At 39.8% G+C, this 60,948-nt stretch overlaps 2 protein-coding genes across 9 annotated transcripts in view; one reads left to right on the plus strand and one right to left on the minus strand.

Moving 5' to 3' along the window:
• smco4 (single-pass membrane protein with coiled-coil domains 4) overlaps window positions 1-6,083 on the minus strand; it is a 12,153-nt gene extending 6,070 nt beyond the window's left edge. The window contains exon 1 of the mRNA XM_055012557.1: window positions 5,916-6,083. Coding sequence (XP_054868532.1) covers window positions 5,916-6,054 — 139 coding nt within the window. The 5' untranslated portion in view covers window positions 6,055-6,083. The remainder of the gene's footprint in view (window positions 1-5,915) is intronic.
• A 13,093-nt stretch (window positions 6,084-19,176) lies between these two features.
• On the plus strand, window positions 19,177-54,339 carry nlrx1 (NLR family member X1). 8 transcript variants are annotated; one of them, XM_035946381.2, is made up of 13 exons: window positions 19,267-19,318; window positions 20,872-20,925; window positions 21,007-21,058; window positions 22,598-22,710; window positions 33,235-33,625; window positions 36,204-36,435; window positions 36,648-37,815; window positions 41,798-41,981; window positions 42,492-42,587; window positions 44,149-44,235; window positions 49,458-49,709; window positions 50,974-51,184; window positions 51,816-54,339. In XM_035946381.2, exons 5-13 carry the CDS (start codon window positions 33,330-33,332, stop codon window positions 51,957-51,959), a joined length of 2,670 nt encoding a protein of 889 aa, XP_035802274.1. In that variant the 5' UTR covers window positions 19,267-19,318; window positions 20,872-20,925; window positions 21,007-21,058; window positions 22,598-22,710; window positions 33,235-33,329; the 3' UTR covers window positions 51,960-54,339. The 8 variants fall into 8 exon arrangements, with proteins under 8 accessions (XP_035802280.1, XP_035802273.1, XP_023121940.1 ...); XM_023266172.3 differs by lacking the exon at window positions 21,007-21,058 and having other exon boundaries at window positions 19,183-19,318; XM_023266173.3 differs by lacking the exon at window positions 21,007-21,058 and having other exon boundaries at window positions 19,219-19,323.
• Window positions 54,340-60,948: the final 6,609 nt, after the last annotated feature.

Here is a 60,948-nt window from a genome sequence, read left to right on the forward strand (position 1 = left end):
AATTATAATAATGATCTTCTGTATATATCTATGGTATATGCACTGGCCGTTCAGACTCCGAAGTACAGACTCCCGAGAACGGGAGAACGTATCGTTAATGTGCAGTCGCAACACCAGCGTACTCGATCACGTCACATACTCGGCTTGTCTCCTCCGATTATTTTTACCAGCAATGTCAAACATACGGCCTGTGGGTCAAAACCGGCCCACCAGACGGTCCATTTCGGCCCGCGGGACGACTTTACACATGATAAAAATTACAACAACATTAACTGTAAACTGTAAATTTGTAAAACTGTAAATTTAAAATAACTTCTAGAACTTGACAAGTTGTTCCGATCATGAAGTAAAATACTAGATTGTTCAGTTCCAGATACCTGTGACTGAATGTTTTGTGTTTTTGTAGATAAACCGTTATCTGGCAGTTACAATGCATGTGTAAATGATGAACTGAGGCATAATAGGGTACTGCTGAAATTGAACTTGTTTTCCTTAAGAAATTTCAGGTTCATAATATTTTGTAAAAAGATACTTCATTAAATGTGAACATTTTCAGAATGTACTTTTTTTGAACTAAAACAAAGGGGAAAAGTTGGAGTTGTGGTTATTTATAGGTTATTATGCTGTGATTTTACTGGTGGGGCCCACTGGAGATCAGATTGGGTTTATGTGGTCCCTGGACTAAAATGAGTTTGACACCCCTGATCTTTACTGTGAAAAACAACAAAATGGAATCAGATAAAATAACACATCCCTGCATATTCATGTTTTCAGTTTTTTTATTTATATATATATATATATATATGCACGAAGTTATTGGGGGGGCACGAAAGTTTTTTTGTCCTCCGAAGGGGGGCCCGACAGAAAAAATTTGAGAACCACTGGGTTAATACGACGTTGATGTCGCGGCCTTGAAAGTGACGTTATGTCACCAGGCACCAGGTCAGAGAGTCAGAGGAGTGTCGTCTTGGAAGATAAGGCAACGACTTACCGGAGAGAAGTCATTAGCTTAAGATAACTCATAATAGATTTTACAAGTTAAATAGACATTCACAAAATATTGATGGCCAGCTAACGCTACGTAACATATCGGTAGCTTCAGTTAATTGGGCCCGATGCCAACTCAGTGTCGTTAACTTGAGTAAACTATTGATTTAAGATAGATATTAGCATTAAGCTAATATCTACACTCCGTGATGTAACTGCTGACTGCATTTTCACGAGCTTATTCAAATATTGTTTTTTATTTAATTTTTTTTTTTTACATTCAGCCTTTAAAAAGCCATTTTCAACTGGCCATTCAATAAACTAGTTGTACAAGTAAAATCTGCAGTGAAATGTCATTTGTTTACGTCGCCACGGCTCCCGGAGAGCCTGCCGCTGCTGCTGAAAAAAATCCTAGAGGAAACACCGATGTATCTCCACTCGATCTGGTTGAACGCCTGATGTGCATCCAAAGAGATGACACCAGAGTTAGGTGGGTTGGTTGATTACATAATGTTTAGCAAACGCCGGGTGTTGATGAAGGAGAATCTGTCTTTGATAAAACCCATTTGATCGGGATGGATCAATGAGCCAATGTATTCATTTAGTCAGTTTGTGAGAACTTTTACAATGATATTTTGATCACTATTTAACAAGCTTAAGGGATGATAAGATGAAACGTCAGTGCTATCTCTATCCTTCTTCAAAAGAAGACAGATATGAGCATCATAGAGTATCAGGGAAGATGCCAGTTTTTATAGAATGAATTAACATGCAGTGTAGAAGAGGGGCAACAGTGTCTATATGGGCTTTGCAGAATTCTATAGCAAAACCGTCAGGGCCACAGGCCTTACAGTTGGGAAAGGAGCGAATGGCAATTTTCATTTCCTCTATTGTAATGTCAGAGTCTAGATCACGCATAACTGCTTCACTAGGAGATGGGATGTTCAAAGAACTGAGAAAATCCTCAATAACTGCATCAGTGCCTGTAGATTTAGAGATGTATAGCTGACTGTAAAAGTCAAGGAAATTTGTAGTATCTTATAGGGCAACAGTTATGCGGTGAGGCTTTATATATGACCCTGTTCTTCTTTACTATTATAGACCATTGGAGGGTCATTGATGTCCCATTTTAACTAAGGCCAGGATCACAACACAAGTGTTCCAAAATCCTAACAGACTTTAAAACTAGGTTGCATCACCATGGGGAGAAACTTCAGAGATATTCTCTCTAATTACAAAAGTGCACACAAGTCTAAATTTTAAAATAAAGGCTTATCACACACTACAGGATACTCTTACGATTATCGTGCTGGAGGGAGAAATCAGGGAGCAGTGCACCTGCTCACATGATCTCATGGGAAAACAGATGTGAACAAAATGGAGACTATGGTGTCATACCTTAGTAAGTAAGAAGGCAAAACAAGGCTGGATTACAAAATGTTTTGGAAACCTTCAAACAATGATTCTCACTCCCAGGGTTTCATACACAACAAACCTTAGGAACCAATCCTGTCTTCAGACTTGGTTTCTCGTTTGACCATGTACGGCTGAATAACTCCAATATTACAATTTTCCATCGTGTAGTGTATAGCGGTTTACAGTGTTTGAACAGAACGAAAAGTGAGCTGGTCTGCTTGGCCTGCGGTGAACAATGTAGGGATGAGAGGAGGTATAGGCAGGAACTTTAAAAGTTTGCACATTGTGTTTGGAGGATTTGCACACCAGCTCAAACTTACATCACGCCAGGTAAGCAAAGTCTGCAGACCATTTAAAAGGGCTTCAGCCAGCACACAGCCGTTTAAGGGGGGAATGCAGCATATACACCATGGCTTACACAAAGAGAACATGATGCCAAGAAAAAATTAATGATAAAATGATGAAAAGGCTGGTGAAAACCATTAATATACTTAGCATAAAGCAGAGCAGCCAGCATGTGTTGCTTGTTGGCACCGTTTTTTTCACTGCAGTATCGTTATCTTGTCAACAACTGATAAGATGATAATCCTTGATCGCTCTTACGGAGCCATGCTTTGTTTCCTATCTGCAAATATTTTCCCTTTTATGTTAAAGATATATTTGTGGCCTGGTTGTACAAAAAGGAGTGCACTCATTTTTAGGGGGTCACAGCGTAAGAATGACATCTATGCGATTTAAAAGCATGAAGAGAAGTCCTAGTCCCAGAGTAAAGTAACTGGTCAGGGACTTAATTTTTTATGGGTGAGTTCTGACAATTTTTTACAGATTTTACAACATAACAATGGATTTATTTTTGAATAGGTCAATATTTAAATGTTAAAAGACTATGGTGAAATGACATGCTTATTTACTATATAATTGTGAATGACAAAATTCTCTTCAGCCATTGTCAATTACTGTGACCCAACAGTATAACTTACTATCCACAAGAATGGCAAAGTATGCAAAATTTTAGTAGTGTCACCACATTATTAAACCTTTTGGTTTATACACAAACAATCCAAGTCCATATTCAGCTATTAGTGCAATATAAATTCACTACAGTGACATCATGAACGCTGCACCAGCCCATTGGACAGAGCTACATACATGCAAACAAACTGTACATTGTACATTCTTGTGCAATTTATTAATCTGTATTGGCAAACTAGTTGGTGGTAATGCTAATACCATTCCTGCTTCATTACCGGAAAATTGCTGGGTGTGTGTAATTCCTGTACAGTGAAGTCTGGACTAGGGCTATACAATATGTCTGCTAACCATCAACATTTCGATTGTTGTGATTATTTGACCATTTAAATCAGCAGCACAAAGCTCTATATGACGAATGCAAAGCCAGGTCTGAATGCAATTCACAGAAATAAACTACTTAGGATTATATTGCTACCTTTCTCACTCAATATGAGAAAGATTCCAAATGACTTTTTAGCTTTATTTTTAAAAAATCATTTTTTCTTTTTAAAGTAAGATGCACTCCGCCACAAACTCACCTTTATCATTCTAAAATGATCAATTCTTTCCAAACAATATATTGTAATGACAGTTTTGTTTCAATTCAATGACTTTTTTTAAAAAAAGAAAAAAAAAATCCAAAACTTTGAAATGGTTGATGTTTCTTATTTTACTTATTACACACAACTAAAACAACAAGCAACAAAGAGACAAACTTGATAATCCAAACATTAATGCTGAAAAAGACAGCATAAAACAGAAGTAAGTGCAATCCTCTGCAAAATCACTCGTCAGATGATTTCAAATTGCAATTCTGCTCAATAACTGCATTATTTCTAAGTTGACAAGTAGACACTCATGAGTACAACTGTAATCGCTAACACACAAGTTTGAAAACTTTTCAAACTAAACTGAGTACATGCGATTTACAATCAGCCTACAAGCATGAACAGGGTCACAAAATGAGCTGTGAGCAGTAGAACTTTCTCAGTTTTGGATCCTGTGGTTTGGTGAGGAAGCATAGGAACAAACCACTCACGACAACCATCCTTCCATCCATTATCTACACACTATCCTCATTAGGGTCATGGGGGGCTGAGGTCTAACCCAGCTGCCTTTGGGTGAAGGCAGGTCACCAGGGTATCACAGGTCTACATATACAAACAATATAGAATCACCAATTAACCTCAGCATATTTTTGGATTGTGGGAGGAAGCCGGAGAACCCAGAGAAAATCCACACATGCACAGGGAGAACATGCAAACTCCATGCAGAAAGATCTCGGGAATGCCGGGATGCAAACCGGAGATCTTCTAGCTGCAAGGCAAAAGTGCTAACCACTACACCACTGTGTAGCTCTTCACTACAAACAGAATATCTATAAATATTAATAGAGTGTAAGCTTGTTAAGTTCAACCCCTACCTAAGCCTCAAACTACATTCTGGCTACAAAACAACAACCCACATTTACAACACCAAAGGCCAAACAAGCAGTTTGACCTGGGTAGTCATCTGTTCACTGACAAACTTCAGACAGCAAGTTGAAACTGTCTTTTAACTGAACATATTGGAGGAAATGAAACCAAAAGGCCTGGAAAAGCATATTAAACAAATTTGTCAATTGTAGCTACCAGAATCCAGCATGGACAGAAAATAGGAAGTTCCTGGGTTGTGAGACCAGGATTACCTGAGGTGACTTGAGTCAAGGAACCCTTCCTGTAGTCTAGTAATGACAAAGTCAAAACAAACAGCAAAAATGAAAAGAAAGCATTTCAGCTGAAACTGTTGCTTAATAGTGGCTCAGCCCAGTGAAGTCACATCCGGCTGTAACATTAGTAACAGACGGCAAAAGTAAGTCAGAGTTTATCATGGACCGAGTACAGAAGTTAGCTAGCTCAACACGACACACCCGACCGGCCAACAGACAAACGGCTGTCTGCACTCTCTCGTGCTTCATTCTAAGCTTTTGTTGAAGCGGATAAACGGTCTTACGGTCTTGTATCCGACGGTGCCTCTTACTGCTGCTGTTAGCGCCCACCAACTTTAGGAAATGTGAGGAACAACACTGCTGTCGGTTCACTGCTCCTAGCGCTCAGTTCTGTTTCAGCGGGACAATTTGTTCCGACTCTCTACTCCATTATTTCTGCTGGATTGCGAGCTGGCAGGTTTGTTACGGTACAGACTGCAGTATTTTTAGTTACGAACCTGTGGGTCTCCACGGAGCTCGACGTGGCAGAGAGAAGAGTGTGTAGAAATCCGCTGTCACAGCAACATGAGCACCTCCGTGTGTACCCTCCACAATAAAATGTTAAATGTCGTGAAGAACGCGTGCAGTCTGGAAACACCCCAGTCACACTTTGACATGTTCATCGTTTTTTATGTTTTATGTAACTTCAACATAAATGGAATATCTTCTACAAGAGGGTAAGACAGACAGCACACAAACTAACAGTTAGTAGACTGCTAGTCTTACATCCAACACTTAAACCTGCACATGTTACCCCTTGGAAATGTCATCAGGAGGCATGGCATCAGGTTCCGTGTAGGATGGGGATGTGGAAGCACAGGCAGGGATAGAAGGAGACTCAACAAACTGGTCAGGACGGTCAGCTCTGTCCTGGACTGCCCTCTGGACTCCATCCAGAAGGTGGGTGAGAGGAGGATGTTTATGGAGGACTAAAAGTGCCAAAATTAAATAAATAAATGAATAAATACATCATTAAATAATTAATTAAATATGTCATTAATTAATTAAAATTGGAATTAAATATGTCATTAATTAAAATTGGAATTAAATACATAAATATGTTATTAAATGTGTCATTAATTCATTAAAATACCAATTCATTTTAGGTAAAAAACATATATTATTATTTCACTAATTAATTATTTCATGGTCCTTGTGTGTATGGAGGACTAAAAGTGCCAAAATTAAATAAACACATCATTAAATATTAAATATGTCATTAATTAATTAAAATTGGAATTAAATTCATAAATGTGTTATTAAATAAATACATCATTAAATATTAAATATGTCATTAATTAATTAAAATTGGAATTAAATTCATAAATGTGTTATTAAATAAATACATCATTAAATAATTAACTAAATACGTCATTAATTAATTAAAACTGGAATATGTCATTAATTAAAATTAGAATACATAAATGTGTTATTAAATGTAATTAATTCATTAAAATACCAATTCATTTTAGGTAAAAAGCATATATTATTATTTCACTAATTGATTATTTCATGGTCCTTGTGTTGCAGTGAATCATGAATTTATTTTATCTGTCAACCTCGCTCATCAAAGTCGGTGGGCGGGGCTAACGCAAATCTAGTCTAATCCACTGCTTTGGTCTGCCTTGAAACCCGAAGTAGAAGAAGAAGTCTTTTTAAACATGGGAGTTGTGTTGAGAGAGGATCGCTGTGAACTTTCTAGAGAGTTGTGAGAGATATTTTAGACCTGGCAGAGTATGTGGAAGCAGAACCTGCTGACCCCGAGCATGTAGCGTGTAAAGCAGAGGAATTTATTAAAGTTGTTGAAGTTATTTCTGCACTTTCCAACCAAGATGTTGACCGTAGAGTGACTGCAAATTTAGAAGAAGTACGCCGCCGCTTTTCTGGTACCAGGGCGCAACAGGAGCACACACAGGGACCAGGGCGCAGAGGATGTATTTCCTACGACAGCTGAGGAGACATGGCCTGCCGCACGAGCTGTTGATCCAGTTCTACACTGCAGTCATCCGATCTGTCCTGTGCATCTCTGGATCAGCCACACAGCAGGACAGAAATAGAGTACAGCCTGTAGTACGGACTGCAGAAAACATCATCGGAGACCCCACTCACCCTGGACATAAACTGTTTCCCCCCTCCCCTCTGGCAGGCGCTACAGAGCCCTGTACACAGAAATCACCAGACACAACAACAGTTTCTTCGCCACTGCCATCACTGTAATAAACAGCTGAGCCATTCCTACACACATGTACAATAGTATATAAAGTACAATAGTATTCCAATGGACATGTACAGCATTTTTTTGTTTCACCATGAACAGCATTCTCTGCTTTTTGCACTACTGTTTATAGCAATTATCATATCTAGCTGTAAATTTCTGTCTATATTGTGTTCTATTTAATTTTACTATTATTTAGTTTTCCTCCCTGTTCCTCTTTCTATAGTTTTATTTTTTATTATTCTCTTCCATAATCCTAGTGTGACACCAACAGCCGAAACCAAATTCCGTGTATGTTGTGTACGTACTTGGCCATTAAAGCTGATTCTGATCACTTTTCTGTCTTTGGTCTAGGCAAGAGGAAAAGGGGCCACAGAAAATTGGACCTTCCTAGCGTACTTGTGCAGATGCAGGCTGAGGAGGAGTGGAGTCATGCCCAGCATGATGAGAACATCCAGTTGCTCCTCAGTGAGGCAAGAGAGAATGAAGCAGCCTTGCAGCGGGAGGAGATGGCCCAGAAGGCTGCCTTCAACCAGTCATTCCTGGGTGTGCTGGGGCAGGCAGTGCTGGGTGTGCTGGGGCAGCTGGGGCAGGCAGTGCTGGGTGCGCTGGGGTAGGCAGTGCTGGGTGTGCTGGGGCAGCTGGGGCAGGCAGTGGGCAGCCGGCGAGTGTGAGCGAGTCCACCTCCCATAGACTTGAGATTTACAGGTGCTGGTCATATAATTAGAATATCATGAAAAAGCTCGTCTTTTGGACAACTGTCAGGTCAGCAGTCTTCCCCATGACAGAACTAGGCTGAATGACCATTTAAAGGCCTTTGCAGGTGTTTTGAGTTAATTAGCTGATTAGAGGTGTCTTCAATATTGAACCTTTCCACAATATTCTAATTTTCTGAGATACCAAATGTGAGATTTTCATTTGAATTCAGGTATAATCATCAAAATTAAGAGAAATAAACATTTGAAATATATCAGTCTGTGTGTAATGAATGAATATAATATACAAGTTTCACTTTTTGAATGGAATTACTGAATTACTTTTTCTTGATATTCTAATTATGACCAGCACCTGTAGGTGTATATAGTTTTACTTTTAGCCCTCCACTGTAGGACAGGCCCACCACAGTTTGTACTTTGCACATTGTAAATAGTTTTGATTTTGCTGCTGACTAATAAACTATTTTGTGACTTATGTGATTGCATCATAACTTTTAATTTTGTCTGTTAAGACACTGGTAGGAAAAGAGTAAATAGTCTGAAACAAACAATTCTGTATTTCCTAATAATGTATTTGTGTTTAATGGGATTTAACATGTTTTAACACAAACTACTTTATGGTTCATAATTCCATTGACTGAATTACAGTGGCATGGAGGAAATGACAGGAGGCAGAGCTGGAGGAAGCAGAGATTCAAATGTTGAGATTCCCTTTGGGAGTGATAAGATCAGGAATGAGTACATCAGAGGGATAGCGCATGTTAGATGTTTTGGAGATAAAGCCAGAGACGCCAAACTGTTTGGTGGTTTGGACATGTACAGAGGAGGGAGAGTGAATATATCAGTAGAAGAATACTGACTGTTGAACTGCTTGGCAGGAGGCCTAGAGGACCACAGAAGAGGTTTATAGATATAGTGAAAGAGGACATGAAGATAGTTGGTGTGAGAGAAAAGGATGCAGAGGACAGGGTTACTTGGAAGCAGATGATTCGCTGTGGCGACCCCTGAAGAGAAAAGCCAAAAGGAAAAGAAGAAAAAGACTGCAGAATGTATATGTAAATTTATCAAGTCATATGTTTACATATCCATATGTAAACTCACCATGTCATAGCTGTACTTATTGTGGTGGCATTGAATTGATTTTAAGATAATTTTATTGGTTTATAAAGTTCTTAATGGTCTTTGTCCTTCATATTTATCTGATTTGCTTTCATCTTTTGAACCCTGTGAAGTCTTCTGGTAGAGGCTTTTAATTAAACTTAAAGCCAGAACAAAAACATATAGTGAGGCAGCATTTTGCTATTACAACCCACATCTCTGGAACAGCCTTTCAGAAGGCCTGAGGGTAGTATAGAATATTAACATGTTTAAAAGCAAACTTACTACCTACATTTTTAGTCAGGCTTCTGACTGATTTGATAGATTTTAGTTCTTACTTTTACTCCATATTGACATGATATCACGCAGATGCTGCAGATTTGTCGGCTGCACATCCATGATTCAGATCTTCCATTCGTTCATGTCCCAAAGGTGCTCTATTGGATTGAGATCTGGTGCTTGTGGAGGTCATTGTAGTACAGTGAACTCATTGTCATGTTCAAGAAACCAATTTGAGGTGATTTGAGCTTTGTGACTTGGTGTATTATCCTGCTGGACATAGCATCAGAAGATGGAACACTGTGGTCATAAAGGGATAGACATGGTTAGCAGCAATACTCAGGTAGGCTGTGGCATTTATACAATGCTCAGTTGGTACTAAGGAGCCCAAAGTGTGCCAAGAAAATATCCCCTACACCATTACACCACCATCAGCCTGAACCGTTGATACAAGGCAGGATGGATCCATGTTTTCATGTTGTTTTCCAATCTTCTATCGTCCAATTTTCGTAAGCCTGTTGAAATTGTAGCCTCGGTTTTCCATTTTTAGCTGACAGGAGTGCCATTCAGTGTGGTCTTCTGCTGTTGTAGCCCATCTTTTTCAAGGTTCAATATGTTGTGCGTTCAGAGAAGGTATTCTGCATTCCAAGTGCTTATTTGAGTTACTGTTGCCTTTCTAGAACCTCCAACCACCGTTCACAGAAGATTTCATGAACAAAAGTACGGAGGCTACACCAGAAGATCCAAACCACTCAGTAGCAAGAAGAATAGGAAGGTCCGGCTGAAATGGGACGGGCTCATTAATCTTCATTGATGATATAACACATGATGGCAGCAGCAAAAGAACTCAGAAGTCTACAAAGCATTTTGTCTGCCAATTTAAAGAAAGATGCAACCAAACTGATAGGGATCCTTCATCATGCAGCAGGATAATGACCCAAAACATACTGCCAAAACAACAAAGGAGTTCATCAGGGGCAACAAGTGGAAGGTTTTAGACAGGCCAAATCAATCTCTAGACTTCAATCCTATAGAGCTGCATTTTACCTGCTAAAGAGGAGACTAATGGGAATATCCCTCCAAAACAAACAACAACTGAAAGAGGCTGTGGTGAAACCCTGAAAAAGCATCACAAAAGAAGAATGCAAGAGTTTGATGATGTCAGTGGGTCACAGGCTTGATGCAGGATTTGCAACTAAATATTAGGTCTTATTCACTTTAATGTATTATAAGTGTATCTGTTCCAATACTTTTGCTCACCTAAAAATTTGTTGTTCCATTACAGATAATGCTATCTTCTAAATTGTGTATCAGATCCAGATGTAAATAGATGGAAACAAATGCTGAAATATTGATCTCTTGTCTCATATTCATCGTTTGATGTCAAACCCAAATGTTTTCAGTCTACAGCAAAAATAAAGGAACTGGCCTCACTGTTCCAAAACCTTTGCAGGGAAGTGTATATAAGTGTTACAGAGCAGGTCAAAGGCTCAAATGCAGGATGACAAAATATAGCCAAAACCAATGCTTTAAATATAACAATACTTTAGTTCTAATTTTAATATTTACACCAATACACAAGGTTAATAGGAAGTGTCAACTGGTTAAGGAGAGGAGCTGAGAATAATTACTCCATTACGTGCACTTGACAGTGAACTATGAAAAATATGGCTTACCCAGCCACCCTTAAATCTAGACTCCTCACCTTCATTTAGGTGGGTCTCCTGTATAAAGATCATGTCTGCCTGGTTGGTTCTTAAATATGCCAGTATCTTACATCTCTTATTTGGATTTCCACAACCATTAATATTCCAAGTCATGCATTTAAGATATTTCCCTGTCATATTATGTCCCACTGTCTCTTTACATGCCTGTCCATTACATTAAAAGAACTAAGGATCTGTAACTTAATGCCCATGAGAGCAATGTTTCCTCTCAAAATGTTGATACTCCATGTGGAAAAAGAACGTTTCCAACTCAAAACACACAAAAAGTGAACCAAAACTCCTGCTGCATAACATTGGCAGCCTTAAGCATGAGAAGAAAAACAGAGAGAGAGAGAAAGAGGGAAAGAGAGAGAGAGACAGAGAGAGAGAAAGAGAAAAAGAGAGAGAGAAACCTTATCCGGTCCGTAGGTTAACGAGCCCGTTCTCCTCCTGATGGCAAGTCAGTCCACTCCATCACCGCTCCGATAGTCTTTGCAGCATCCCTGAGGCTCTTCCATAGAAACATCAGGTCGGCTCTAGTATCACTCTTAGGGGCTTTCGACCGGGGTGGAGCCCGTTCGGATCCGGAGCCGGTGCCCGACTTGGCGCCGTTTTTTTTGCTTTCCACCACTGGAGCTGCAGCTCCGGGCTCCAAAAACTGGGGCTGTTTCGGGCACCAACTCGTTGCTGGGCCAGAGTTGGCCAGAGTTGAGAGCCGAGCATGTCACGGGCAGGGGGCGGGGTGACATCTAAAAACATCTAAAAAGATAAACACCGATATGATCATCAACTTATTGCGCGTGTTTAACCGCTAAGTAATCAATGCAAGCGTAGTCGAAGCTAAGTAGCTAAGCTAACACTAACACGTTTACTGTTAAGTATCCAAATGTCTTTGATAATTACCTTTCTTCTCAAACGTGATCGCCGGGCATTGGAATGGCGACGCCGATGGGTAACCCCTAACAGAAGGTTTTGCTGTTCAACGATGGCAAGGCACACTAGCAAAGCCATGAACACCACTCCAATGAAGTCCTCCATTGTTGTTGTGTGGGTTTCCGTATGGTGCGAACGCTGTTGAACGGCTACGTACGCAGTGACGTACACACGTTTTGTGGTGGCACAATGACGCAGCTCCAACTTTGCTCCTTCCGAATGGAAACACAAACCGGTTCTGGGACGGCACGAGATTTGAACCAAAAAAGCACTGGCTCTCAACTTTGAACCAACCTAGCACCTGGTGCTCTTTGGTCGAAAGCCCCTATCTGTGTCTGCGCACTCCTCCCGGCAACCTTCTCTGATGAACTTTTCCACGGCCACCACTATGCTGAAACTTTTACCTTTCCCCTTCCATGTGAATCGTAAAGTTGCTGGATATGCCAGGGTATACCTCACATCGAGTTCCTGAAGTTTACGCTTCACAGCAGTGAAAGCCTTCCTCCTCTCTGCTAGCTCTCTAGTCATGTCAGGAAACACAGACAGTTGGCATCCTTCCCACTCAGACCCGCGTTTCTCCTTCGCTGCAGTGACCACTTTATCCCTTGCAAACTGTCTCAGGAATCGAATAATTACCAGTCTCGGTGGGCGGCCGGGGTCCGGCACTTGTGCTGGTACACGATGCGTTTCCATTTCAAACTCTTTGCCCTCACAGACTCCGAGCCCTTCAACCAGAACCTTCTGAACACAGCTCGGCAAAGTGCCGTTGGTCCCGAACACTTCTTTTAAACCAATCAGTCTCACATTATTTCTTTTGATGTGATTTTCGAGGGGCTTGGATATGATCTCGCATCACTTTCACCTCTCTGTCTCTCCCACCTTCAGCCGTGTGCAGCCGCTCTGCCGTCTCCTCCAGACGGGTGACGCGAGCCTCGGTTTCCTCAATTCTTACTTGCATTGCCACTACCGTTGTTTTCCGCTCAGTTGTGGTAGCTTTTATATTGGAAATGTCGGTTGCCATTGTTTGTAGAGTCGAGTTAACTTTGGTTATCTCTGCGAGTAAACTTTCCCAGCGGGGAGGTATGTCCCCACCGCCAGACTCTTCATAGAGAGGGCTAGCCCGAGTAGCCATTAAGCTAGCGCTTTTGGCGTTTTTCTTTGTCGACATTCAGAGTGCGAGAAATTACTCAATTCTTTGGTACCAAATAACACCGACCTTTTACCGGTTTAAATACCGTTGACACTACATTAAGTATGAGCCACTTTTTAAGAATAAACAGTAAAAAGGCCCTTCTCGGAGCAGAGAGTTGTTAACCAGCTGCCATCTTCTTGCCGTCCCCACGTGACTCCAGTGTGTTTCAATCTTGACAAACTGCTTCCTGGTATGTTTTATCCTCTTTCTATTAGCTAGCAGTATGTTTCAGCCTATTTCAACTGACTCCCAGTATGTTTTAGTCTTCTTATATTGGCTCCCAGTATGTTTCAGTCTCTTTGCACTGGCTTCAATATATTTTGTCCTCCTTTTAAAACATCAGTTTGAGTGTTAGTGTTTTTCTTAGACTTGTTTGTGCCATTTTGCCTCCTTATGAAGCACATTGTAACTCCGACAAATGCTCTATTTTTGCACATAGCATTTCTAGAAACTTTGTGATATAATCCTGAAATTGGTCTGCTACATCTCGAAACTTTCACTTTTTTGTCACACTCCGACGTCCGCCACACATTGACGTACACCACGTCCCGAAGTGTGTAGATGTGCGAGGACCCGTTCAATGCTGCTTGCAGCTGTAATTTTACTAGTTATTGTGTATAACATAACACTAGAGTAAAAATCTAAAATAACAGTTAATTTCATTAAAAGTCCTTTTTACATTGTATGTATGAAGCATATTGACTAGTTATTTGCCACTTGAGACTGTACTACATTTTGTTTGACAATTCAGAGGCAAATAATGTACTTTTAATTCATGTGACGGCTGCAGAGCAGTCCCTTGATTTTAGTAAAAAAAAATAAAGTACAAAGTATTGGTGATACCTTCATATACTATGGTGATAGAGGGAGTGTGAACAGCAGGGAGGATGATGTTGGGGAGACAGAGGACAGTGGGACAATTTTAGAGGTGAGAGTCAAAGAGACAGAATAAAGGTGGAGAGTGGAGAGATGGAGGGATGGTGGGAAGGGTGGGGGAGAACTGAGAAAGGGAGCTCCATCTGTTCAGCCTCCTTCACATCTCTCTTCCTGTGGAAGCAGCTCCATATGATCCTCCTGTACTTGTCCTCCATTTCTTCTTTCTGTTTCTCCAGCTTATCCTCATTTTCTTTCTTCTTCTTTTCCTTCTTTTCTTTCTTTTTTGCCTCCTTTTACATTTTTCTTTCTTTTCCTTTGCTTTTCTTCTGCCTGTCTTCCAATACCTTCTTCTCCTCTTGACCTTTTGTCTCTTGGCCAGTTCTTTTCCTACACAAAGTCTGAAGCAGAAAGTCTGAGACAACAAGAAAAGTTGATAACCACCTTTGTGATACTTGTCAACTCTGGTTGTAGTTTTAGTTTATGTCCTGTTGACTTACACCAGTGGCTCCCAACCTGTTTGGCTTGGAGCCACCCCCTATAAGCTGCACCCCAGCCCCAGGGCCACCCCCCAGTGCGACGCCTACCCCACCACCAAAACCACCCCATACATACACTACAAAACATAAGAGGGAAGTTATTGAATTGTATTACTAATAGAAAATTCCCTAAAATTATATTAAAAAAAATTATATCAAACCAGTTGTACTATGACGAGGAGGAGTTTATGGCTGCAATAAATTTGGTGACACTGCAATGCATAAGTGTTATGGATTATTATTATTATTTTTTTTTTTTTTTACTAAAGAAATCCTTAAAATTCTGAAAAAAAAATTTAATATCAAATTGAGAGTTGTAGTATGACCATCAGGAGTCAGTTGCTGGCTGCAGTAAATTTGTTGAATATTTGTGTCTCTTGGCTGTTTGCAGCGATTTTGCATTTTGCAGACGGTCCCTGTTCACTGGTCCACAGCCGACTGCTCATAGACACCAATGTTATTTCTGCAGCTCGAAAGACAGCGACTTTTGATTAAACCGGGCTTGTAGCACATTGTCTACCTTACAATGATGGAAAAGAGGCATCGTTTAGTTTAGACAACGTATATTTAATGAGCTATTGATGCCGGAAGTCCGAATTTGTGAATATCTTTCCGACTTTACCGAACTGTGTTTTGTTTCCTGACGTCGCCGTAATTTGCTGGCTTGCGAATCATGCTGTCATTTGCGAGCATTTCACCACAAATAACATAATTCTGTCTTGTGCTTTAATAAAACCAAATTTAAGGTAACTCTGGAGGTATAGCCGAAGTTTTTAGGTACTGATGAATCTTCACCCGTTTTGCATTTTTCAGACACTGTTTCCATCAGTACTGCACACAAACTAATGAATCGGGATGAACTAGCGAGCCGACCTGAAGAAAGCGTGGAGAGAAGTTGAAAGGTCAAGGAGGTGTGGCCATCGAAGCAGCAAAGGATTTTTGAAGAAAGACCAAATAAATGTTTTAAAAAATTTTTTATAGGTAGAGTTGTGATGACACAGTGAGTCTGTTACTCTGATTTTATCCAGAATGTAAAAATCTATTTTTTATAACATCACAGCCTCAGAGCAGACAAAGCTTTGCGTCTCCCCTCAGATCTCTGGCGCCCCCCCCCCTGGGGTCCGCGTTTCTGGAAATGCAGATTTTGTCTTGCAGCAGGACCTGGCGTCTCCCAACGCTGCCAAGACCACTCAGAAATGGTCCATGGATCATGGCATTACAGTGCTAGGTTGGCCAGCAGGCTCGCCAGATCTGAACTCTAAAGAAAATCTGTGACATGTTGTCAAGAGAATAGGAAAAACCGGTCAAAAATAAAGAACTGAAGGCAGCTATCAAGGCAACCTAGGCATCCATTACACCTCAGCAGTGGTACAGACCGACTGCCTTCATGCACACCGCATTGCTGCAGTAATTCAAACAAAGGCTGTGTCAACCAAGTATTGACAGAGCATATATGAACATACTTTTCAGAATGTGGATATTTCTGCATTACAAATCCTTTTTTAATTGATCTTTGTTAATCTTTTGAAATATTTTAATATTTTGTGAGTGATGTCATTTTGGAGGGGAAGGGGGTTTATGAGCTGTAAGCTGGTACCTTCAAAGTTAAAATAAAAATATTCTAATTATATGACATGCACTTGTATTACATAAGTGAGAGAAGGCCATGCTACAGACTTGCTTTGTGGGTGAGTTGAAAGACAAATCCTGGTCAAAAATAACTCCAACGTTCTTTACAGTCAAATTGAATAATTACTCTGGATGGCAATGCCATCCAGAGTAATTATCTGGTTAGACAGTGTGTTTCTGAGGAGTTTTAGTGCCTAATACAGTAACTTCAGTTTTGTGTGTACTTAGAAGATGAAAATTCGTCCAGGTCTTTATATCTTAAAGACATGCCTGGAGTTTGACCAATTGATTAGTTTCACCTGGCTTTATAGATAAATTTAACTAGGTGTCAACTGCATAACAGTGGAAATTTAGGAACTGTTTCCTCATGATATTGCCTAAGGGGAGCATGAACAAAGTAAATGGTATCCGTCCTACCACAGAACCCTGTGGAACTCTGAAATAAGCTAGAGTCTATCTGATAAACATGATTTAAATCAGTTAAGTGCGGTTCCTTTTGATACCAATGGCAAGTTCCAGTCTCTGTAATAAGATGCTGAGATCAAATGTGTCATATGCAGCACTGATATCCAGCAAAACAGGTAAAAAGATGAGTCCAAAATTATAAAATTTATCAGGCTTTGACTGATCAGCCAGCTTGGTTAGCACGTGCATCTGCATTTGATGATGTGATATTAACTGGGATACTACTTGTCTCATCCTTTCTGATAAAAGCACACAGGAAAAGCTGCACTCAATTTTAGAGTTCATTGTATATGTTATATTTAAGGCTAAAACTGCCTATAAAGTACAATAAAATTGAAAACCATTAGGAAAATAAACATGTATTTACCAGACCAGATATTTAAACCCCTTATATGCATTTCAGTACAATTAGCTGAAGACGGATGAACATAAGTATAATTACAGTGAACTGAAATGTGAACTTATTGAAAAATGATTAAAACAAAGACTGGCAAACAAATTTGTAGAAAATGTATTGCTACTTCAAAGACACATAATACAAAATAAAAGTAATTATAACGCAATTGAATGAAAAATTATATCAGGCTGCAAATTCAACAATGAATGAGCCTCCTGGCTGCATCCAAGCGGCCAATCAATCACACTAGACACAGCACGTCTAACACACCAGCCACGTCCCCTCATTAGAATATTAGGATTGGAAATAGAAGGAGCCATGATATTAGGAAGGCATTAGGAAGTAAAATTACCCTTAAATAAGTAAATGTGGTGTTATAAAATTAATAGTCTCTCCAAGTAAATGAATGTGACATTGTGAAATAAAGATCTTTTATAACAAATAAATGACATTATGAAATTCAAGACTGCTGATATAAACATGACATCAGAGAATATAAGTTATTTATTGTTAGCAGTGATTATGTTTATGTATATGTTATATTTTTGTTTATCAGGATTTATTTCATAACCAGATATACTAATTTAATAGCAACATTTATTTATTAGAATTTCCCTTCAACATACAAAACTGAAGTTCATTTTTCCCACTGACAATGTAACATGACTGACAACTAAAGTCTTTATGTGGAACACACTTTGGCCTTATTTCCCTTTTCATTTTCCAATTTAATTGTTTACAATTTCTCTTATAAATATCCAACTGTCCATCATTAGAAGGTCCTCAGAAGTGCTCCCTGCACCCTGAAGGACCTCAGTTTCCTGAGCAGGTGGAATCTGTTCTGACATTTCTTGTAGAACGCATTGGTGTTAGTAGTCCAGTCCAGTTTATTGTTCAAATGAACACAGGTACTTGTAGGAGTCCACAATCTCAATGTCCGTCCCCTGAATGTTCGCTGTTCTGTTCCTGCTAAAATCAATCAACAGTTCCTTGGTTTCCCCTGTGTTGATCTGGAGGCAGGTCTGCAGGCACCAGTTCACAAAGTCCAGGTTGAGTTCTCTGTACTCCTACTCATCTCTGTCAGTGATGAGGCCGACGATGGTGGAGTTGTCAGAGAACTTCTGAAGATGGCAGTTTGTGGTGTGATGAACATAAATACCAGTAGAATAATCAATGTTTTAATCTGTGTTCTATCAGCTGCAGCACCAGCAGAGTAAACAGATTGAGCAGCAAATCAGGACCAAACATAAAATCATATTTATACGATTTCTGCATCACCAGCTAAACATCACCAACTAAATACATGTAGGTTTCCATGGCAATATGACGCATACAGTGTGTGATACTCTAACTACAGGGCGTTATTCACTGATATTAGTAACATACAGCTCAACAGGTTTGCAGATATAACATATTCCCTCAGCTGAGAATCTGTATCGGTCATAAATAATCAACAGGAAACGCTTTGTTTAAAGGTGGACGCTTCTTCCAGCCGATTACATCTGAAATTGTGATCATAATCTGCTCTGGACCAGGTCAGCTCCACAGCATCAGTTACCACATGGAGATCTGGCAGGTTAAAAGAGATCCTCCTTCATGACAGTAAACTCTGGCTTTAAGATCAACATACCTCACTAACCCACTAATCTCGGTTCGCAGTACACTTATCAGGTCTGTGCCACCTCCATCAGATACAGATTCCAGGGCTCTCTGGGGTCTTTTCGTGGCGATCAATGCTGCTTTCACTTGCACTCGGACTCGAGCGTTGCATTCACAGAAAATAAGACACCAGATTTTAGTGATTGAACTTTACCTATAAGACCCGAGATGTTGACCAGTGAGGTTTAAGGGGCGGCTGTGCCCCGACCTTGCCCTCCTTCGAGGTTACTCTGACTGCACTCTGAGCAATCACTGCAACCGCAGTCTGCAGTTCACAGTGTCTACATGTAGCACTATTTTATTGTGAAAAAGTTCAGGCGGACGTTGAAGCGGAAGGTTCTCGCACGTGAAGCGGAAGAAAATGTGGAACATCTGACAGATCTTACCATGAACGATAGTACGTGAGTCAACCTCAGTGTCCGGACACTGCGACCGACCGGAGACAAAGACAACAAGGTGTGGTATGTTTGAATGATTTCTGTTTTCCCTGACACGACATGAGGTCAGTAGTTAGCAGTGAGCTCATTAACTGGTACGATAAAATCTAAATCAAATCAAATTTGAGGTATTTTAACGATGACAAACAAGTCGTTCTGTAAATGTAATATTTAGCTACATTTGCATATGTTTCCTGGAAACTGTTAGAAATAGTTCAACGTTCTTAGTCGCCACTACCGGCTGCAACGGTACCTGAGAACACTGCATGACCGTCAGTCTTCCCCGGGACGCTGTCCGTCCCTCAGCCTGCCGGAGCTCCATGTACTGTACTAGTGTGGAGCTGAGTTCCTCTCCCCTGCTGGAGCTGCTACTCTGACCAACAACCTGTCAGTCCTCTCCATCAGGACCTCCTAATGCGCCTGTGCTACTCCTAGTCTGCAGAAGCTGGTTTACCTTAAAAAGATTACTCCAGAACAGCAAAAACGGAAACTGAACACTGTGTTCTTGACTTTTTATGCTCTTCATACAAAATAAGTAGCTTTGAAATTTATGTATTTATTTATTTTGCTGTTTTGAGTCTTTCACCTAATATTTTAGCAAAATTGTAAAAAATTCTGTCTGATCACAAAATGCAAATATATCAGGTGTAGGATTTGGATTAAGAGAAGACCAGAGGGTGTTCCTGTCTAAAGTGTTTGACACGAAGTGCAATAAATGTCAGTCGGTGTCATCCCAATATTTTGACTTAAATCATTACAGGAACTGTGTTTAATTTCATTTAATAAACAAAGTTCTGTTAACGTTCAGGTAATCCAAAAAAATATATTGTGTATGTCTGAAGTCTAATCTACTTGGGTGTCATGATCAATGACCAGCTAACCCTCAAGGCTCATATGGCCTCTTTTGCTCAGTTGTGTCGATTCGTCTTGAAGAACATCAGAAAGATCAGACCATTCCTGTCTGAACATGCAGCACAACTCCTGGTACAGGCTGTTGTAATATCATGCATCAACTACTGCAACTCCTTACTGGCAGCTAGCCATAGCTAGACTCTTCTCCTCTGTGGTTCCCCGGTGGTGGAACAATTTACCAAACTCTGTTCAATCTGCAGAATCTCTCTCAGTCTTTAACAAAAGACTAAAAACCAGCTCTTCACTGAACACCTTTGCACTTGACAAGCTGAAAAAAATAAATAAAAAATCCTATGCGTCTGTACTGCCTGTAGACACCAAGGTCCTATTGTCACACTTGAACTTGTTTTGTGGCTCTTATCCAGGTTGTTTTCTCTTGACTACATCCTTGCTTGTGTTGGATCTACTCTCAGATGTACGTCACTTTGGATAAAAGCGTCTGCTAAATTAAATTGTAGAACTGTCTAAAAGTTGAGCAGAAATAGCATCATCTCACTGCAGTCTTGCACAAATGGAAGCATTCATGCGTGCAAGCATGAGATATAAAGAAAACAACAATCAACTCACCAAAACATAGTTTTATAGCACCCTAACCCAGCAGGGTACCCTTAAGTTCCTTTTCACACCAGTTGGTTGATTATGTATTTGAAATGTTCACAGAACTCTCCCTGACACAGAGACCCAGCAGAAAAGAAGGATGAGCCTACTACACAGGTTAGTGATGAGTTGCTTTTGATACGAAGGCTTAAAAGTCAATCATAATGTTCATTGACTAACTCACCTTTTGCGATGCAGATGCAAAGCAGTTTTCTTGTGTATCAACCGGGAGATACAGGTAGATAGACAGGTAGGTTTTTTGTTAGATGGCATATCCTCTAACATTATCTTAATAACGCAGTCAGACATTGGCCCTTTCTTAAGTTTTGATGAATCTCATGCATGTTGCTTCCATCTCCCATAGTTCTCTCCAGCTGCTTTACACTGCTGGTTAGTGAGTGACTGTAGAGTAGATCTGGCTTGGTTAGTGTTTATGTCACCCTGTTTGTGTGTAAATCCAGCCACTTGTCTGAGACTACACAAATATTTTTAGCCTATTAGTATGAAAGACATTTTTTTGGGTGTAGTCAGAGGTGCAGCAGCCCACACTGCTGACACAGTCCTGATAATAGGTGTTGGAGTATGCAATTATGAGACAATCTCTCCTGATCCTCAGCAGTGTATTATTCAAAATGAAACAGAAAGTAGGGTTTTTGTATTGTTTGCCATATTTGTAAAATCCATAGCATCCATGAAAAGTCATGCAATTTAGGATGTACATTATGCTATGTGTCTGACCAAGGTTTTTTTTAAAAAACTTTTTTTCATTACTATTACTTTATCTAACTTGTGTTGATTAGAAGGACTGTATAATTTCACTGGTGAATAAGGTTATTGCCACCAGGGGGCATCGGTTAGAATGCACTCAAAAGTGTTCCCTTTTGCTCCTTTATTTTTTAACAAAGGCTCTTGTATGTGTGTGGGGTTCTGAAACAAGAAATTTAATTGAAATAAGTAAATAATTAGTGTGAATCTGCATTGCCATGACAATGAAAAAAATTATGTAACCTTCTCCTAATTGATATTTTTCAACACTAAGATCCCCTGCTTGCTTTGTAAGGTCTTTGAATATTACCAAGAAGATGCCTGGAAAGTGTCATTAGCTTTACTTTTTTTGTGGGTAATCAGCCACTTTAATTGATAGCAAGTGAATACTAATTAGTATTTAACATTTTAATGTGATTGGTTCATTTGGCAACCGTATTCCTTTGCATCTTAACAACCTGCCATTTTTAACCCTTTGATGTGCAGTGTGGGTCAGGAGATGCCCATTTTCCATTGGAATTGGGTCACTTTTGACCCATGTTGTGCATCAAAGGGTTAAGTGAAGTATGTAGATTCTTTACATCCACTGTAAATGCTGGTCCAGAGCCATGAATGACTTACATATTTCAGCTTTTGTGATAATTGCTCTATCACGTGTGCCATTTGATGCGTGTTGGAGGCAAGTTCTCAGTAACCCCTCCCCACCTCTGAATTTTTCTCAGAGCAACATTAAACAGGTCTTAGTCAGGTTCAGAGGCATAACTTTGCTTACATGCAAAAATGCCTTGGAGGTAAGCAAGTAAACTTGCCACAACATGCAAACAGCTTAATAGCAGCTGTTCTCTGCACAATAGTCCTCACTGTGATTCAGATTCAGTCTGTTTGAACAGACCACATTGTGAGGAAAGTGAGTTGTTGACTGTGGGACTAGTATAACCTTTCCAACTGGTCTTTGTGTGTTTTATTAAGAATGTGAGCAATGCTATCTGAACCAACCAGTGTAATGCCTTGTATTTTTTTCCAGAAGGCCAAGTAAACTGCTCACAGTGTGGAGGTGGAAGAGAAGGGTGGAGGCTTCCCTATGTCCAGCGACGGTCTTTCACTGCAGAGCCTTCTGCTCCACCCCTTCAGAACCAGGTGCACAACTCAGTTTAAATCTTTATTGCCTTTTGACACAGCAACATATTACTTTCTTTAGCATATCTACAGCAGTCAAGTGCTAGTAGTTGTAGCAGCAGAAATGATAACCTTCATTGTGAATAAAAGGGAACTCCAGCAATTTTGTTTTCCAATAGCATTGGCAGACCAATAAGAAACAATTAAAAAAGAATAATCACAGTGTGGCAGCAGAGGTGGAGATATAACAGTGAATCCCACAATTCTTTTGATGCATATTAGATTAAAGCCTCCCTGCCTTTTTCTAAGCACAGGTGGGCCACAGATGATATTGTAAGTGTTTTTTCACTGGCTGAGTATAGAAGGAAGGTAAACTGATGTAACATGTGACATTTCAAATTGGTGCAGTGCTCTTAGCTGCCACTAGCTGCATTAATGACAGCAGAAACAGTACAAGTGACAGAACTTGTAACAGGCATGGTACAATTTGCAGTCATCTTTTATAGCCTCATGGAAAATAGATAAGGGAACAGTGCAGTCAGTAATTGCTTTGACAGAAGCTGTAATAATGATTGTTTAAAAAAAGTAGTATCCTCGGCTGCATGAGACAGTTATTAGTAGTTGGAGTAATAGAAGTGGTCAGTTCAGTTGTACGTTTTTAAAAACAGTGGTGCATCATTGATTGTAGTGCTTGAAGTCAAGTCATTTTGTAGATTCAAGTGCTTTCAACCATTTTTCATCATTTGCTAATCTTGTGACTGATTTTCTTTTTAAATGAGGGGAATTTAAAATGGGTAAATCTGTTTAAACAGAACTTTACTTCATGTCATCACACATGCAAAAGTGACTGTTTCCTGCAGTAAGAGGCCACAGTTAATATCAGATATTAGGTTACCAGAATACCTTTAAGTAAACGTCCCTACACAACTAGCTAAACAATAGATACTGATCAGGCATAACATTTTGACCGCCTGCCTAATATTGTGTTGGTCCCCTTCATGCTGCTAAAACTCCTCTGACCCAATGGGACATGAACACAGGACCTCTGGGGATGTCCTGTGGCACTGGGATGGTGGCAGTGAATTCTGTGGGTCCTATGTGTTGCAGGGTGGGATCTACCTAGATCAGGCTTATCCTGCCACATCCCACAGAGGCTCAGTAAGATTTGGATCTGAGGAGTGTGGAACCTGGGTGAACAGCTTAGCTCTGTCGTGTTCCCCGGGCCGGGCAGTTTTTGTGATGTGTCGGAGTGCATTGTCCTGTAACTGGCAGCAAGGACTGCTGTTGCCATAAGGGTGGGGATTTGGGGGGTTGCTTGACCTGCAATGTTTATGTGGGTGGTACATGTCAAACATCCACATGAATGTCAGGAATCAAAGTTTCACCTGTTAGTGGTCAGAATGTTGTGGCTGATCGGTGTATATTTATGCTGCAAACCTGATAATTGCCTACTTTTTAATACAGCCCTCCAACAATTCCACGTCATTATCAATCTACAAAACATTTCCATTGCTCAGTCAGAATATTGCACAATATGTTGTCTGTGGCTTGAGAGGAGGTTTGTGACATCTAAAAAACAGTAATTGTCCCTCATAGATATTTAACCATAGATAATTGCCATTCATTGCAATGATGCATCTGCCCTGTGCTTATTGCTCCTGTGAAGAGGCCCCTCTAAATGTATGTATGTTTCCAGGACAAAAATGTGTATCCACAATTAAATAATCACAACTCACAGCATTTTTCAGCTTTTTGGTTTTTGACAAATGCCACATACAGACAGGTGACAAAATACAATTTTTCTCTGTCATACTCATACAATTTTCACGACTTCCGTAGCCTTCGCAAAAACATAAATGCATTTCTCAAAACAGTTTGTATAAACCTTACTACACAATGTATGAAAGACTGTCAAAGACCAGAACTTGCTCAATATCCTTAGTTTATCTTTGAAACGCAGCAGACGTTTGATTGAATTATACATATGCGCTGGCAGGTAGTTCGAATAAAACTTTTCAGACCGATATCAGGGAGGAAGGGAACACTCATATATAGAGACAGACCCAGGCCTTGCGAAATTTTGGGCTTTTACACAAAACTTTCAGGCTGAACACTGGCCAGATGAGCAATAAACTTCCCAAAATAAGGAAAGGCTTTGGTGTTTGACATAGTAAGATTGACTCAGACCACTTAATGACCCCAGGGCCATATTTGCTGTGATTCACAAGAGGACAATGGGAAAAACAAAAGAGATTGGTATTTAGTGCAAAAGACACACAACAAAAAAAAAAAACTCTGAATTAAACATTGATCATCAGACCTTTTGCTGTTTTTTCAATATCTTTTTTCTCTCTTACATACACACAAACACACAGGATTTCAGTGTTGGCATGTGAAGAATAGTTCTCCAGCTGACAACTGTTCTGTAAAATAGGTATCACGTATCACTGCTTTCTGGTGCATGGTGGCCCACTTTATGTTTTTGTCATCCATCTGTATCTGTTTTTCAGGCTGATACTTGATTTACATAAAAATACAAGTTTCATCCCAAAATACTGTCAAATGCCTTGGTTATATAAAATTTCTGACTAATTCATAAAAAGACATAGTTAAAGCAAAGACTGAAGTTAACAAATTGTTTACAGTTTTGGCAAGCTTTACAGTTTACTTTTTAATCACATTTATAGCAAAATTTTTGCACATTTATATTTTAGGTCACATTATTGAGAAATTGATCTATGCAGGGAGTCACCTGAGAAATTCCTATTTTTGCGAGAGATAATCTGATAAACATGTTCGTGTGAAAGCATGTATTGATTGGAGAAGCATCTACAGGTGCTGGTGCATTGGCTACCTTCTGTCATACGGCCCCATGTTCGCAGGAGCATCAACGCACTTTAACATTTTTATGTTCACTTCCAAACCCAAATTTACAACATGCTCAGAGACACAGTTCACTGAACTGAACTGAACTGAAAATGCTCAGAGACACAGGTGATGAGTTTTGGCATGTTATTGAATTATTACTCGAACAAAAATGTAAAACCATTGACCTTATATAAAGATGGAAGAACCCTCCACAATGCCACCTATAGGATTTCCAAACTACTGTTCAACTCAGTTTGATGGCTTCAGCCGTTGCCATCTTGGCAGTAGATATAGCCATGAACAAAAGTTTCCATACGCTTGTAAAGATCATGTATATCATCATTCCAACGATTCCTATAACTCCAATTTTATCCAAAGCGACGTACATCTGAGAGTAGATACAACACAAGCAAGGATATAGTCAGGAGAAAACAACCTGGATAAGAGCCATACAACAAGTTCAAGTTATTTATGTATTTGTCACCTCGCACTTTTGTAAGGATAACATATGCTTTTTAATCTCAAATTTTACCAGTCTTTTTATCTATTATCTCTGGTATGTTGGATGTGTTTTGTGTATAGTATATTGCCTGCTTCCTGTAGTATTTTCTTCAGCAGCGGCGACAGGCTCTTCGGGAGCCATGGTGGCTTAAACAAATGACACATGACTGCAGATTTTACTTTTACAACCTATTTATTGAATGGCCTGTTGAAAATAGCTTTTTAAAGACTGAATGTCAAAAAAAAAAAATGTGAACAAGCTCATTAAATGCTGTCAGCAGTTACCTCATGGCATGTAGATATTAGCTTAATGCTACCAATTTTATATATATATATATATATATATATATATATATATATATATATATATATATATATGTATATATGTGTATATATGTACATGTGTATATATATATATGTACATGTGTATATATATATATATATATATATATATATATATATGTATATATATATACACACACACACTATATTGCCAAAAGTATTCGCTCACCCATCCAGATAATCAGAATCAGGTGTTCCAATCACTTCCATGGCCACAGGTGTATAAAATCAAGCACCTAGGCATGCAGACTGGTTTTACAAACATTTGTGAAAGAATGGGTCGCTCTCAGGAGCTCAGTGAATTCCAGCGTGGAATTGTGATAGGATGCCACCTATGCAACAAATCCAGTCGTGAAATTTCCTCGCTCCTAAATATTCCACAGTCAACTGTCTGCTGTATTATAAGAAAGTGAAAGTGTGTGGGAACGACAGCAACTCAGCCACGAAGTGGTAGGCCACGTAAACTGACGGAGCGAGGTCAGCGGATGCTGAGAAACCATGGGAGTGGATTATTGCACCAAGTGAGGTTACGTATATTGAGAAGAGGAGAGGACCAAGCACTGACCCTTGAGGAACCCCTGTGGATAGGCTGTGCAGTTCAGACATTTAGACTCAGTGACACAGTCCTCCTTCTTGCTGCTGCCGCTCCAGCACACCACCAGCATAGAAGGAGCAACTGGCCACCACGGACTGGGAGAACATCCTTAGCAGTTTGCAGCAGCTGCTAAAGAATGCCAATTTCCTCAGGAAATAGAGCCAACTCTGACCCTGCTATAGACATAGTCTCTGTGTGTAGACCAGTCCAACTTGTTGTCCAGGTGCAGCCCCAGGTATTTGTATGAGCTGATGATGCCAGCCTCAGCCCCTAGAATGAATACCAGTTGTAGAGAGACAGGTGATCTTCTGAAGTCCAGTACCCCGGGTCTCCCGGGTTTTTGAGGGGTTGAGTTGCAGGTGATTGAGACTACACCAGACAACAAAATCTTCAGTTGCCCTCCTGTACTCCCTCTTAATCCCCCCCCCCCCCCCCAAAATAACCCACCATGGCAGTGTCATCAGAAAACTTCTGCATGAGTACCAGCTCAGAGTTGCAACGAAAGTTGGATGTGTACAGGGTGAAGAGGAGAGGGGCCAGAACAGTCCCCTGAGGTGCTCCTGTGCTACTGACGACCAAATCAGAAGATGCTCCTCCCAGTCTGACAAACTGAGGTCTGCCAGTGAGGTAGTCAGTTATCCATAACACCAGGTGGGGTTGAACATCCATGTTGGTTTGTTTCTGCTGCACTTAGGATGGCTTAAATGTATTAAAGGTGCTGGCAAAATCAACGAACACAACCCTCACCATGCCATGCCATGCCATGCCATGCTAGTGGAACGCAGGAATGAATGGAATGAAATTTTCACAGAAGGTCAGAAATGACACCAGGACTACCTGATTAGATTTTGGCAGCGATGCGGCTTTCAGTCTGAATCCACAATTTTTTTTTATAGATTTCTGTATCATTGCGAGATAACGGCACTGCAGTGTCGCATACACTGTAACTATGACACCAGGACCACCTGATTAGATTTTGGCAGCCATGCGGCTTTCAGTCTGAATCCACAATTTTTTTTAAATAGATTTCTGTATCATTGCGAGATAGTGGCACTGCAGTGTCACATACACTGTAACTATGACAACAAGTGAACGCTACAGCTGACGATCACATAATGGCAATCCATACCGTCCACCACTGCGGACCTATCCGGATTATTCCGTCAGAAATCATGCAACGACTGAGCAGCCTTGGCGAAGTACTGCGCTTTCTGAGTGCTTTTCTTGTCTTGGGCCAGTAGTCTCTGCACAACTTTGAATTATGCTTGGTGTCATTGTCTTCTTGTTATATGAACCCATGACCAATCAGGTTCAATCCAGAAAGGCACAAAGATGTTGTGGCAGACCTTCTTGTCCATGCCATTTCCACAAATGGAACCCCATACCATAATGGAATCTCCACTGTGTTTCACTGTGGGTGCAATGCATCTAGCATCAAAATGTTCTCCAGCTTTTGTGTCAACATAAACATGATGATGCTGACCGTAGAGTTCAAACTTGGACTCATCCATCCAGAGTACCTTCTTCCAGTCATCTACAGTCCAGTGTTTGTGCTCCCTGGCAAATTTAAAGCATTTTTAGATGTTTGCAGTCCTCAATAATGGCCTCTTAGCAGCTATTCTTCAATTTAAGCCTTGTTCCTTCAGTCGTTTCCTGATGGTCATAGTGGAAACTTTCTCGGATTCTGATCTAGAAGCATCAGTCTCTGCCTGAAGATCAGCAGTGGTCTTCCTTCTGTCTGTAGTACTTAAAATCTTAAGGTGCCTGACATCTGCTTCAGTTAGCTTTCGTTTATGGCCTCTTCCTTGGCGTGTTTTGTAAGGAGCAGTCTCTGCAATTGAGTCCAAGGTATACTGACCACATTGTGAGAACACTTTATGTCTTGCCCTATTTGTCCCAAAGACCATCCAACATCATGAAATGCTTTAGTTCAAACTCTGTCTTTCTCTGTAAGTTCCCTACGCTTCATCATTTTGAACAGGAGTGAAGAATTTCAAACAGAATTCGTGTTTTTATACCCAAATTTGCTCCAGCACACTGGAATTCTCTGAGAAGACAGAAATCAATCAAGAATAACATATAGCCACTAAAACACATTTTTCTGTTCAGGAATGCAAACAATTAACTGTAATTTGGCCCCTCAATGAAAATATGATAACTGTATTTCCTGCTTTTTTGGAAAACAGTAAATTTGACAATTCATGGATTATAGCAATAATTATGTTTTATCATTAAAGATATAATTTGATTTATTTATGATTAAAGAGCTTGCACTTCCAGTGACGCCGCTCTGCTGGCCACCCAGGCTATAGTCCTACTGCTGCAACGTTGTTTTTTATATCTGTTTTTAGTGTCTATGACTCGTGCAGCTTGTATATCTGTGTATCTTGCTACTGTGCTACTTGCTTTAAGGACTTTGCAGACTTTGCATCTGAAGCTGAGGATTAGCCGAACTGTGCTGGCTGGGTCTGTGTTGTTAGCTGCTGACTCTGCTAACTGTTGGCCTCAACAAGGATTAGCCATCCCTCAGACAGTGGTGCTCATGGAGCTATGGCAGCTCTGGTGTACATACTAATACTTTTCATGGTAGTCGTTGAACTACTATGCAAGAGCTGGCCCACACCATGATTGACAGGTACAGAGACACAACGGTTGTACTCCAGAGAGGCTGCTTGTGCTTCGACACAAGGGGTACAAGGCGCCAGTGGGTCTACCAGAGGCACTCAGAGGTGAACTGGTGAACAGCCTACACCGTCGCTGGCAAAAAGAGGAAGGAGAGGAGGTATTTGAGAATGGCTCCGCTGAAGGTGCAACATACCATCGTTGCCTTCAATCATCCTGATCAACCTAAGGTCACTGCGGAACAAAATAGAGGAGCTACACACAAACAGAAGGTACCACTAGAAGTATAGTGACTCATCCATCCTGTAGCTCACTGACTCCTGGCTCTGCAAAGACATACCAGACTCCTTGGTGGAGCTGGAAGGCTTCTCCTGTATGTGAGTAGATAGGATGGACTCCACTTCCTGAGAGTCCTCAGGAAGAACAACCTGGACAGGAAGCTGCTGCTGGCCTTCTACCGCTCATCCATAGAGAGCCTGCTGACGTACTGTGTTTCCACCTGGTACGGGAGCTGCACTGAGGCAGACAGAGCGAGGTTCAGAGGACAGTCAAAGCAGCACAGAGGATTGTTGGCTGCCCTCTCCCCTCCATCTACTCCACCCAGTGCCTCAGCAGAGCTCAGAACATCATCAAGGACAGTTCACATCCCGGTTCTCAGCTTTTTGATCTGTTGCCCTATGGAAGGCACTACAGATGTATTAAAGCGAGGACAAACAGACTTAAAAACAGCTTCTTTCCGAGAGCCATCACCACCCTGAACTCTCACGTCTCATGTCTCACACCCAGCAAACAATATAATGTGAAATTTGCAATATACACCACTTCCTCATTCACTCTATTTATATGCACCCTGTTATTTATACTGTACATTTGTAAATAGACTGTTTTGCACTATCTTTAAGATTCTTTGCACTGAAAAGGAGAAGCTTTCCAATCTCGTTATACACTGTATAATGACAATAAAGCATATTCTATTCTATTCTGTTCTATTGATGAAAAGCAGAATAGGGGGCATTTGTGTTTGAGTAACATCTGGTGCAAATGATTCACTCTCAGAAAAACCCTATGTGAGCCTAATTTAGAAGTACTATGCATCTCAATAAGACCATTTGATCTTCTTTGTGAGATTGGTAACATTATTATCTATGCTACATGCTTTCCCAGGGGGAAATGCTAAAACAGCTGCAAATCTGCTAGCTGAAGTTGTGCACACCCCAATCCTATGTCCCTATCAGGGTGATTTTAATCAGTGTAAACTTGCATGGGCTTTACTGAGCTTTTATCAATATGTTAAATGTAGCACAAGGAATGGCAAAGTACTGGACAAATGTTATGGCAATATTAAGCATGCTTTTCGAGCTAAGGCTCTGCCCGCTCTCTCCATCTGTGACCACTCCAAGGTTTTCCTCATGCCAAGATACAAAACTGTTTTTAAATCCAGCAGTCCTCAGTGTAAAGGTGTGCTGCAGTGGAATCAGGACAGTGTGGAGACACTCAGAGGCTGTCTGTCATGCAGCGACTGGAATATTTTCCACAACTTAGAGCTTGATGAAGCTACTGTGGCAATTACTGACTACATGCATTTTTGTGTTGACAATGTAGTTCCTAAAAAAAGATGTTCTACACTTTCCCAACAACAAGCACATATTACCAAAGAGGTTAAGACTTGTATAAATACAAAGAACCTGGCTTTTATAATGTACCACGTGGGTGTGGCTTCAGCACAAAGAACTTAATCATCTATTGAAAAAATCCAGAGACCAACATCAGTCTTATATTGAACAGAGCTTCAGCTCTGGGGACAGTAAGAGTTTATGGGACTGCATGAAGAACATCACAAACATGAACTCTGAGGAAACAGATCATCACATTGGATGATATAGCCAAAGTTAACAAGCTGAATGACTACTTTCTCAGGTTTGAGACAGAAGACTTCTCCAAAGAGGGAACTGAGACCCTAGAGACAATCCACACCGGCTCCTCTGAATGGCTGAAAATTGAACCACACCAAGTTTAAAATATTTTTAGCAAAGTGTGTAACAACAAATCTAAGCGGCCTGATGGCTTGTCCCCTTTCCTGTTAAGAAAATGTTCCTCTGAGTGATCTGCGTTATGCTCCATCTTTCAGAAATCCCTGAACTGTTGCACTGTACCCGCTGTCTGGAAAAAGTACTTCTGTACCAAAAGTATCTTATCCATCTACTAACAATGACTACAGACAAATAGCTCTAACATCTGTTGTTATGAAATGCTTTGAAAAAAATCATAGTCAATATGCTGAAGGCTGAGGCTGCTGGCATGGACCCTCTCCAATTTGCCTATAAGCAGGGCAGGAGTACAAATGATGCTGTTATCAGTATGACTCACCTCATCATCAACTTTGGTAAAAACTGCAATGAAAATTATAGGGCACAAAGGACAGCTGTCTCTTCCATCTACAATGCAAAAACAATAAAACAGGCACACATGATCCTCAGAGACTCAACGCACATCGTCCACTGAGAATGTGAGCTCTTGCCATCAATGCTTCATTGCCAGCAGTGACAAAAGTAATTGTTTTAAACTCTTATTTCCTCTCATCCATAACATTCTTAAATAAACAGCTTAGATACCTCTAATCAATCTATCTTATTATCTTAACATCTTATTTTTTTATCCATTTCATCTTCTTACCTTTTCTCTTTTTTAGGTTGAATTTTTTTTTCATTTATTGCACCCACTCTTGTGATCTGATTTAGAGTTCTATTTATTTTATTGTATTCTACCCTGTGCCATTCGCTCATATGTCATGTGCAATTCTATTCTGTGCAATGCGTTTTGAAGCAGTTTTTGTTGACTGATGTGTCATGGATGGTTGTTCTGTGCTTGTTATGTATTTGTTATGTATGTGCAGCTGCTCCCGGCACTTTGAGCCCAAGACAAATTTCCTTCGCGACAGTAAAGTTCATCTCACATACTAGCAGATTAACCAATCCAGAAACCTAAAAAAATATTTTGGTAATCAGCAGTACCGTTAGTTTAAGGCAGCGGTGGCAAACACGTTACACTAGGTGGTGATCTAATGAATTTGTTAAGCACTGTACTTCATTTCGTTTATCTCTGCCGTAAAGTTGGATATTTTCACAGTCTGTGGTCTGTGGGGATTTACTTGCTTTTAGAGCCAACCACAAGTGACATTTGAAGAACTGCAGTTCTTGGCAGTAAAATGTTAGCTTCTTTTCTGAGCCCTGGGGGTTACTGCTTGTGTAAAGCTTGTTTTGTTATCTGATAGTTACTTTAGCTTACGTAATGGTGAGTAAGGTGGTGATGACCATAGATGTAGACACCTGTATATTTCTATTAATATTATATTAACAGGCTCTTTATGTTAGGTTATGAGAATTGCTAAGTGAGATGAATGGATGGATAAATGGATTGATAGATGGATAAATAGATGGATAGACAACAAAAGTCATGATATCAGCATATCAGGGTAAAACACTGATTTGGATCATTCTGTTTTAGAATAAGTAACTAAGCCCGTCTAGATGGGTATGTTTAATCTTTTTAATTGTGTCAAAGAATATCTAAATAGATGCATAGAATGCATAGATAAACCCGCTTTTCCTCTCTTGTAGACCCCATAGATATTCACAAAAGGAAGCTCTTCCTATGGTTCAGTCACCTTCCCCAGGAGGAGAAACAATTTGGAGGTTACTTTAGCCCTGAGACCATGCATGTGGATCCACTGATCTTGGAAAGAAATCCCGAGGAGAGGTTAGGACTGCTCAGCCCCTGCCTGCAAACCCAGAACTCCTCGTTCCCCTCCGTGACTGTGGAACAGCTGTTTGAGCCTACTGATGCCTGGAGTGAGGATCGCGGGATCAATGTGCTGCTCTATGGGGCAGTGGGAACAGGAAAAAGTACGGTGATCCGAAAGCTAGTGCTGGATTGGTGCACTGGGACCACTCTAGCTAACTTCAAGCTTCTAGTTCCATTCTCTTGTGAGGATCTTAACCAGCTGTCAAAGTAAGATAATATTTTCTTCTGTCTTCTCTCCCAATGTCACATCCACTACAACATTAAAACCTTCTGCCTAACATTGTGTTGGTCCCTCCCATCCAGACTGAAGGTGCGTGTCCACTAGATGCGATTTTCCCGCACGGCAACGCACAGCATCTGAAATTCGCACAGATGGCAGGCGGTCACTAGCAGGCCACAACATTGTCACATGACAGCACTCGAGCAAGAGCGGGCCATTACGTGGTCACATGACCGAGCTTTCAGCTTGATCGTCTGGCAGCCGAGTCGGATAAACACAGCAGCTCAGCCGCAAACTTTCCCTTTTATTTGGAAAACACTTCAGCAAAAAGTATTTCTGAAAGCTTTTGAGGCGAGAAATAAGCCGTGCAGCAGCTGAATCTGTCCTCGTTTTAGGTCACTGATGGCTAGTTTAGACGTTTGAGGACAGTTTCACGATGTGTGGGATCGCCGCACGCCGCATCGAATTTGCATAAAGTAGAAGTCGAGTTTACTTTATGCAAATGAGCTGCGGCCCACTCCGGGTAAACACACTGGATCACAACTGGAAACACACCACGTGGCATGCTGGTCCGGTTGCGGTGCAGGAAAATCGCATCTAGCGGACACGCACCTTAACTGAACACACCTCTGAAGATGCTGTGTGGTATCATGCACTGAAGTGGTAGAAGCAGATCCTGTAAGTCCTTAAAACTGCACAATGGAACCTTCATGATTAGGACTTGTTTTCCTGAACATTCCACTGATGATCATTCTGATTCACATCTTGGGAATTCGAAGGCCAAGTAAACACCTTGACTTTTTTGTCATGATCTTCAGACCATTCCTGAATAGTGTTTGCAGTGTGGCAGGAGTCATTATCCTTGCTGAGAGAGGCAAATTCCATTGGGGAATCTCTGCCATGAAAGGATGTATGTGCTCTGCAACAGTAACAATAGCCAACTTTAAGTTTTTAGCAGTTTGTGCTGCAGTAAATAATCTGAAGGATCAAACCACAAGAATCTGAAAATTAGAAAAAAAAGTATTGTTACTGTTACTTTAGTGACATACATTAAAATGTGGGACACATTACGGGAAGGAAATTTTCTTTATGAAGACTTATTGAAATGTCCACCCATTTGTACTAGGAGTGTGTACCAGAATGGAAAATATGAATGGGAAACGTGCATAGATAAAATATACATAAAATACAAAACACATTTTTGACAACATTGTGATTATAACTGCTTTCATGGATTACTTTTGTTGCTTTAGAGCAGTGTTTCTCAAATAGTGGGGCACGCCCCCCTGGGGGGGCGCAGAGGCATGTCAGGGGGGGCGCGGGAGACTGGGAGGAAAAGGTCCTTCAACACGGAACTAATTAACTGAACTATTGTTTTAACGTCGGCCTGTTTTTCGCGGCGTACAACAATACTGAAATTGTGCTGGCCCCATAGACTGTATATGCCATAGATATAAATAATAATAATAATAATGATCTTCTGTATATACCTATGGTATATGCACTGGCCGTTCAGACTCCGAAGTACAGACTCCTGAGAACGGGAGAACGTATCGTTCATGTGCAGTCGGAACACCAGCGTACTCGATCGGTCACGTACTCGGCTCATCTCTTCCGATTATTTTTATCAGCAATGTCAAACATACGGCCTGTGGGCCAAAACCGGCCCACCAAACGGTCCATTTCGGCCCGCGGGACGACTTTACAAATGATAAAAATTACAACAACATTAACTGTAAATTTGTAAAGCTGTAAATTTAAAATAATTTCTAGAACTTGACAAGTTGTTCTGATCATGAAGTAAAATACTAGATTGTTCAGTTGCAGATACCTGTGACTGAATGTTTTGTGTTTTTGTAGATAAACTGTTATCTGGCAGTTACACTGCATGTGTAAATGATGAACTGAGGCATAATAGGGTACTGTTGAAAGTGAACTTGTTTTCCTTAAGAAATTTCAGGTTCATAATATTTTGTAAAAAGATAGTTCATTAAATGTGAATATTTTCAGAATGTACTTTTCTGAACTAAAACAAAGGGGAAAAGTTGGAGCTGTGGTTATTTATAGGTTATTATGCTGTGATTTTACTGGTGGGGCCCACTGGAGATCAGATTGGATTTATGTGGTCCCTGGACTAAAATGAGTTTGACACCCCTGATCTTTACTGTGAAAAACAACAAAATGGAATCAGATAAAATAACACAGCCCTGCATATTCATGTTTTCACAGTTTTTTTTATATATATATATCTATATACACACACACACACACACACACACACACACACACACACACACACACACACACACACACACACACACACACACACACACACACACACACACACACACACACACAAAGTTATTGAGGGGGCACGAAAGTTTTTTGTCCTCCAAAGGGGGGCCCGACAGAAAAAATTTGAGAACCACTGCTTTAGAGGGACAAATTTAGAGCTTTTTTTTTTAATCAAATTTGATTTGAACTAACATTTTTAATGCTGGTTGCCTCCAGTTTAATCACACTAATGTTTGAAAACCCTAAAGTGACGGATCCCTTTCCACACAGGATGGCTTCCCTAAGGGACCTGGTGAGTAGGAAGTACCTCCACCTGAAAAAACACCCCCTGCTGAGTGGGGAGGGAAGCCAGGCCAAGGATGTGCTTTTCCTCTTTAACGGGATGGAGAAGATACAATTGGACTTCCGCATTGGATCCACAGAGCTTTGTAGTGACCCTAATGAAGCTCTGCTTCCAGGTGTAGTGGTGGTGAACCTACTGAGGAAGTATCTCCTGCCTGAGGTAAGAGATCCACCATTAATGCATTGCTTTTTTTTTATCATGGTTTGTATCTTCCATGGGCTGTTCACTGTTTTTGTTTTGGACTGTCATGTATTTATCATGTTCATCTGCAAAATGTAGATATGTATGCTGTTGTGTTCCTGTCCAAACAAAATCAATTAAAGTAGTGTTTGTAATGGGTGCATCTGGAATTTGTTGCTTTTTTTTCCTAGGCCAGCATCTTGGTTACCACAAGACTGTCTGCTCTAGACCGTATCCCTCAGAAGTATATTAGTCGTTATGCACAGATTTGTGGCTTCACTGACCCAGACCGCCAGCGGGCATATTTCACTAGCCGCCTACTGCAGCAGAGTGGGAAGACAGCACATAACCAAGAGGCCCAGGCTCTAATAGAGCTGCTTTACCTCAGCCTTCAGAGAGAAAGTCAGCTTGCTGCAGCCTGCTTCCTCCCCTCCTACTGCTGGCTCACATGTGCTACCTTACACTTCCTCCATTTCACCAGCATCAATGCCCCCATCCGCACATTGACTGGCATATACACCAGTTTTCTCAGGCTCAACTTTGGGGGTGAGGTGCTGGGAACAGGGGCAGGGACTAATGTGCCCATTCAGGGGCACCACAGTTCTCTGATGTTGTATGTCGTTCGTACAGTTGGTAAACTTGCTTTTGATGGTGTGACTTACAAGCGCACGTCGTTTTCAGAAAGGGAACTGGAACAGTGGATAGGAGGGAAGACCAAGACGGATGAGGAGCTACGTCAGCTGGCCATGTTCCGCACTGATGTGTTAGACTTCTTTTTAGCTCCCTGTGTAGGAAATGATAAGTATTTATCCCAAGACCTCAGTGAGAATGATGAGAGGCGGTACGTGTTTGCTGTCCCAGCCATGCAGGAGTATCTGGCGGCTCTCTACATGGTTCTAGGAGAGAACAAATCGGCTCTGGAGAAACTGACCAGGCAGGTGTCTATGGCCATTGGCCAGGCAACTGAGGATGTGAATGCCCTTATGAACATCCTTTCTAAATTCATCCCCCTCAGAATATTTGCTATATTCAACCTCCTTAAACTTTTTCCAAAGCTTTTTGAGAAAATCAGCAGTCGCAACAAAGGTAGTATTGCCAGAACCATGGCAGCTGAGATGTTCCGCACTGAGGATAGCTACAACGAGGATGTCCTGGATCAGGTGGAGCAAAGCCTTCTTGGCGTCCATGGTCCGCAGCCAAAGCAGTACAGTGAAGGCCAACCTTTTGAACTGTACCCCATCTTCATGGGTGGACTGTTGCATTATGGTAACCGTGTGCTTCTCCAACAACTTGGCTGCAGCATTCAAAGCAGCACTGTGGCCCAGATCACACTTGCCCTCAGGAAATATCTTGTCAGAGGTAACTTACACATTCTTTTCAATTTTTTCTATGCAATCTGCTTTGTATTGATGTTTGGTAAAGTTACACTATTGCTTTAAGTTTAGCTTGATATTTAGGGTCTGTGCATCAAGGTTTGTGAATGCCCTCTTGAAAATATCTACTGTTGTCAATAATGTTTGCAGAATTTTTTGTAAGGGCTAAATGTGCTAGAACTTCGTGAAACTTTGCAAATGCTGTCAAATGGAAATTGCTGTTCAGTTGCTAGGGATACTTTGAAACTCACAAAACCAGTCCTAGCTTGAAACCATCTTTACTAGACAAACACCATTCAATCTTAATGAAATATACAACTTGTGTTCTACACATGATGTACAGTAATATAATGCATGCGTCTTGGTGTTCTCTAGTGCCACATGGTGGATACACCCCACATATCCATGCATGATGCCCACCCTCATGCAGTCCAGACAAGGACATAAAGACATGCTTTTGTGGTCATGAATGTGCACAGCTGGCACCCTACCACCATTCCTAATATGCACGAAGATGTGAGAGCCCGATCATCACTGCTTGCAGCTGTAATATTTATTGTACATTTAAGTCAAATAGACATTGACATTATTTTCAACATTTTGGCTCTGTACACCACCACAATGGATATGAAATGAAACAATCAATATTTGCTTGAAGTGCAGACTTTCATCTTTAATTTGAGGGTATTTACATCCAAATCAGGTGAATGGTGGAGGAATTACAACACATTTTAGGTGTGCCCTCCACCTTTATAAGGGACCAAAAGTACTTGAACAATAAGCTGCTGAGCTGTTCCATGCCAGGTGTTATTCCCTCATTGTTTCATTTACAAGGAGCAGATAAAAGGTCTGGAGTTAATTTCAAGTGAGACATTTGTGCTTGTAATCTGGTGAGGTCAACTCTCAATATGAAGTCCAAATAGCTGTCACTATCAGTGAAGGAAGCCATCATTAAGCCTAAAAATCAAAACAAACCCATCAGAGAGATAGCAAAAACATGAGGTGTGACCAAATCAACTGTTGGGTACATTCTTAAAAAGAAAGAATGCACTGGTGAGCTCAGCAATGCCAAAAGACTCTGAAGATCACGGAAAACAAGTGTTGTGGATAACAGAAGGATACGTTCCCTGGTCAAGAAAAACCCCCTCACAACAGTTGGCCAGATCAAGAACAGTCTCCAGGAGGTAGGCATATCTGAGTCAGAGTCAACAATTAAGAGGAGATTTCACCAGAGTGAATACAGACGGTTCACCTCAAGCTGTAAACCATTGGTGGCCTCAAAAACAGGAAGGCCAGATTAGAGTTTGTCAAAAAACATCTAAAAGAGCCTGGGCAGACTTGTGGTTATGGCGGCATGCTGAGAAGTTGCTTTTACTCCTGATCTGTGGCTAATCCTTAAATTAATACTACTTAAACAATCCCAACCAACTTAAAAATGTCACAGTTGCAAAACAGATAAGTAATGCAAATAAATATGAGGAGAAGAGCAAACAAGGACAAGCAAAAGGCAACCGAATTATGAGGTAATGAAGAACACGTTTCGGAAAGTGATATTGAAGAATTAAACATGGCAATGACAGGTGATACCGGTAACATTAACCCCTCCACTGTGGACATTATGAGGGCTATACAGTCCTTCAAACAGTACTTTCATAGCGAAACGGAGGGAGCGCTGGCAGCAATTAAAAGTGTTCAGTCTGACAACAAAGAATGCAGCGACTGCATCGCAGAAGCAGAGCGGTGCATATCTGCAGCTGAGGATGTGGTTAACAAGCTAAAAGGTGTGGTGGAAAAATTTGAGAAAAGAACAAAACTACTTTTGCTCGAAGTGGAAGATTTGGAGTGCATATTGGGTATCCCTGAGAGAGAAGAATGCTACGACCCCTGTTCTTTCTTTGAGAAATGGATCGTGGACAACTTCAATGTGTTGCCACCTGCTCTGGAGAGAGCGCACCAAATAAAGAGCCAAAGACCCGACGGGGCTCCCAGAGTCTATATTGTGAAGTGTCTGAACTACAAGGATAGAGTGAGCATCTTTGGAACTGCTTGCACAAAGAAAGAGGTGATGTACAAAGATAACAAGATAAGATGTTCCCGGACCTGTCAGCAGAAATTTACAAACAACAGAGACAATATGACAACATGAGGAAGAAGCTGCGGGACCAGGGAATCCTCTGACGCCGAATCATGTTCCCCGCTAAAATGCTGCTGACCAACAGAGAGCACAGGGCTGTCTTCGACACACCGGCAGATGTGGACTAATACATCAGGGAGCTAGGAGAAACGACTCCTGAAGTCTAGCAGGGAAAACCCATCTCAAAATTTTGTTTACTGAAAACTCATGTTAAAGTCAAAGTGACTCAAATGTTTCAGTTCGCTGACTGAAATGGCTTATTGACATATAGCTCTACTAGGCAGTTTGTCATTCCATATGTTCAAGTTATGTGAAAATATTTAAGTTTAAAATAATTTAAATTAGTTAAATAAGAACTGTAATGTTCTTATACGTAAGAAAAATTGTGGATTAAGTCTGATTTAGTAAACAATGGGAGCAGGAGTTGTAAAGTAAGAGGATAGAATGGTTCCTCCTCAGAGAGTGGACCTGTTCCAAGTGTCAAAAGGAAGAGATCGAAGGAGGGTAAGGGGGTGCCCAGGTGTTCAAATCGTGCTTGTTCATATGGGGGACCAAGGAGAAAAGGCTGGTAAACTACTCGCATGGCATATTAAGTAACAACAAACAGAAAGAGCCATCACTAATCTGGAAGATGCAAATGAGAAAATCATTGTTGACCCGATGGAAGTTAATACAGCCTTTCCATCGGGTCAACACAACTGACAACGAAAAAATGCAAAACAAATTTCTAGATAAACTTAAAATTCCCGAAATTTCAGAAGAAAGTAAAGAGGTTCTGGATAAACAAATAACTGTAAATGAGATATCAGAAGCCTTAGGGCCATTGAAAGGCGGAAAAACGGCAGGGCCAGATGGCCTCCTATTTGGCTTATATAAACATCGTAAAGTCAAATTGGCAACGCCCCTTCATGAGATGTATTTGGAATGCTATATTTATGGCTGTTTACCTGCTACAATGAGAGAAGCCATGATTATTCTGCTTCCAAAACCTGGTAAACCTAACACTAAATGTGAAAATATGTGTCCTATAAGTCTAATAAATATAGAGACAAAAATCCTCAGCAAAATCTTGACCAAAAGGCTGGAGGGTGTACTACCTAATATAGTGGGGGATGACCAAAATGGGCGGAGAAGGCCTTTGATATCGTTGAATGGATAGCTGAAGTAATGACAAATGTGGTGTCCAAACCCTTGGGTATAATGAGAATGCCCTCGAGGTTCACCTTTGTCCACACTTTTGAAAAGGTGGCGGGCACATATAAAATGTGTTGTAATTCCTCTACCGTTCACCTGACTTGGGTGTAAATACTCTCAAATCAAAGCTGAAAGTCTGCACTTAAAACACATCTTGATTGTTTCATTTCAAATCCATTGTGGTAGTGTACAAAGCTGAAATGCTAAAAACTGTGTCAATGTCCAAATATTTATGGACCTGACTATACACTTTGGCATGCCTTGAAAACCCTTTAAAAAGCTTGAAGTGTAATAGACCTCCAGCACACCAATGTAGTTAACACTGACAGGGTCAGAACTGGACAAGTATGGCATAAGGCTAAAATGGTAGCTCAATCGGATCTTTTACAATGGTTCTACAAGTACTACTATTTTTGCAATTTAAGTTTACCAGAAGGATGTGTAGTAATTGCCTGATTGTATAAGGAAGTCCTCATTTGCTTTTAACTGTTTATTGTGGACTGAGACAAATCTCAAAAAGAAATTATCAATGGAATTTGTATGTATCAGGGGTAACCTTAATCTCTGTTTGAGCCCAGCTTGAATTGAGTGATGGAATTTGATGTATGTATGAATATTGAGCCTGCTCTTTTAATGCTAGAACTCAGCAAACCGCAGCCACCGGAGGAGTTGATGGATCTGCTGGTCCTTCTGTATGAGTTTCAGAACCCAAGACTGACTGCAGAGGTTCTGGCCTCAATCAGAGCCATCCGACTCACCAACATTCGTATGACGCCAATCAAATGCTTCGTACTGAGTACTGTGCTCTCATGCACACCTCCAAGGTAAACTGGGAATGACTGAGCTAGATTACAGTCTCAGTCACACCACATGGGCCTTTTATGAAAGTTGGATTGAGGGTCAACAACCACAGTAGAGTGTTAACTGCCTTAAGCTTCAGGTCCAGTTGATGCAGAATACATGAGAACATTCACTGTGTAGAAATCGGTGGAAAAAAACATACCATTTTGTAGTCATGGTTTATCTTACAGATGTTTTCTTTGTGTTCTCGCCACATAAGCATTACTTTTGTGTTGTATATGGATAAGGTAGGTACAGTAGTTATTGGCATGCTGAATACATGCTGATATATAGAATATCTAGTTACTGAAGTCGTGAAAATATTGTTTTTAAACTGACACATATAGCCATTAACATAAAATTGCATTGTGAAGCTTTAAATTCTTTGGCAGAGATTATAGCAACATCACCAAAGTTTTGTCTCTTTTATAAAAAAAAGTTTGTAATAGTTTTTTAAAAAAAAAAAAAAAAAATGTTATAATGTTTTCCTGTAGCTATCACCTTGAAGAGCTGGACCTGTCCTCCTGTCTCCTGACTCATGACATGCTTCAGATGCTGTGGCCTGCCTTTAGACACACACACAACCTCAAGTGAGACAAACTCATTGCATGTTCTGTTATTTTTTTCCATAATAACAGAAGAAAAAGAAGACGCTTTTGCATGATGTGACTATTCATGTTATACTGCTACAACCACTGCTCCAGTCTTAAGACGTTAAAGTTGGGTGGGGTTGGGTTCTGCTGCTGAGTATGAGAGCAAGTGTAGTAATTGAGATTTTAACCAGTGTAGCATAACAAAAACAAATCGGTATTTGTCCTGAATGTTTGCATAATGTTGTATCTTTGATGTGTCTACTGGCATTTCTTTATGGCCACTGGTACGAAACATCTGCTGAATTCAGCTGACACGAACAAGCATGCTGATACTGCTGATACATGTCAGATACTTGCGGAAGTTCACCTGTTTGATATATACTTGAGTTAGTTCTATGGTGATATCCTAAAATAATTATTTTCTGAACTGATTGCTCAAGTACCCAAGTACAGAGTCAACACTTTTATATATACAAATAAACAAAAACAAAATCATGACAGAACTTTCTAAATTTCTGAAAAAACTATTTAAATTTATTTCTTTAAAAAAATGTTTTTAAAAAAAGCATAATTCATTACATCACAAACATTCAGTCTTTGTTAAATTAAAGTGTGAAATGTCATTCTGACATAATTGTTTTTCTGCTGTCAGTATGTTTTCTGGATGTTCATGCTGTAGCCAGTAATGGATTTTTAACTACTAACAAACTGACACATTCCAGTTTGCCTGTTTTTCATTCCTTCACAGAAAAGTAAAATTGGTATCCTGGAAGATGGTGCTGTCTATCAGTGATTAACAAAACATTTTTACAGCAGTAAAGACCAACCATCACTGAATGACTCTGCTCTCTATAAAAATGCAAGTGTGTATTTCTAATCTAAGGTGTTTTTAAAGATGAGTACCGCAATCAGCCATTTTATTAAAACCATGATAAATGATATGAATAATACTGATAATCTTGTTACAATGGCAGGGAGTGAATATAAAGTCCAAAGTTTAGACTTGGCTTCCAAATTCTGCATATCCCAGTCCAATTGAACACATGCGGGACGTACTGAAAAAATAAGTCCATGAAGACCTCACCTTGTAAATTAGCTTAAATGACCTGGATCTGCTGCTAATGTCTAAAGGCCTGATTCCACAGCACACCTTCAGATTTCTTGTGGAGCCCATGCCTCGACTGGTCAGAACTGTTTCAGTGGCACTAGAGGGACCTACACAATACTAGGCAGATGGTTTAATGCTGTGGCTGTTGTGTGCATTAGAAGGAACCTACAGTGTTACAGACAGAGGCAAGTCAAAGATTATTGACACACTACCATATTGCTAATTACAACTTTGGTCATAGAAGGGCATTTGTTAACATCAAACATACATTGATTAACAATATAATCTACATTATGACCAATTACTGGGTTACTTCACGGTGTCAAAATTAACCTTGATGACAGGTAATCTGAAATGTTTTTTTATTGACTGAATAACTCCCGTGCGTGTGCAGCATGTGTATGATGTGTGTGTGAGATTGTTGTGTCTGCTTGTTTCTGTCGTCCTCAGTCTGCAGTTTAACAGCCTGGGTCCGGAGTCTTGCATCCTGCTGAGAGACCTGCTACTAGACTCCAAGATTTTGATTAGATCTCTACAGTAAGATTACATCTTCATTCTTGTCTTCATGCTTTTAACCCATGTTTGTGTCTTTTAATTTCCAAATGTTTTGTTTTCAAATTTCAAATATCTGAGCTTTCATACACAGCTATACTTGAAAAACATTTAAACTGTAGCAAAGCTAGAAGGAGGGCCACTTTGGAGACAGTTTTCCATTGCACTTGGAGCTTTAACAGGCTGAAATGCTTCCCTTTGTGTGGTTTTAATTAGATTAATTGTATTTAGGATTAGGTAGTGAAAAGCACAAGATCAACTGAAAAAGGCAAGATCTTAGCTGTTAGGGAGCATGAAAAAAACGTAGCTTGGTGCATGTACTAACAGCAAAATGTTTCTCATGTCAGGAAACCATGCACACCTGTATTTTGTATGAAAGCTATATGGTTTTGTAAGACAATTTGCAAGTGCAAGTCCCCATCTGGTGAAAAGTTCTTTATTATTTTATGTTACATATTATAGGTGAAATAAGCAGTCAGCACCATAGCTGGTTATTTCCATCTTAAAACTACAGTGTACAGATGACAAAAAACACAATAGTAAACCTAAGTAATACTGTCAACTAGTAGGGTGGGCCTTTCTGGGTCATTATTTTTCAGAATCAGTTTCTGGTTCAAACATATATGGCTTTAAGCCGAACAGGTAGGTAAAAGAAAAGGAAGAATGTTATGTTTTAATCTCTGGTTACAGATTTGGGGAACACATTGTAATTGATTGTGTTTACGCACACACTGTGTATGATCCATCATTCCCTCCTTGCTGATATTTCTTCCCTGTCTTGTTCACTTGTGGTTCTAGGAGGAGATTTCAACTGCGCAATAGACCCCAACATTGACCAGACCCCTCTAAAACTAGGAGATCTCAGAAAAGTACCCATTTACAAGATTTTTGTGAAGATCTCAAGCTTTTCTTAAGGGACGTGACTTCATTTTCTTCTCCCCACCAATCATTTTCCAGGATCGACTATTTTCTAGTATTAAAAGAGATCTTGGCTAGAATCACTGAATGCTAATTGGAATTCAGGTCTTCTGAGATCACTCCCCTATTAGTGTAACATGTAGCTCAACATATAATAATCCTGCGTGCAGACACTACCGTTTCAATCCCCATTTAATGAGCAACCCTCAGTTTATGGAATTTATCTCTCAAGAGCTAGAATTTTTTCTGATGGTAAATAAAACACCGGACATAAACCCTTCAGTTTTATAGGAAACTGTTAAGTGTTACATTACACAGATGCTGTTATGTCATACACCTCTGCAGAGAGAAAGTTCATCATAAAAACTCAGCTAGAGCTGGAGGCAACAGTCAAATCCCTTGAAAAAGAGTTTAAGTCCAACCCCACAAAGTCTGGTGGTAAACAACTAGATGCTGCCCGATCTGCATTGGACCAACTGATTACTAAAAAGGTTGAAATCTCAATTCTTTTCGCCCGACACAGATGATATGAATCAGGCAATAAACCAGGCTGCCTCCTTGCCCGCCTACCTAGAGGTAGAGTTGAGACTAGCAATATTTCATCTCTCACGAACAATAAAGATTAAAATCTTTACACATCACGATATTAACTGAACTATGAGGGTATTTTATCAAAATGTGTACTCCACTGATTGCAACTCTTCTGTAGAGATGCAAGAAGCTTTTTTGAGTGAGCTGAAACTATCTTGTCTAAGTAGGGAACACAGGAAAAAGCTGAACAGACCAATAGCAGAGGAGGAAGTTTTTGATGCTATTGAAACACTAAAGGCCCCAGGGCCTGATGAGTTTGGCCCAGAATTTTATGACATTCAATAGGACTTTGGCCGGACCATTAATATCTGTTGTTACGAGTAACAAATATGCAGAAAACCGGGTAAGGAGGCAGGGAAACTGATCGTGTAGCAGACAAATTATTTATTTTACAAAAAGGAAACAAAACCAAGATTCAATACAAGGCAAGCTTATTAACACAAAGCCGCTCTGAAATCAAAATACCACACTTCTGTTTCTAGCAGAACGCGAGACACCAACACGGCACCCTAGCTGCTGATCTGGCCCACTGGCAAAGATGAGATCAGGTTGGCTTGACTTGTGAGGTAGATGCAGGTGTACCTGGCCACTCCCCACTAGTGTTGTTTTTGGCGGCCTGTTTTGATTTTAGTTTTAGTCTAGTCTTTGTGTCAAGCTGACATTTTAGTTTTTATTAGTTTTAGTCACGTTCATTCTCTTTTTCGTCTAGTCAAGTTTTAGTCGACTAAAAGTCTGAGCATTTTAGTCTTATTTTAGTCAGAATAACCTATGACTATATTCGTCTAGTTTTAGTCTACGAAAACTGATGACATTTTAGTCTAGTTTTTGTCAATGAAAATTATGTTTTACTCTCTTTTTAGTAATGCAATTCTATTTAACCCAATCAATATAGTATAATTTCCTTGTATAGTATAGACAAAACCATTTTTTTTTGTCAAACCCATTTCACAAATTAAACATGGTTATCTTATTATTATATTATTGTTAACTTATAAACTCAAGAATATACTCACTCCAGACATGGAAGATACTGTTTTTCCCCTTTATTTTGTGGCCGCATTTCTCCCCGTCTTTTTCCACGACACATTCCGTTTTGTTTTCCACTTGTATGTAAACAAAGTATATCCATATATCGCTTCTTCGTTTTCTCCTCAGCTGCCCGAAAGCTGGGGAACAGTGCCCGGCCATGATCCCACCGCAGACGCATCTAAATAATGCCGCGAGTGGAGATTGAGGAAGTGACGTCGCCTGCATCAGCGCAGTGCAACGTCACAGCCTGGGAAACAGAAATACTGCAAAATAATAAACGCGACTAAACATTTAAATGTTATTTTGTTTCGTCTCGTTTTGGTCAACGAAAATGAAGAGACATTTCAGCAAAGTTTTTATTTTGTAAACCGAATTTCCTCTCGTTTTTATTCGTCAACAATATTGTATTATATATTTAATTATAGTTGTCACATAACCATCATTTATGTTTCGTCTCGTTTTCGTCAAGTGCTAAAGGTTCGTTGACGACGATATTTCATCAGAATTTTCATTGACAAAAGCAACACTACTCCCCACCAGGTGTAACCTGAGACAAGAAATTAAAAAGAGGGGAGAGAACAGGAACAAAAACACAACCGACCCCACCTGCACACAAACACCAAGGAACCTAACACTATTGACATTCTTTTGACATTGGTAAACTACCTCAGTCCCTATATTTGACCAATATATCCCTTATATTGAAGAAGGGCATAGCCCCAGAGGAGTGTGGTTCTTACCGCCCTATCATTCTGATTGGGTTTGATAGCAAGATACTTTCCAAAGTTCTCATGAGGAGACTGGAGGATCTCTTACCAAGCCTCATTAATCCAGACCAGACTGGATTCATTAAAAGTTGTCTCTCATCCTCTAATATTCAGCGACTCCTGAATGTGATTCAGCATTAGAACCAATTTGGTGGCAAAGCTCTCGCAGTGTCTCTCGATGTTGAAAAAGCCTTTGATAGAGTTGAATGGTGTTATTTGTGTGATGTCATGGGTCAGTTTGATTGGGGGGTAACTTTCTTAAGTGAATACAAACCATCTATCGTTCACCTACAGCAACATTTGTTATCACAAATAGCCTACGTTCTGAACCTTTCCACTGGCTAGAGGCACCAGACAGGGTTGCCCCCTCAGCCCATTATTGTTCGCAATTGCTTTGGAACCCCTTGCTGTCACCATTAGGCTTGATAAAGAAGTGAAGGGAGTCTCTATAGAGGCATACTGCATAAAATGGCTGTCCATGCTGATGATATCTTGCTTTTTCTTTCATCCCCTGAGCATTCAGCCTCAACGGTATTGACACTGTAAAAAGAATTTAGTGACATACTACAAAGTGAATTTTGATAAATCTGAGGCATTGCCTATTGGTAGGCTGGATTTATATGATCTTGTAGAGGATTTTCCTTTTAGTTGGTCAAGCCTGGGCTTTACCTACCTGGGTATTAAAATGTCCCCCAATCTATCTGATCTCTGGAAACTGTCCCTATTATTTTATATGCTGTTAAAATGTATCCAAGATACACCATCCCGCTGTTACTTTGTGGTACAAGGAGATACTTCCTCACTAGAGGATCAGCGTGTTCTGCAAGGTGATGAACAGTCATTCCTGAAAGTCTGTAAACCACCAATGGTCTGTCTCCCTGTTGAGACTTTTAATTTGTTGGCAAACGATTATCTTACCTGACATGGACATTTCCAGATACCAACACTGCCAATGGACACTCTCATTTATAAAGCTAAATCGGGCTGTATAGTGGCAGATTGACGAGCTATGTAGATTGTACGACTGAATATTGGGGTGTTTTGTTTCAATTTCATTTTAGTTCTTGTGTGTTTTGCTGTTGTCTCTTCGACGTTATCATCATTGTTTCTGTTAAAAAATTTGACTAAAACGTTTTTAAAAAAAAAAAAAAAAAAAAAACACATTGACTTTTGCCCTTCCACGTTACAGGGTCTTCAAGAAACAGATGAAAAAAATGCCAAAACTAAAAAAAAAAAAACCCAGACATTTAGTCCTTAGTGTCTGTCGTGTCCTTCAATGTCTCGTAAATGCCTACATCTTTCTAACTTTACCCCAGTTTGTAACACAGGCTGTCTGTTCTAAATAAATGTAGAAATCTCACAACAAAATAGACAAGATACTGTTTTCACAGGCTGAGTAATTTTACCTACGACAAATAAACTGAACCAGTGGAAGACTTATTGCGAGACAGCTGTAGGAAATCTGCTGTACTTGTCACAAGATTATTGGAGCTTTGTTAACTTTGCTTTTCCATGGAAAACCCTTTACGCACAAGATTAGGATATATTTAGTACTGTGTCTCAGGTTTAAACATCGCAAAGAATGAAAGCCACAGTTTGCTGTTGGATGAAGAGCTACAGTTAAAAGACAGTTTAAAGCCAACACTCCTGCAATATGTTAATGTAAACATTGTTTTTTAACAGTCCCTTCAGGTGAGATGTAAACTATTCATGCAGTACCAATACGACTTAATTGTGCGTATTTACTCATTGCTGTTAGCTTTTAAATCCATTAGCTCTTCTTTTTTCTGACCATGTATCAGATGTTGACCACACTCACAGTCTTTCTTTGTTCCATGACGCCCTGGTTAATGTCACCATTGCATGTACAGAAATGTTTCATCATTCAAATGTGTCCTCCAGACTGTGTGACAACCCTCTGCTGGACTCTGGAGCCCACACCTTGCTGGAGTCCCTGCCAAAGAACCAGTCCCTGACACACCTAAGCCTCATGCACACTGGACTAGGGGACAAAGGGGCCCTGGAGCTAGCTGAGAGGCTCCAGCAGCACACAGGACTCCAGGAACTCAACGTGGCCTATAACAATATTGGAGACAATGCTGCTTTGACTCTGGTGGACGCCTGCAGAGAGCATCCCAGCATTCACACTGTGCAGTAAGCAGCTTTTTTCATGGGCTTTCATGGTCTGCAGCAATGTTTAGGTAGGTGGTTCATGTCTAAGTAACAGCCACATGAATGCCACAAGTACAAGTTTTAATTACAATGCAAAAAAAATTGTTACACCTTAGAGTGGTAGATGTCAAGTAGATGTAGGTGCAGATTGATTGAAAGATTAGGATTAGATTAGGCTCAGGCATTTAATAAAAGAGCTACCAGATACCATACCATACCATACCATTAATGGTGTAGAGACCTTTGTCTCTACACCATTAAAGGCCTCTTCCGTTCTGACAAAGAAATGCTGGAAATGCATAACTCACTTTGACATTGTTGAGGTTAGCGTCAAAATTTTATTATATTTCAAACATAATTTTTTTTTCCAGGTGAAATGGAATAAAGTGTTACTGTGAAATCAGTGAAATGTCCTAACCCTTTTTGAAAGGTTGAAGTACTCATCCAAAGTATAACCTCTGTTTGACTAGGTTAACATGAATCTATTCTATGCTTAAAAAAAAAATAAACTTGCATCTGAAGTGCCAAAGTGAGTGTAGAAATAAGTTCTTGTAACAGAACAGGTTCTGTTACAAAAAAAAGATAAACAATTCTAAATAATTAATAATGAGGAAACCACTGCTGTTCATATGTGTAAATACATACAACATCTTTCTCACTTTACTCATGAATCCTGCTGCTATGTGATGGCTGCAAGAAATTAATTAACTTAAAAACTTGTCCTACAGACAATAAACACAACTCTGGATTGCAGAGTTTCACTCAGATTACTGAATGGCAAGAAGGGATCATTGGTGAGGGTGATTAATTAATGACTTAAGTTATAAAATTTCCTTGTGAGAGCTAAGTGAAGTTCATCTTATGTACTCGCTAGTTTGTAGATACGCAACTTGAATTGTATTGTAGTTATATAAAGAATGAATCATGCAAATGTGTTTCAGCATAGTTTTGAAACAGATGAATTATTCAAACTTCACTCATTTTACATTAAATCAATGTTTATAATAAAGTGTAGATGAATTGGAACACATGAATAAAACCTGTAATTTATGTTTCCTCCAGCAAGTTCCACAGTGTCTTAAGATGCTTACGGTCCACTGTGGTCACAGATACTTGCTAATTTATCATAATTTCTAAGAGCGTCAAAACTTTTGAAAAACACCTCTTAAAGTTAGCTTATGAAGGCTCGTGAGATGGACTTTTTTGACCTCTGTGCTGGCCTCTGTGTTTACATCTGCCTGTATAGCTTGTATCTGAACCCTCTCAGCGATGTGGGGAAGAAGTCCTTGTATGTCCGAGGTGTTCTCAGGGGCCACGGCGGCAGTGGTCGGCATGTCAAGGTCCTGGCTTCTGTCACCGAGGGATCAGACATCTCAGAAGACTGGCACCCCATCCTCAGCGTTATACGAGAGAACGCCTCATCCTGGGACCACAAACGCATCAAGCAGCAGCTTAAGGTTCACACCAACAATATCAATATATAAATACAAAAAAATAACATGTCAAGCCCCTATTTTGTGAGTTGAATTCAGACAAGGTGGATTTTCAAAAAAATGATTGTTGTGTTTGTGTATTAAATGTGTCAGGATTTTCTTTAAAGTTTTAAAGCCATTCAGTTGTGAAGAGATTACAGTGTAATGATGACGTTGGGGATGAAATGATATAATTCTGTTATACATATAAATATGTCCAGCCGGCATGGGCTGACAAGATACCACCGACTAACATACACCAAGTCTAGAATACAGAGCATGCATTTTTAGTGACACTTGATCAAGCTTAAAAGTCCAGTAATGGTACTAGTTCAGATAACTTATATTATCAGGTTTTCACCAAAATGCGTACAAATTCAAAACGAGATACGTATAACTGACAACTCATTGACATACAAGTTGGTGACAGATGAAAGAAAATCCAGTGTAAAGTGTGTTAGGTCGTGTGTTTAGTGAATCTTACTTGAAACACTGGTGCGAACAAATTCATTAAGAAAAGAAAGAGATTTAGGAGAAGAATTGAAAAATGTTTTTGCAGGAAGTCTGTTGTTGGAATTGTCTGAGACACCCAGTGGCCCTCTGTCCATCTGTGCAGGTCTTCCTCACTGATCTGGAGTGGGGGCGTCAGCAGCAGCAGAGTTTCTGGAAGAGGCTGCACTTTCGCAAGGTGGAAAAAGGGGTGAAGCAGACTCTACAGATGCTGGAGAAGGACACTCCATCCAAACGATATCACAAGTAACCCATCAATCCCAAGTGGTGTAAAGGAACTGTGTCTGTACAGAGGAAAAATCGGCAAAAAAAACCTAGATGGGACGTCAAGGCAATACAGTTTAAATACAGTTAAAGGCACTCCATTCTTCATTTACAATATCTAGCAAAACAGCGTAAAGAGTCCTTGACTTCATTTCAGTGCTTCCTCAGCTCAGAGAACAGAATACTAATTTTCAACATTAAACTGTAAAGCCCCCATTCAGATATGCAACCCGTATTGTTATGGTAATGGAAATTTCACGTCTATGTCTAAATTCTGCTGAAGTCGCACTGGCAATCTCACTAGGTTGGACCTAGTAACATTTCCTTATCACTATTTCACATGGCTCAAGTCTGAACTGAACTGTCACATTTGTGGATAGACACACACAAGCAACAGTACTTCAAGTTGTTTGCAGGGATTTACGCAAGGATTTTTCAAATTTCACCAACAGTATTTGTCCAAAAACATCACAGATAGGTTTAATACACAGTTTCTGCACCAGAATAATGACACACCTCTACAGATTCACATCTGTTAGTCTACAAAATGAAATGTCAATAATACTAAAACTTTACTGCAATAAAACAGACACCGACAGGTTAGAGATTAATGATACTCATCAAAAATGAACGTAATCCGAATTTTTCCCCCCACAAGACATTAAAAGGAGCTAAAGTTTGTTGTTTCCAGCTATTTAGAACTATTCCCTCTGAGTGTATTAAATAGCTGCAGCATCAGACAGCAGTGGGATCCATATGAGCTTCTCCAAAGAAAGAGAGTTGCACACATATGGGCAAGTGGAGCAATGGAACTGTTGACTTCATGAAATTCTTAGATTTATAAATTAGGCTTATTTGTCTTTATAGGTAAACTGTCACACACAGAATGGTAGTTTAGTTTCCATCTGTTTGGAACTATTTTAGTTTACTACAGACCTGCAGCATCAGACAGTGCTAGGATTCACACCCGTGTCCGAAGAGACAGAGAGCTGCGAGCTTTTACATTTAATTAACTTAATTCATTTTAAACATGAGCTGTCACACAGAGTCACAGTCTATCAGCTGCAGTTAAATCATTTGTTACATCATAACTGTCCTCATTTTGAGTCCTGAACTTTCAATTTCACTATTTAAAAAATCTGAAATAGACTGGGCTGTTATTTGGACAGTTTGATAAACTGGTAATAGTTTAGATTTAGTCTGGTATTGTATTGTTATGTGTTATACATCATTTGGTGTATTGTCTAATCTGGTCTAATATGTGAACCGCAGCTCTCTCCAGCACAAGCCATGTATCTCTGCATGAAGTTGAGAGGAGCATTAACGTAGAAATGACACACATCTGAATGACTAAAATGCTGTCATTTTGAATCCATGTCCCGTTTTAGAAAAAGGCTAAAGACTATGGTATGGACATTGTCCCAGATGAGGCTGTGTTCTGAATATTCAGCTCTCAGTGTGGAGTTTTTTTTTTTATCCATGAACAGTACAGAAAGACAAGAAAGATGGGGAAAGAGAGCAGAGGAATGACACAGTCAAGGCCCAAACTAGCTGTGAGTTGACTGAGGACTCTGTTGTTAAAGGCATTTTCATTGCATCTTTATTAAATCATCATGTGCAATGGTCTTTCCTGGCATGAAACCAAATTGCTACTCAGAGGCTAATGCGCCAGTCTCGACGCTCCACACAGGGTGTGACTCTGACTAACCTAAAGGAAGCAGAGAAGAGTGTGGCAAAGGCTGCTGATCCTCCAGCTTGAAACATCCAACCTGTCAGCCCCATCGTCACTGTGACGCTGGCTGAAAGAGATACAGACCCGGTGAAGCAGGTGGAGTTGGAGGGGGATAAACGTCTAGGAGTGAGAGACAGACGACGAGGGAGGACAGAGAGACGATCCACCGGCATCGTTCAGCTGGAAGGAGAAAACGATGACGATGCTCACCTGGAAGACACAAACAGTAACAATCATTAAGTCTGGTCCTCCCTGCTTCCTCTGCTGTTTACCATAACTTCATGGTGTTGGTTGGTCAAATTTTTCCACTGCAGTTGCTATCGCAAAAACGATTGTCTATTTGATACAGTATGTCTGCAGGTATCATTTCTTATTTGATGATGGAAAAAAAGACATATTTTGAATACACGATATCTCTTTTGATTCTGTGTCTGGGATATTAGAATATCAATAAACAGGGCTTGAAATAATAAATACCTGAAAAAATATATAAGATGGGAGTGAATTGTGAAACATCCGGACTGACAAGAAGCACTTATGTTCATCCTGTATGACAATTATATATCACTGTTAATGAGGAAAATTACATTGTTAAAGTTATACTGCAGCAAATTAAAATTATTTTTTAATTAGAGATAGATTTTTTTGGGGGGGTGGGGGGGTGGGGGGGTGGAGGCTGAATAAATAACGGTAGTGGTGGTGCAACGGTTAAGTCTCTGGACTACTGATCAGAAGGTCAGAGGTTCAAACCCCGATGCGGCCACACTGTTGGGCCCTTGAGCAAGGCCCTTAACCCTTCCTGCTCCAGGGGCGCTGTACCGCGACTGACCCGTCGCTCTGACTCCCCCAACTGGGGAGAGATGCGAAAATCAGAATTTCCCCTCGTGGGATTAATAATGGATACTAAAATAAAAAAAAAATAAAATAAAATATGCTCCTGCCCAAGTTTGTCAGGTTTGGTTACAAATGAAAAGTGGCATAATGTAGTACATCTACTACTACTTGGTAGTAGTAGATTGCCTACTTGGATAGTAGAAGATGCTGGAAATAGAAGGACGGCTGCTATTCTGGGGAGCTGATCTCAATCCAGTGAAAAGTGCTGACAGTGTGTTATCCAAAAGTGAATCAGCATTATTCACATTTTTTAAATGTGAAAGGAGTGGCTTGAGATCATAACATAGTGCTGACAGTTTATCTGACAGTATTGGGAAAGACAAAGTTTGATTAGTGCACAGCTAATGTCTTCATTTTCTGCACTTTTGGCTGCCGTGTTATTTTGACCAATATACAGCTACATCTATGCAAAGCCATACTGAAAACATGTCATTTTAAAACCAACATATTATTGCTGTACAATACTGTGTCCATGACTAGTTTAATACAGCAGAGGGAAATATATTTTGTTTTTTTCTCACACTTCTCAACTGCCTTCTAGCTGGTTTACATTCAACACACTAATGTGTGTTGAATGTGAATACTTTTTGTAGCACCAGCTAACATATGTCTCTTCCACCAAGGTTTGGAAACTGTCAAGTACCATAACTGTATCAAAAAAGCGTCATATTTATATATTCTTTCGATCAGAGTTTTAGGTAGAAAAGCAAAAATATATAGATATTTTTAGGTGTTTTTAAAAAAAAAAAATTATTTAACAGTTGGGAACTTTGTTGAATGAAAAAAAGGGGGTTGTATAAAAACATGTTGCAAATATCTATAGTTATTGCCCAGATCCATCCTGGTCATTGTTTTTGTTGTTTGTTTGTTTTTATGTTCTGTTTTCTTTTTGGGTGAAATGGGTAAATGTGTGTCTAAGTAGACAGTTCCATGATTATTTATGCATGTGAGATGGTTATAGATGGATCATAGATGGTGCAATGCTGCCCTATTTAGGCCTTTAATTCATATGAGTTGAAACCAAACCAGCACCGAACAACATGTTGCATGTTCCCTCCTGTATAAGAAACTAGCAGCTTTTGTAACTGCTTTTGCTGTAATATTGGTGATGGAGTGTAACTGAAACATGCTGCATTAAATGTTGTGGTGCAAAAAATGTCCTCCTAGTTATTATTGTTAAAACATTTTTGGATTTTCCTAAACTATCACTTTTGCAGATTCTTGGTCATAAACAACCTAACTATCCATCCATCCATTATTAGGGTTCCCACGCGTCCCGGAAAACCTGAAAAATGATTGACCACTTTTCCAGTCATGGAAAATGAGAAAAAAGGTCAAATGTCCTGGAAACAGTTAACTTATCCTGGAAAATATTTATCCTCCCCCTGTCAGTGCAAATGGGTTAAAAGTTATGCGCATGTATGTCTGTTGTCTACGGAGCCCCGGAAGGGACATTGAGAGAAAAAAAAACAAGAAGAATCCCGAGAAACTTTTGCGAGATCTCGCAAAGTTTCTCGGGATCTCGCAAAAGTTTCTCGCAAAAGTCACATCGATCTTATTGGACATTTGCTCTTCAGATTAGCGACCTGTCTTCATCGTCGTCACGGGCAACGGCGACTACGTTTGAGAAGACAGGTAATTGTCAGAGATATTTTGGTTCTGTACGGAGCCCCGGAAGGGACATGGAGAGAGAAAAAAAACCCACGAAGAATCCCGAGAAACTTTTGCGAGATCTCGCAAAACTGTAGGTGGGTCATTACATATCATTTCATACAGTGGTCCCCACCTGATCCCCTCAGATTTTTCTAAATTTTTACATACTTATAGAACATTATATATTATGGAAAAATCCAAAATTACAAGGCTTAATTGTAAAGAGTTCCAAAGTTATGACCATTTGAAGTAGGTAGGGGGTACCCTAAAATTGCGACCAAAATTAAGACATGAAATATTCGGCTATTTTCAGGCTTCTATAACTTCTGAACAAAAACAGCTAGAGGTCTGAAATTTTCAGGATCGTTTCATAGGAATCCATAGTCCTAAGAAATGTGAAAATATTTACTTAAAATTTATAATTGCATGTTACAGAGAATGACCAAGTTGAGATTTTATCCATCGCGAACTTCTAAAATGCTACTTTTGACCACCTGTTACACAAAAACTAATCATCCTGTTCATTAGAAATTTTATGTGCTGTATCTTGGCCACCTAGGGAATGGATCTCTGTAAAATAAAGGTCCTATGTTATGTTATATATGATATATGAACAGCTAAATATCAAAAATATCTGTCCGACCTTCGGATTCAAAGGTCAATATCAGGATGTGGGATAGGTAGTATCACAAAATAAAAGACACCATGTGAAAGTACAGGAATTGCCCTAAATTTTGACACCAAGCACAACTTGCTTCTATAAATCCTTCTATGTTAAATGTTCAAATTAAATATGCATGTTTTCACCGCATATTTTAGCCATATATAACAGAAAATTTAGTGATTTTCAAGTGTTGAAATGTATGTATTGCGGAGTAAAGAAGATATAATTAAGTACTTACAAATTTATACATCAACTGTTGTTAGAGTGAATGACCTTGTGTCTGAAGAAACTGTGGCAGATTTGTTGCAGCATGATCTGCATCCTGGCCAGTATGTTGCGGCTGTTTATGATAATTACTGGTACTTGGAAAATGTTGTGGAAGTGTCAACTGAGCAGGCAGATGTGTTCCTAGACTTCATGAAACCAAAAGGCCCTGCCAGATCATTTTCTTGGCCCAAAAGGAAGGACCAGTGTTGGGTGCCAACAGACCATATCCTTACTCAAATTGCGGACTTAACGACAGCAACAGGTCGTCAGTATAAACTTAACCAGGATGCAGAAAAGGTTTCTGAACTGTTTAAAAAATTTCTGAAAAGACATAACTGAACCAACTTTACAAACTATTCTTGAAAATTTATAGGTACTTAATATCTTCTTTACTCTGCAATACATACATTTGAACACTTGAAAATCACTACATTTTCTGTTATATATGGCTAAAATGAGGGGTGAAAACGTGCATATTTAATTTGAACATTTAACATAGAAGGATTTATAGAAGCAAGTTGTGCTTGGTGTCAAAATTTAGGGCAATTCCTGTACTTTCACATGGTGTCTTTTGTTTTGTACTACTATACTATACTACCTATCCCCATGCTGATATTGACCTTTGAATCCGAAGGTCAGACAGATATTTTTGATTTTTAGCTGTTCATATATCATACATAACATAGGACCTTTATTTTACAGAGATCCATTCCCTAGGTAGCCAAGATACAGCACATAAAATTTCTAATGAACAGGATGATTAGTTTTTGTGTAACAGGTGGCCAAAAGTAGCATTTTAGAAGTTCGCGATGGATAAAATCTTAAATTTGTCATTCTCTGTAACATGCAATTATAAATTTTAAGTAAATATTTTCACATTTCTTAGGACTATGGATTCCTATGGAGTGATCCTGAAAATTTCAGACCTCTAGCTCTTTTTGTTCAGAAGTTATAGAAGCCTGAAAATAGCCGAATATTTCATGTCTTAATTTTGGTCGCAATTTTAGGGTACCCCCTACCTACTTCACATGGTCATAACTTTGGAACTCTTCACAATTAAGCCTTGCAATTTTGGATTTTTCCATCATATATAATGTTCTATAAGTATGTAAAAATTTAGAAAAATCTGAGAGGGTCAGGTGGGAAATTTTCTTAAAATCTGTTGATTTCATATGGAATGACCCAGGTATATATACTTCTGGATCTTTTTGGCAGTATGGAGAAAGGACAACGAAGGACACCCACCTGTACGACAGTTTCACTGAGTTTTATTTTGAAATCAGCCTAAAATAGCAGGGCTGCCAACTTGGGACCAGACCTTAGAGTGAGATTCGGTTTGTGCTGGATGCTGACGGGGGGTCTGAGGGCCCTCCCCCAGAAAATTTTGAAAATTATTGATCCTATTTCCTGCATTCTGGTGTATTTTAAGAGCATTTTGCCTGTTAAAATTTTATTATAGGGATACCATTAAGTGATAATAAAAAAAAAACATTGAGCTGAAAAAAAGCAGGAAAAAAACAGCAATGGCAGGCAGTATTGAAAATGGTTCTTCATGGAAAATATGGATGAAAGTTCTGTGGCTGGATGTGTACACCACATTTCAGTATTTTCCATAAATATATGCATAATTGAAATAACTCCAGCAACCACTTTGTAACATTTGTCTTGGAGGATTTTAATGCACACACTCAACAGCTTCAAGTTGACCACATCAGCCAACTAAACAATAAAAAGTCCTTCAGCAAAAACAAAACATATCTTCATAACTTAAATTATCCATTTACTGAACCGAATTACAATCAGACACTAAACTCTGTCCCACAGGAGCAGGGTGACATGCTAAACCCAGGACTAAACCAGGTCTGACTGGACCTCACAGGAGCAGGGTGAATAACTTACTAACTAGGCCCAAAAATAAAAATTAAAGACTGTAAACTAAGAATAAATGTCACAACTGTAAACAGGAAGAGGAATAGAACAGGGAAAAATGAATTCTTGTGAGCCATGTTGTACTCCCTGGTGGCCTTTTTTGAAGCCTTGATTATCTCTGTGGTGGGTTCCCATTCATGGCACGGCTCCAAACCAGCCATTTTAATAGTCATAATAGAGGAGCGTGTTCCCTCTAGAGCCAGACTGTTCCTGGTCTTAGTCTTGTTCAGTCCAACCAGTGAAAACACTCGTTCAGTGTTGGCATTTGAGTGGGGTACACTGTAAAAAAAAGAATAGTTGAGAAAACTTAAAATTTCAAGGCAACCTTTTGCAGTAAAATTTTTGAATTGTCTCAACAATTTGCTAGTTCATTGTCCTAAGTCATATTTCATTGTTGTACCAGTAATATTTCCATTGTGTTTTTGGTGTATAAACATGTTACCTTGTGTTTCCTGCTTGCCAATTCTGCACAGAAGTGCTCCATGTCAAAGTATTCTTGGCTTTGAAGAGACACCTGCATGACTTGATAGTCGATAAACTCCTCCCCCAGCTTGTCTTGTTCCAGGGGTCCATGATATGGCAGCAAGTGGGGAAACCTCATGAAAGAAGGTCAAATACATGGTCAAATACATCTACATAATATTACACAGATCTTCCACAATAAATAAGTCATAAAAATGTATAATATTTTTTGTTGTTCTAGGAAAAAACTTTTCGTAATCTTGAATTCTTTTCAACTTGGAGGTTGTGATCCCAGAAATTCATCCATGATGCGGAAGGCAATCTTATTTGTATAACTTTATTCTCAAAGGACAGCTCCATACTTTGCTACATAAATAGCCACAGTTGTCGTTGGGGGTAGCAGACTGAAGCACGGCTGGACCAAAGACCACAAACCACCACACAGGCACCTAGTTTTTGCTCATAGTTTCCCATCCAAGTGCTAACCAGCCACAACCTGCTTAGCTTCTAATATTTGATGGGATCAGCACTCTCAAGGTGGTGGAGCCATAAATTATGCTACATTTGACACTTTAACTTGCATGTAAACTTATTATTACATTTTAAATAGAGTACATTACAGTTTTTGAATAGAAAGCACTTTTTTGTTTGAGTTGATACTTATCTAAAACGTTTATCTCATCTGTCTTCATATATTTCCTATATTCATATTTGTTCTTTAAAACAAACGATGTAGCTGAAAATTAAACAATCAGATCACAATATCCAGCAGAATTCGAAACACAATTTAATACATGGAATGAAAGGGCCATAGCCTGAAAAATGTTGACAATCCCTGCTGTAATGTAACAAGCAAATATTTTCACCCTTTAAATATTCAACACCAACCTCTCAACAAAGTAGAGAGCATCCTCCAGCTTGCAGTCCAGCCTTTGACGCACATTATAACAACATTCTAAGCAGCCCTGTGACACCAAAACATTAAGCATGTGACATGCTAGCAACCTTATAGTTCTCCCGCTCGCGGGAAACAAATCAGTTTGAGACTACAAGCCCACTGACACAGCAACTGAGCGATATACTTGTTCTAAAGCCTTAATACGTACCTGAAAAGAGGTTAATGTCGGTATGATGATCTGGAATCACTCCTCCACGATCATTTAAAGCTCCCGGGCAGCGCTACACACAGGCTTTCAAACACAAGTCCGTCACTCAGAAACAGCCAGACTGGGGAGCGTGTAGGACAGAAAATGCGGACCGGATTTTCACAAACCTGGCGTTCTCTGGAGTAAAAACGCGAATTGGATTTCCCCAAAAGTTACATATTCCCATAACAGCAAAGTGGAACTTTTTTTTTTTTTTTTTTTTTTTTTT

This window comes from Amphiprion ocellaris, chromosome 7 (assembly GCF_022539595.1).
Source record: "Amphiprion ocellaris isolate individual 3 ecotype Okinawa chromosome 7, ASM2253959v1, whole genome shotgun sequence".
Taxonomy (NCBI): domain Eukaryota; kingdom Metazoa; phylum Chordata; class Actinopteri; family Pomacentridae; genus Amphiprion; species Amphiprion ocellaris.

Bases quoted from the DNA above. Each gene is read 5' to 3' on its own strand.
- nlrx1 (XM_023266172.3), top strand. The intron at 22,711-33,234 runs GTGCACAACTCA...CCTCTCTTGTAG, and splicing joins CTCCACCCCTTCAGAACCAG to ACCCCATAGATATTCACAAA. The intron at 49,710-50,973 runs GTAAGCAGCTTT...CTGCCTGTATAG, and splicing joins CCCAGCATTCACACTGTGCA to CTTGTATCTGAACCCTCTCA.